Raw genomic sequence first — 71,777 nt, 5'->3', positions numbered from 1 at the left:
GGTGGCACCTGGTTAGTTCCCCAGAGAGGACTTGTTATCAAGAAAGCAAGCCGGGGCCTTGAATCCCTCACTCTTCCTGTCTGGCTGGGTCTCTCTTCTGCACCTGCTGCCACCACTCTGATGCCATCTGCCATGAGCCCCGAACCAGAGGCTGAACAGATGGGGCCACCTGATCCTGCCCTTTCAGTTTCCAACACGAGCCAAAAAACTTCTCATTATACATTTCTCAGCTTCAGGAATTTTTTAATAGCAACAACAAACAGACTGAGACATTTTGTTAATGGTACCTTTATCCATGAAAAAATCATTTTATTTATCAGTCACGTTTATCCATCTTTTCTTTTTACGACTGCTGGATTCTGTGAAATCCTTTCAAATGCCTTTTCCACTTTAAGATTAAAAAGGTGTCTTCATGTTTACTTCTGGTTCTTTCATTTTTTCATTTGTAAAAGATTTTAGTACTCAATACATCGAGAATTTTTTTAAAGAGAGAGTTAGAAATTCTACTTTATTTTTTCCAGGTTATTACCTGAGTCACTGCCTAAGTAACTACAGCTTCCACATGGCACTAGGAGGCTCTTTGCAAGCTCTCCCCCGAGGCAGCCATATTAGGTTCTTGCAATGCTTACCATTCCTCTCAGCAATGCCGAATGGATTACGCCAACAGGCAGCTCCAGACATCTGAGGCTCTCCTCCACCTGTTTACTAGGCATTCCTAAAGATGCAGGGAGTGAGATGATAACTCAGGCCATCTTCCTGATGGGCAGAGACTGTCCACCAGCCAGAGAAAGAGGAAGGACAATGCCCTCTCCCGTGCACCCTCACTGCACCCTGTGCTGGCTGTGCTGGCTGTGCTGGCTGGGGGGGCAGTCACACTGAGACAAGGAGCAGCAGGCTTCCTTTTCCCATGCAACTGAATCCAGCAATGCTGATTCCCAGCCATGTAAACCAGAGGTCTCAGTGGGTCTGGTGTTCAACTGTCCACCTGTGCTACAAGATGGCAGCAATAGACATGGGATGGGCTTAAAGGATCCAGCAGATGATGAGCATGGCTTCCGGGGTGGTGAAGGAAGGAGCACCTGGAGCCTCAGCTTCTGAAGAGAAAGGCAAGCAAGAAACACCACTATCCAAGAGAGAAGGAAGCAGCAGTGTGCAGGTTGTCGTGTCTGAGCGATTGCAAACACAGGAGCACCACACACTGATCAACTTTGGAGTCCTTTATTGTCAGAGATCATGCCCTAAAGAACTCTTGACCCCAAAGCTCAAAGAAACAGGGTTTATAAAGGCAAAAACGACAAGGTTGAGGGAGGGGGAATGCATGGTTACTAGGGTCAAGCTGACCTAAGGCCTTTGGGAAGTATCAATTACAATCTTGACAACAGACAAATTACAATGTTAACATTAATCCAGGTGCAGCCTATCTGTTTTAAGCTTAAGCAATCATGCTAGGGAGTTTCTATGCTCTGCCATGTGGGATGCAGTGAACTGTTATTGCCTGAGTACTGTTATTGTCTAGTTTTAGATCATAGTTTTAGACCAGAATATCACGGGGTGGGGGGGGTACTTTCTCAAGATGGAGTCTCGGGTGCTCGAAAACAGTCTCTACTGTCAAGGTGTTACTTCAAGGCTAGCAGGAAAAATATATTTGTAAACCGCAGGCTTCAGCTTCTCACTTAAGAGAAACACAGGGTCTGCAAACCAAGAGATACAGCGACAGGGACCTGGTTAAGAGAAGAAAAGTGTTAACAAATTGCAGAGAAAATCAGTGGAGAGGAAGAAAGGCTCAAGAGCCTGTCTCTCAATGCTGAGAAGAACAAAGCTATAAACACACAGCAACTGCTGATGCTGTGCAGCGAAGGGCACAGGGTCGGGGGCAGTGCACCTGAGGGGTGGGGACACAGATAAGCATTCATCAGAGACTGCATTTCCAGACACAGTGCTCTCCAATAGGCAAACAATATTCATGAAAAGGAGCGACAAGGAACTCTCCGGCAAGTCTAATTGTAACAAGAATAAAGAGAATCCCGTATGCATGAATCAGGGGACAAACAGCATGGGGTGGGAGTGGGAGTGGGGGTGGGAGTAGGGGAAATGCAGACTTTCCCTGGATGACTGGTATCTCCCTAGCAGAACACCAGGCTTAAATGCACTGGAGCTGATCTAGAGATAAAGGAAACCAGGAAATCTGGTAGTGAATAATGAGATTCTGTAAGTACAGATTGGTCTAAATATTTGTTATAGGGCTCAGAGTTGTGGCGCTGTGGGACAAGTCACCACTGGTGACATCAGCATCCCATATCAGAGTGCTGCTTTGAGTCCTGGCTGCTCTGCTTCTGATCCAGCACCCTGCCAGGGCACCTAAGAAGACTGCAGAAGATGTCTTAAATGTTTGGGTCCCTGCCACCCTCATGGGAGACCCAATGGTGCTCCAGGCTCCTGGCTTCAGCCGGGCTCATTCCTGACTTTGCAGCCATTTGGGGAATGACCCAGCAGAAGGGAGCTCACTTGCTCTCTCTCTCACCCTTTCAAATAAGTAAATCTTCAAAAAATTGTTGTAAGTATGATTCTAAGAAATACAAAAATCTATTACTAAACAGGATGGGGGCTGGTGCTATGGTGTAGAGGGTAAAGCTGCTGCCTGCTGTGCCAGCATCCCATATGGGTGCAGGTTCAAGACTTGGCTGCCCCTCTTCCAATCTAGCTCTCTGGTGTGACCTGGGAAAGCAGTAGAAGATGGCTCAAGTCCTTGGGCTCCTGCACACATTTGGGAGACCCAGAAGAAGCTCCTGGCTCCTGGCTTCAGATAGCCATTGCAGCCATTTCAGGAGTGAACCAGTGAATAGAAGACCTCTCTCTCTCTCTCTCTCTCTCTCTTCCTCTGCTTCTCTGTTACTCTTTCAAATAAATAAATAAATCTTGAGAAAAAACCAGGAGGTAAAAATGAATAAAACATGATATCATATTTTTTTTGAAGAATATGAAACTTAAGGGAAAGAAAATGTGTGTTCTTATATTTAATTTTTCATGCTGATGATTAAAGGAAACTATAGTAAGGGTTTTTTTTTTTAAGTTTTTATTTATTTAATTAAAGTGACAGAGAGAGAGGAAGAGTGAGAGAGAGGGAGAGAGAGATTGATTTCCATTTATTGTCTCACTCCCTAAATGCCTGTAACAGAGCTGGGCCAGGACAAAGCCAGGAGCCAGGACTCAAGTATTTGGACCATCCTCCGTGGCCCCCCTACTCATATTAGCAGGAAGCCAAAAGGAAAGCAGAGGTCAGACTGGATCTTAGGCACTACCATATGAGATGCAGGCCTCCCAGGGAGCAGCCAAACCAGCCGCACCACAAGGCCTACCTCCCAATGAGGCATTTTCAATTAAATATTTTCAATTGTAGAATTCAAAAGGCATTTTGAATCTGTAAATCATGACAAGGGAAAGACTGAATCAAATAAGACAGTACATGTAGCAAAGGAATAGGAGTGGGAAGACTTTTGGCAAAGTGAAAACAAAATGAAAAAAATTAGATTGAATGAACCTGACAAGTATAAATCACTAAATTACCATCCTAAACCAAGAAGACCACTTGCTCTCTGCCTCGAAAGTGTAGTTTCAAGCTGTTTTCAAAACTGTACAACAAAGTAACACAGAAAGGCTAGGACTGGCCAAGATCCCCCAGCCAGCAGGATCAGAGGTGTGATACTTCTATTTCCACACCAGCATAAATCCAGACATAAATTCCCAACCTGCTAGATTGCCACCAATGTACATTCCGAGGCAACACAAATGGGTAACCTCAGAAGACGATTATCCTGCCTTTGGTGGCAGTACATTCTATAAGGATGTGCTAATATTCAGGAAAAAAGTTTATACACCAAATAACATAGCCTCAAATAGAATGAAGCAAAATCTGTTGGGAATAAAAGAGACTTTCAAAAATGTGACATTACATTCTGTTACATTCTGTTCCACGTAATGTCTGTAAAAGACAAAATAGAATAAGAAATGAAGCTCTCAAGTCCTAGTCTTCAAACTGTCCAAGGAGCAGCCAGGGGGAGGGCCAAGGAAAGACAACAGAAGGCCAAGCTCAGACCCCCCGCCCCCCAGTCCAGGTCACTTGTCCCTGACCTTGCCTTTTGGAGAGAACAGCCATAAGATGGCTGTGGGGCCCAGTTCTGTGCTGCAGTTTACAAACCCCAAGACACCACTCGGAAAGCCAGGTCTAACCGCAGGAGAGGTCAGAATTTAGCTTTAGTGCCTCTTTGTATCCAGCAAGATCCCAGCAACCCCCTGCAGCCCCCATGCAGAGAAGAGACATGAGGCCGGGGGCACATTCTGAGCTCACCACGCAAAGGCTTTTGTGCTGAAATTCTGTTAGCAAATTTCCATATCCCAGTTGTCAATCAGCGATTGATAAGTAATTGAAGGTAATGTGTTTTGATTTTTTTTTAAGCTAAAGAAGCTCAAAAACAACAGTGTTCTTTGGAACAGTTTTTAAAATGAGTTAAGACTTTTTTTGTTTTTCTAAGGTTTGAGGGAGGGTATGCATATGTGAGAAATATTTGAAGAGGCATATATTGTTTTCAGTAGGAAAATCATGGAACAGTGAAATATTTCAGACATCTGTTTCCAAAAGGCACTCTTCCTTAGCACAGCCTTTTGTCAGAAAGCAGGTTTCCACTTGTTAAATGATTATCTTTGCCTTAAAGAGACAGATTAAATGTGTTTGTTTCTTTAAAAATACTTGCTTGGATGAAAGGAAGTCATCGATTTTGGGATATCTTACTTTTAAAGAAAAAGATTTATTTATTGACTTATTTATTTCATTTTATTTATTTATTTGAAATGCAGAGTTACAGACAGGGAGAGACAGAAAGAAAGAGATCTTCCAGCCATTGGGTCACTCCCCAAATGGCACAACAGCCAGGGCTGGGCCAGGCTGAAGTCAGGAGCCTGGGACGCCACCCAGGCTGCCCACATGGGTATAGGGGCCCAAGCACTGGGGACATTTTTGCCACTTTCCCAGGTGCATTTGCTGGAAGGTGAATCAGAAGTGGAGCCGGCAGGACTCACCCTGCACCCCTGTGTTGCAGGCTGAGGCTTAGCCACTGCACCACTTCGCTGGCCCTGGACCCTCCTTCTGTATGGGAAAACAATGCGTCTCTCTGAAGCTGAGGAAACTTTGAAACCCTTGCTGGAGACGCCTCACTGTCTTCCAGGAGGGGCAACCCCTTGCTCTGTACCAGGGGCAGAAGATCCCACTGGCTTTCTAACTGCTACCAATGGCCATTCAGGACCCACCTTAGTTGGGGTGTGTCCTTACCTGAGAAGAGACAATGGAAGGCTTTCACACCTGGTTTAACCCCTGACTACTCCTGCTCTCTTTCACTCCCCCAGCAGCCCCTGTTCCCTCTGTGGCTGCACTGATGCAGTTTCCTGCCTTGCACCCCATGAAACAGCAGGGTTTTAAAAATAATTATTAAAGAAGTGGTGGGCTGTTGACAGAGCATCTTCTCTAGTGCATTAGAGTGGCTCAGCATTCACGCACACACACGCATGTACACACGTGCACACACATATGCATATACACACATGTGCACACACAATCACGCATACGAACATCCATGTGCACATGTACATGCTCACGCACACATATGCACATGTGCACGCACTCTCACACACACACAGGGCACTGGGCAGTGAATTGCTGTCTATCCTGGTCTAAAAGGAAACACCCGTACTTCCGTCCAATGACGGAGCAAACCTTCCCTATCAAAGAATTTGTTCTGAAACTCGTTTCTTCAAATATAGGACAGATCTTACCTGTCTTCAAATACATTTTGCTGACAAAGAAATGCCCTTTTACTCTGTCAAGATAGGGCTTTCTGTCTAAATTCAAAGATTTTTGCCATGAAAGGAAAAATAAATATGTCCCTTATGATGGGTGGCGTTTGGTGTTTCACTATACAAAACAAAATCTCAGAGTGGTTTATGTATTCTAATAGATTGTGATAAAGCTCAGGGGCTTAGACATGGCTGAGAAAGTGACAGACAGACACTTATCTTGGGGGCCTGATGGCTCAGGCCTGTGAGGCCCTGCTGTCCTGAGGCTTCGCTGCCTACAGGCAGCATTCCAAGGGCAACAGGTGCTTCCCAGGCCCGAGTGGGAAAGACCCACCTGGGGCTGAGAGAAGCATCACTCTCCTGCCTTACTTTGTTTACTGGTGCTCACCTCATTAGGATCATCTTCTATCTCGGATCTTTTTGCAAGAATCTTTATAATCCTCTTCCATTTGGGAGGAATGTGTTTTGTTAAAGCCAGAACATTATCTTCACATCAACCTAGCCGACCTAGCTGGGAGCAGGTAAACTGTGATGCATCACAACAGGCTAGAAGCTGATAAAGGCAGGTGGAGATGTGTCAACCCTCCTGCCTGGAGAATTCCATGGAGAAGTAGAAATGTAAGATAGGAAATACAAGCAGAGACAGCGAGCACACCTGCACAACGTAAAAATAGAGAAGACAGAGAATGAGAGGCAGAGGGTTTTTAATAGAGAATTGCATTTTTCAAAAGTCCATGTATACGTACTTAGAAATATAAAGGCATAAATGAACAGCACTGATCCAAGATTGAGAAAATTTGACAACATTAACATACAGGAGAAAAAAATGTGAAAATAGTGCTAAAAAATTAAGTCCACTTAAGATCTTGGATATAGATCATCTTCCCAGTAAGTCCCTTCTTTTTAAACATTTATTGTATTTTGGAGGGCAGAGGGACATACACACAGAAAGACAGAGAAAGAGAGAGAGAGAGAGAGAGAGAGAGATTGAGAATATCTTCCATCTACTGGCTTATTCCCCAACTGTCCATAACAGCTAGGGCTGGACCAGGCCAAAGCCAGGAGACAGGAACTCCATCAGAGTCTCCCACATGGGTACAGAGGCCCGAGTACTTGGGCCATCTTTTGTTGCTTTTTCAGGTGTATTAGCAGGGAGCTGGATAGGAAGAGGAGTAGCCAGAGCTTGAAACAGCGCTCGAATGTGGGATGCAGGCCTCTGAAGCCTCACTTAATCTGCTGCATGATGCTATCCCTGCCTTCAAATCTCTTGAGAAAAATTCTTCTGGGCTGGTGTTGTGGCATAGAGGATTAGGCCACTGCCTGTGATACCAGCATCCTTATGGGCTCTAGTTTATATCCTGGCTGCTCCACTTGTGATCCAGCTCTCTGCTAATGTGCCTGGGGAAGGCAGCTGAAGATGCCCCCAAGTGCTTGGGCCCCTGGCACCCATATGGGAGACCCAGATGAAGCGCCTGTTTCCTAACTGTGGCCTGGCCCAGCCTTGGATGTTGCAGCCATTTGAGGAGTGAACCAGTGGATGGAAGATCTCTCTCTCTCTCTCTCTCTCTCTCTCTCTGTGTCTCTCTCTCTGTGTGTGTGTGTGTGTATGTCTGTAATTCTGCCTTTCAAATAAATCTTTTTTAAAAAATTTGTCAGTTACAAAGCCGAGAAAGGAGCACAAATCAAAGAAACCCCATAAAATAACTGGAAATATAAATGAGATGATTTGTAAAATTGAATCTATTGCACAGTCAACTAAAGCTTCTAGTATCTCTCAGTATCATGCTAGCTCACTGTCTAGCAAGCCTGCCTCAGGTCCTCTTTCCCTTCAAGGGAAAAGCTATTTCACTGGACTCACCACTGATGACCAAGGAAGAGTGGGGCTGTCAAGGTAGATGTTAACTTTAGCATATTGACACGTCGTGTCTTTTTTATTTTATTTTTTTGACAGGCAGAGTGGACAGGGAGAGAGAGACAGACAGAGAAAGGTCTTCCTTTGCCATTGGTTCACCCTCCAATGGCTGCTGCAGCCGGCGCACCGTTCTGATCTGAAGCCAGGAGCCAGGTGCTTATCCTGGTCTCCCATGGGGTGCAGGGCCCAAGGACTTGGGCCATCCTCCACTGCACTCCCGGGCCACAGCAGAGAGCTGGACTGGAGGAGGGGCAACCAGTACAGAATCCAGCACCCCGACCGGGACTAGAACCCGGTGTGCTGGCACCACAAGGATTAGCCTGTTGAGCTATGGTGCCGGCCTCGACACGTCGTAAATGACTTTTACCTGGTAGGACGAATTTATCCCGGATGAAAAGAGGATGGAGGGTTCGGCTGTGTGGTCAGACGCCGGTCTGGATCTGCACACACACTCCAGCAGCCCATCACTGCCAGCACGCTTAGGCTGGCAGACCCTCCTCCATCCCGGCTCTCCGGTTCTGCTGCTGCCTCCTTGTATGCTTTTCACCAGTCTTTGACTCGTGCTCACTGTATAATTTTGGATGTGAGGCTGTAACCCTGAACTCTTCACACGTGACTGTTTCACTGTCTAGCAATTCTGAAAGATTTGTCCATTTGATGGCACAACATGTCATTTCCCAACCCAACCCTGTGACCTCGCCACCTGGCCCCGAATTTATGCTCCAAGTTGTCTCCTGTTCATCTCTGTCCGCTAAGCTAAATGTCAGCTATCAGGGAGCCTCTCCCGACAACCCCCAGACACAGATGCACACGCACACATGCACACACATGCCCACACATCTCTGTAACACACAGTGTCCTCTCTAGGTTTTGTGGGCTCCACCAGAAATAGAGCCGTAAAGGATGGATGAGGGTGGGCCCAGTGGGCATATACAGAGGCTCAGGCAAGCACCTGGCCCTTCCCCTGTGAAGGGCGTAACCTCCTCCTGGGCACTCCCTCCTGGGCACTGCATGCCTGGCAGAAAAAGAAACCCTGATGTTTCCTCCTTGGACAATCTCCACTCCTCAGGATCCAGCTGCACGCCCACAGAGACAATGGCGCCATCACAGTTCAGCATAGCACAGAGTCAGGGTCACAGCCTCCAGAGCCATACCCTGTGGTTCAACTCCCGGCTCTGCTGCTGCACCTACCAGCCGTGTGACCCTGTGGGACTTAAGCTCTCTGAGCAGCCCTGCTCTGCCCTATGACGTGTGATGTCACTGGTAGCCCCGTCCCTGTGGGCCTTTATAGGAACCGATGCACGACAGCTGCTCCAGTTCTGAGGAAGCCCTCGCAGGCAAGGGGGCGACATGTGAGTACCGCTGTGGTGCTGTGGGCTGTACTCCAACACCACGCAAACCTCCTGGGCTCATCTCTGGGGATCTACCCAGCTAGGTGGGAAGAGCTTAGGGCTGCAGCCACGGAGGTAAGTCTGCGTGCTCACATTTCAAGCACAGGGGAACGGCTGTGACTCTGACGTGCCTGGTCCAGTCCCTGGGACAATGAGCACTGGACCCTTGTCGATTCAACTCTGCTGTCCCCACCCTCCTCACTGTCAGTCCCAGCCTTAGCTGCACGGTTCAGTGAAATCTCGAATGCTTTCCCTGCTTCAGTGTAACTGACTCAGAGGGAAGGGCTGTTTCAGATCCTGATTCACCTTTTCATGACTGCCCTATGTCTCATTGATTCTGCATTGAAAACCTTCTCCAGCATCTTCCACTGAGGCTCTTACTTCAGCAGCCCCCACGTCCTCACATCTGGTGAATTACAAATAATTGTGGAGATTTCTTTCTCTTCTTAATTTTAATTTTAAAAAGTCAATAAGTCATCTATGATGCCTTTAGATCTTAAATAATACAATCACCCCAGACTTTATTGTGGAAATGATGTTTTTCAACAGGATCTGCACAAAATCACATCTGTGAGACCTTGAGGTGAGGGGCCTTCTGGGAAATATCACGTTAGGATCTGGAATAGGATGGAAGACGTCCACAGACAGCATCCAGGCCAGCAATAGTTTTGCCTAAAAAACAAAATTGAGGAAAATTAGATTTATTGGGCATTGATTTTTGCCATTCAAAATTTAAAACCTCTTTCAAAGCAATTTTAACTTTTTTTAAAAAGATTCATTTATTTCAAAGGCAGAGTTACAGAGAGAGGTGGAGACAGAGAGAGATCTTCCATCTGCTGGTTCACTTCCCAGATGCCCACAAAGGCCAAGGCTGGAGCAGGCAGAAGCCAGGAGCCAGGAGCTCCATCTGGCTCTCCCACGTAGGGTGAGAAGAAACACCTGTAGGCAGCCTTGCAGCAGACACAGATCACAGGGCAGAAGCTACACCTGGGAAGCAGGTGGGTCAGTGTTCCTTGAGGCAGCTCAGCCAGGGGAAGTGCGGAGTGTGAGGCTTGGAGGCTGGGACAAGCCTGGGACACCCCTCAGCTTTCCCGCCACCACAGGGGTGCAGAGCCGGGACAGACCAAGCCCCTGCAGTTTCCCATGGGCACCTGAGACAAAAGAGGAAAGTAGTCAGTGGCTCCTACTCTGGCTGGATGCTAGCTTACAGCTCGGACAAAAGATTACACGCAGACACATACATTTTGTTTAAATTTGGCTCTGCCAAACCCACTGAATGGCCCTTGCTGATCCCACAGTGCTTTCAGCTGGACGTCTGGCAGGATAAGAAGTGGCCTTTCTGTATCTGTTCCAAGTTGGTTAATCCATCTGTCACATGGAGTGCAGCTGAGACCATGCACCGGCTCAGCCCCCGACAGGTACCTTCCTCCTGATGGAGTTCCACCCTCACCCTATGGTTGTCTTCCCTCCTGAGTGACAGCAGCTGGGAGGAATGTTTGCCTAACCCCATCAGCTCCCGGCAGCACTCAGCTCTGCCAGGACCAGACAAGGCAAGGCATGGGAGCCAAGGCCCTGGCCACTCCTCTGTAGCTGAGACAACACTGACATCTTGTGGTCTGCAATTCCACCTGCCCCAAGCATCACAGGGCAGAGCAGAACCGACTCTGCCGGGGGCAGTGGCTCCCAGCACAAGCTCACGCCAGTCAGCTAATACTCAGGTGTGATACTGGGGGCATTAACAAGCATTGCATAATTACTGTGCAAGATGGGCAAAGCGCCACTCTGGACATGTTTAATGGCTGTGGTGGGAAAGAGGAGGCAGGGTCCTGCAGCCCGAGGACGAGAAGTGCTGTTGGGTCCAAAATCCAAAGAATGCTTGGGAGTTGTCCCAAAGGCAAGGTGGTAATGCACAAATCCACATTCTCAGGCCTTGCACAGCAGACTCAGTACAGAGGAGGGCTTAGCCTGGGACCTCCAGCACAAGAGAGGGGTGTGCATGGTTGGTTTGGGGAGAGCCCAGAGTTGGGGGGCCCCAGAGAAGGTGAGAAGTGGATCCTATTGGAATGGCAGAGCCTCGAATGCCAGACCCAAGATACCAGCTTTGCTCGGTTGCTGGGCATCACGTGATCCAGATGAATTTAAGAGGAAGTAACCGGAACTGTGCGAGCAGGACAAGGCTGGGAGGACATTCACCCTGCAGTGCTCAGGGGCCTCACAGCACAGCAATGTCCTGAAGCTTCATCAGCCCCTCAGAGAACAACGAGCCCACAGTGTTGGAGGGTCAAGGTCAAGGCTAAGGTGGCTGTCAGTCTCCACGGAGGGAGAAACAATCCAACACCAAGACTCCTGCGTGATTTCATCCACCGCTTCTCACACGGGGACCTGTGAACTCACAACTCTCCCATCACATCGCTCAGGGACAACCTGGATCCATCATGCTCACTGTCACTTGAGCATGCAGTGGCTTTTCTGGGAGTGACCTGGTGCAGAATAGAGCTGAGTGTTGACAGGGCAGGTGCACGCTGCTATGATTACAGAGGCAGAGGGTCAGAGTCCCGCTGTCCTCCACCAGCCAGGCATTAGGGGAAGGAGCAAAAACCTAAAGCAATGCCATGCTTATGAAATTTTTGCATAAGAAAATAGTTATTAAAAAGGCTTGTAGGGAGAAGCAATGGGCTTATTTTATTTTTAATTAGTTCATAAATAAATACACAGGAAATGCCTCTGCTCTAATTTCTAATGTGGTAAATATTAACAGGTAGAACTCACATAAACAAAACTTTTGGTGGACGCCAGTACATTTTAAGAGTGTAAAGAGAGGGACCGGCGCTGTGGCCTACTAGGTTAAGCCTCTGCATGTGGCACTGGCATTCTCTTTGGGTGCCGGCTGTAGTCCTGGCTGCTCCACTTCTGATCCAGCTCTCTGCTATGGCCTGGGAAACCAGCAGAAGATGGCCCAAGTCCTTGGGCCCCTGAATACACTTGGGAGACCCGGAGGAAGCTCCTGGCTCTGGATGGGCACAGCTCCAGCCATTGCAGCTTTCTGGGGAGTGAACCAGTAGATGGAAGACTGACCTCTCTGTCTCTACCCCTCTCTGTAACTCTTCAAATAAATAAAATAAATTTTTTTTAAAAAAAGAGAGATCACAGTGGAGTAAGACAAATCCCCCGAGTCCACTTGCGGTTTCCTGGGGACATGGACAAGCAGCAGGTCTGCCTGGGACCAGGAAATGCCCCACGGACAATGTGACATTTGACATGGGTCCTGCAGGAGGAGAAAGGTTTATGGGTGAAGGAGGGGGAGAGAGAGGCTTCCAAAGCTCACAAGTGAAAAAACGCATGACACGATTAGGGAGCTGAGTAGGCCAATGGGGGCGCATGTGCGTGTGTGTGGGCATGCATGTGTGAGTTTGTATGTGGGTGTGCACATGCATGCATGTGTGTTCCTGTGTGTGCAAGCTTGTGTCTTTGCACATGTGTCTGTGAACATGGCTATGGATGTGCACGCATGTGCTGAAGGGACTTCAAAAAGTTCATGGAAAACTGAATTAAAAGATAAGTTTGTTTTCGTGCAAAAAAAAATTGAAACCAATGCATACAAGAAGTCTTCAAAAGGTTTATGAAAAGTACATATTAAGAAAGCACTGCAGGGACTTCAAAAACTTTACACCAAAGCAAACTTGTCTTTTGATTTCATTTTTCCACCAACTCTGAAGTACCTGTGTGTGTGCATGTCTGGGCATCTGTGCACTGAGTGCCTTGCATGCCTGTGTGTGTGCACACCGGCTTTGATATGTGTGACTGTGTGTGGGGCATGCTTGTGGATGCATGTGTTTTGTGCATATGTGTGCATATGTGACAGCCTAAAGGTTATGGGGCAACAATGTATCTCTTGGACAGAGAGAGGAAGAAGCAGGAGAGAAAATGATTGTTCAAGACAAATTCAAAAGAATTAGAATCATACAATGCAGCTTCTCAGACCACAGTGGAATAAAGTTCGAAATTAGCAACTCAGGAATCCCTAGAGCATATGCAAACACATGGAGACTGAACAACATACTCCTGAATGAACACTGAGTCATAGAAGAAATCAAAAGAGAAATCAAAAACATTCTGGAAGTAAATGATGATAACAACACAACATATCAAAACTTATGGAATTCAGCAAAAGCAGTGTTAAGAGAAAAGTATATAGCAATAGGTGCCTACATCAAGAAATTGAAAAAGCACCAAATAAATGAGCTTTCAATGCAGCTCAAGGATCTAGAAAAACTGTAGCAAACCAGACCCAAATCTAGTAGAAGAGAAATAATTAAAATCAGAGAAGAAATCAACAGGATTGAATCCAAAATTTTTAAAAAATCAGAAGAGCTGGTTTTTTGAAAAAATAAATAAAATTGACACCCATTGGCCCAACTAACTAAAAAAAGAAAAGAACCAAATCAATAAAATCATAGATTAAAAAGGAAATGTAACAACAGACACCAGAGAAATAAAAAGAATCATCAGAAATCACTGCAAAGAGTTGTATGCCAGCAAACAGGGAAATCTATCAGAAATGGATAGATTCCTGGACACATGCAACCTACCTAAATTGAACCAGGAAGACATAGAAAACCTAAACCCATAACTGAGACAGAAATTGAAACAGTAATAAAGGCTCTCCCAACAAAGAAGAGCCCAGGACCAGATGGATTCACTGCTGAAATCTACCAGACATTCAAAGAAGAACTAACTCCAATTCTTCTCAAACTATTCAGAACAATCGAAAAAGAGGGAATCCTCCCAAATTATTTCTATGAAGCCAGCATCACCTTAATCCCTAATCTGAAGAAAGATGCAGCATTGAAAGAAAATTACAGGCCGGCGCTGTGGCTCACTAGGCTAATCCTCCACCTGCAGCGCCGGCACACTGGGTTCTAGTCCTGGTTGGGGTGCCAGATTCTGTCCTGGTTGCCCCTCTTCCAGGCCAGCTCTCTGCTGTGGCCAGGGAGTGCAGTGCAGGATGGCCCAAGTCCTTGGGCTCTGCACCCACATGGGAGACCAGGAGAAGCACCTGGCTCCTGGCTTCAGATCAGCGCAGTGCACTGGCCACAGTGGCCATTGCGGGGTGAACCAATGGTAAAGGAAGACCTTTCTCTCTGTCTCTCTCTCACTGTCCACTCTGCCTGTCAAAAAGAAAGAGAGAGAGAGAGAGAGAGAGAGAGAGAGAGAGAGAGAAAGAGAGAAAGGAAGGAAGGAAGGAAGGGAGGGAGGGAGAGAGAAAGAGAGGGAAAGAAAGAAAGAGGAAGAAAGAGAGAGAGAGAGAGAGAGAGAGAGAGAGAGAAAATTACAGACCAATATCCCTGATGAACATAGATGCAAAAATCCTCAATAAAATTCTGGCCAATAGAATGCAACAACACATCAGAAAGATCATCCACCCAGACCAAGTGGGATTTATCCCTGGTATGCAGGGATGGTTCAATGTTTGCAAATCAATCAATGTGATACACTACATTAACAAATTGCAGAAGAAAAACCATATGATTATCTCAATAGACGCAGAGAAAGCATTTGATAAAATACAACACCCTTTCATGATGAAAACTCTAAGCAAACTGGGTATGGAAGGAACATTCCTCAATACAATCAAAGCAATTTATGAAAAGGCAATGGCCAGCACCCTATTGAATGGGGAAAAGTTGGAAGCACTTCCACTGAGATCTGGTACCAGACAGGGATGCCCACTCTCACCACTGCTATTCAATATAGTTCTGGAAGTTGTAGCCAAAGCCACTAGGCAAGAAAAAGAAATTAAGGGGATATAAATTGGTAAGGAAGAACTCAAACTATCCCTCTTTGCAGATGATATGATTCTTTATTTAGGGATCCAAAGAACTCTACTAAGAGACTATTGGAACTCATAGAAGAGTTTGGCAAAGTAGCAGGATATAAAATCAATGCACAAAAATCAACAGCCTTTGTATACACAGGCAATTCCACAGCTGAAAAAGAACTTCTTTTTTTTAAAAATTTTTTTTACAGGCAGAGTTAGACAGTGAGAGAGAAACAGAGACAAAGGTCTTCCTTTTTTCCAATGGTTCACCCCCCAAGGGGCCGCTATAGCTGGCGTGTTGCAGCCGGTGCACTGCGCTGATCCGAAGCCAGGAGCCAGGTGCTTCTCCTGGTCTCCCATGCAGGTGCAAGGCCCAAGGACCTGGACCATCCTCCACTGCACTCCTGGGCCACAGCAGAGAGCTGGCCTGGAAGAGGGGCAGCCGGGACAGAATCCGGTGCCCCAACCAGGACTAGAACTCAGGGTGCCAGAATAGAAAAACCAGAAATCAATCCAAACATCTATAGCCAACTTATATTTGATCAAGGATCTAAAACCAATTCCTGGAGCAAGGACAGACTATTCAATAAATGGTGCTGGGAAAACTGAATTTCTACATGCAGAAGCATGAAATAAGACCCCTACCATACACCTTACACAAAAATCCACTCAACATGGATTAAAGATCTAAATCTATGACCCAACACCATCAAATTATTAGAGAATATTGAAGAAACCCTGCAAGATATAGGTACTGGCAAAGACTTCTTGGAAAAGACCCCAGAGGCACAGGCAGTCAAAGTCAAAATTAACTATTGGGATTGCATCAAATTGAGAAGTTTCTGTACTGCAAAAGAAACAGGAGAGTGAAGAGGCAACTGACAGAATGGGAAAAAATATTTGCAAACTATGCAACAGATAAAGGGTTAATAACCAGAATCTACAAAGAGATCAAGAAACTCCAAAACATCAAAACAAGCAACCCACTTAAGAGATGGGCCAAGGACCTCAATAGACATTTTTCAAAAGAGGAAATCCAAATGGCCAACAGACACATGAAAAAATGTTCAAGATCACTAGCAATCAGGAAAATGCAAATCAAAACCACAATGAGGTTTGACCTCACCCCGGTTAGAATGGCTCACATACAGAAATCTACCAACAACAGATGCTGGCAAGGATGTGGGGAAAAAGGGACACTAACCCACTGTTGGTGGGAATGCAAACTGGTAAAGCCACTATGGAAGTCAGTCTGGAGATTCCTCAAAAACCTGAATATAACCCTACCATACAACCCAGCCATCCCACTCCTTGGAATTTACCCAAAGGAAACTAAATTGGCAAACAAAAAAGCTGTCTGCACCTTAATGTTTATTGCAGTTCAATTCACAATAGCTAAGACCTGGAATCAATAATGAAATCCAGTCATTTGCAACAAAATGGAGGATTCTGAAAAACATCATGCTGAGTGAATTAAGCCAGTCCCAAAGGGACAAATATCATATGTTCTCCCTGATCAGTGACAACTAACCAAACACCAGAAAGGAAACCTGTTGAAGTGAAATGGACACTATGAGAAACAGTGACTTGATCAGCCCTTGTCCTGACTGTTGATGTACGACTTAATACTTTACCCCTTTTAATATTTTTTTGTTCTAGTTAATACTATTGGTTGAACTCTGTAATTAACACACAATTATTCTTAGGTGTTGAAATTTAACTGAAAAGTGATCTCTTTTAAGTATGAGTGGGAATAAGAGAGGGAGGAGATGTACAATTTGGGACATGCCCAATTGAACTTGCCCCCAAATGGTAGAGTTAGAAACGTGCCAGGGGATTCCAATTCAATCCCATCAGGGTGGCATGTACCAATGCCATCTCACTAGTCCAAGTGATCAAGTTCAGTTCACAACTGATCATAATGATAGGACTAAGAGTCAAAGGGATCAAACAAACAAGACTAGTGTCTGCAAATACTAACTGATAGAATAAAAAAGGGAGAGAGCGATCCAACATGGGAAGTGGGATACACAGCAGACTCATGGAATAGCAGATGTCCTAAACAGCACTCTGGCCTCAGAATCAACCCTTAAGGCATTCAGATCTGGCTGAAGAGCCCATGAGAGTATTTTAGGCATGGAAAGCCAAGACACTCTGGAAAAAAAAAAACACCTAAATGTAAGATCTCTGCAAGTGAGATCCCAGTGGAAATAATAGGCCATCAAAGGAGGTACCTTCCTCTGAAGGGAGGAGAGAACTTCCACTTTGACCATGACTTTGTCTAAATAAGATCAGAGTCAGCGATCTCAAAAGGCTTCCATAGCATTGGCAACTCATGATAAGAGCCTAGGGTGATTACTGATGCCATAAACAAGAGTGTCAATTTGTTAAGTCAACAACAGGAGTCACTGTGCACTTACTCCTCATGTAGGACCTCTGTCCTTTATGTGTTGTACATTGTGAATTAATGCTATAACTAGTACTCAAACAGTATTTTACACTTTGTGTTTCGGTGTGGGTGCAAACTGTTGAAATCTTTACTTAATATACACTAAATTGATCTTCTGTATATAAAGATAATTGAAAATGAATCTTGATGTGAATGGAATGGGAGAGGGAATGAGAGAGGGGAGGGTTGTGGGTGGGAGGGAAGTTATGGGGGGGAAGCCATTGTAATCCATAAGCTGTACTTTGGAAATTTATATTTATTAAATAAAAGTTAAATAAATAAATAAATCTAAGGAATGCCTGTTACAACATCAAAACAGAAGCTAAATTCTAATTTTAAATGACTGCATGTTTCTAAGAAACTCAAACACTGAATACTAAATTAGGTATCACCAAGTGTCGTAATAAAGCAGGTTGATCTTATCACAAGAATAGAGAATGTGGTGCAAACACGTACAGTAACTCACAAAACTGACTTTACCGTATCAAAATCAAGGTCATGGAAAACAAGCCACAGCGTCCTCACCTCTCCAGACACATGGAGACTTGATTGGCTAGATCTTTGTTTTGGGTGCACTCCAGCTGATGAATGAGACAATTGAACTGGCCCAGTAACTAGAAGAAAAATGAAGTCACATAGCCACAATGAAACTCAAAGCACCAGGTATAGCCCAGTTCACAAACAGCACTTGAAATTGAACGTGTAGGTAACGTGCACTGACAGTGCATTGTGAGGAAGACATTCTCTGGAAACCAGACACCATGCTCAAACCAACCGCAGCCATGCAGTCCCCTTACCCAATACAGCTGCTGGGCCTGCTGCTGAAGCGTCTCCTCTTTAAGCTGATAGATGAGGTCTGCCTGTTCATACAGCCACACCTCGCGGCTTTGAAGACATTCCAGGTGACGGCTGATGCAACTGTGGATCTGAGCCTTGACCTGGGATAAACACACACGTGTCAGCTTCACTGGGGTCATAAAGCCAAAGGATGCTATTTTTCCACAGAACTATGAGGGTCTTACACTTTCTGGGATCACAAATCCTTTGGATTAATCAATGATAGCTATAGTGCATCTCCCCAGGAAAAAGACATATACTCAATTTTGACTGTAATTTTTAATATTTGTTTTCCCAAAGGCAACTCACAGATCCACCAAAGCCTTATAGACCCTACTTTTAAAGAATTCCAGGCCAAAACATAGAACTGAGCCCTAAGGTCCTCTCCCGGTATCCCTTCCCCCTCAGAGGATCAGGTTAATTTTGGGTGTCCTACAGCAAGCAAGATAAAATACAAAGATGGGCCCTCCAGGAGACACTGAGCCCTGTTGACTTTCCATATAGTTTTAAACCCTTTTGTCAGGATGCTAGATAAATAGCCAGCCCTCATCTCCTCCCATCCCACAAAATGAACAGTCCTCGTACAGTAAGCCAACTTAGTAAAAAGAGCTGCCAACACACATCAATGGCTAACATCCACAGTGTGGAAAGTTTAAGGACAATTAAAAATTTATGTTTCTGAAAGCATAAGCATTGATTCCAATGGGAGCTAAATATAGATGTCCAAGGGGAAAAATCAAAACAGCTGTAAATGATCCATGAGAGTAAGAAACTCTGTATTTTGAAATTTTTATCTTACATATATACACACACACACACACACATGCACAGCTCCCACCCAACTGCTGGCTCACTCCTCAAATACCCACAATGGGTGGGGCTTGGCCAGGGCCAAAGTTGGGAGCTGGGAACCCAATCTGGGCTTCCCAAGTGGGTGGTAGGAATCCAATCATTTGAACCATCAGTGCTGCCTCCCAGGCTAGAGTCAGGACATGAAAGCAAGCATTGAATCCTGGCACTTTAATATGGAACATGGGCCTCTTAACCAGCACCCTAACCATGGGGCTAAACATCCACCCCAAAAACTGTATTTTAAAAAACATTTTGGGACCAGTGTTGTAGCACAGTGGGTTAATGCCCTGGCCTGAAGCACTGGCATCCCATATGGGTGCTGGTTCTAGTCCCAGCTGCTCCTCTTTCCAATCCAGCTCTCTGCTATGGCCTGGGAAAGCAGTGGATGATGGCCCAAGTCCTTGGACTCCTACAACCACGTAGGCAACTTGGAGGAAGCTCCTGGCTTTGGATGGGTGCAGCTCCAGCCATTGCGACCAATTGGGGAGTGAACTAGCAGATGGAAGACCTCTCTCTCTCTCTCTAACTCTGACTTTCAAATAAATAAATAAATATTTAAAAAGTAAATAAATAAAAAACATCTTGTCCTGTGTAATAAAGTTGTGTTTCAAAATCAAGTTATACTTGTTCTATACACCTACTGAAGAATACCACTGGAACTAACGGATTTCATTCTGACCTGCCCCAACAAGGGAAGTCATTTAGGGGAGCCATGCCACCAACAAGTCAGATGATGGCGGCATGCTGAAGGCCATCCTGTATCCATTCCTGTATCCATCAAGAAGATGCAAACCAACAGCACACAGCTCACTGACTTCATTCATTTTGTGTTGATGACCATGCCTGGCACAGGGACCACACAGATGAGCAATCACAAACACATGCTGGGGGCAGGCACTTTAGCCTAGTGGTTACTACATCAGCGACCTGAGTTCAATATCTGGCTCTAACTCCTGACGCTAGACTTCTTGCTAATGTAGACCATGGGATGGCTCAAATAATTGGGTTCCTGCTACTTTCGTGAGAGACCTAGACTGAGTTCCCACATTCCAGTTTTGGCCTGGCCCAGACCCAGCCATTGGAAGCATTTGGTGAGTGAATGACCAGATGCAAGCTCTCTGTGTCTGCTCTCTATCTCTCAAATAAATAAATCATTCTTAAAAAGTACATATTGAACAGAATGCTCGAGAGTAAGGCTTTCAACTCCTCTAGGAGCTGCCTTATTTTCCCTTGGGATCAAAGGCACCAAGGTACCAGGTAGCTGACTAAGATTAAGCAGACCACACAAGGTACGGGGTACAACTTCTTGGTTGGCACGCAGCAGCCAAGTCCTTGACAATGCTCTAACAGCCTTGTGCTACCAGCCCAGACAAAGGAGGAGAAAAGCACATGTCACACCTTGCGCAAGTTCTCTTTAATTTGCTGTTCAGCTTGGAGAACGCCACCAATAGCAAGTTCCAGGTCCCTCCGTGCATCACTATACCTCAAAAGGGGTTCTCTTGGCCGGCGCCGCAGCTCACTAGGCTAATCCTCCGCCTTGCGGCGCCGGCACACCGGGTTCTAGTCCCGGTCGGGGCACCAATCCTGTCCCGGTTGCCCCTCTTCCAGGCCAGCTCTCTGCTGTGGCCACGGAGTGCAGTGGAGGATGGCCCAAGTCCTTGGGCCCTGCACCCGCATGGGAGACCAGGAGAAGCACCTGGCTCCTGCCATCGGATCATTGCGGTGCGCTGGCCGCAGCGCGCTAACGCAGCGGCCATTGGAGGGTGAACCAACGGTAAAAGGAAGATCTTTCTCTCTGTCTCTCTCTCACTGTCCACTCTGCCTGTCAAAAAAAAGGGGGGGGGGGTTCTCTATTACTGGAGCAGCCACTCTGGTCCTGTGGGGTATTCATTCTGCTCACTGTTCCTTTAAAAGAAAGAAAAAAATCCAAATATCATAATTACAACCAAAACCCACCTTTCAGTCACCCCGTAAGTGATCATCCCAACCAGCGCCCATTACTAACTGCTTTCATTACTTCCCACACAAGGCCAGGCACACGGCATACTCCAAAACTACAGCTCTTGTCCTCTTCCCCTCCCCCATCAGCGCTGCTGCCATAAAATTCTACAAATCAGCGACACTCTACGAGTAAACAGGTGTTTCTAAATCCTACACACTGTGTGACTGACAGGGCACGGGGTCTAAAGACGCAGGCAGACCATGAGAGCCAAAGTTTCCAAAATCACAAAGTCCTGTGAGGCCTGTGTTCCCCTCTGAAGATGTAGAGATGAAGGAGCCAGAAAACACTGGGAAAATAAGCTGCAAAGCAGATACAGAGTTTCCAACACTGCTGAGAACAGCCGCGGCTTGTTTACTGGGAAGAGCAGATTTCTGGTTTTCTCTTTTAGGGTTTTCCTTTTCATGTAGAAGCACCTAGGAATGACTTTCAGAGCTAGAAAGCGCTCAAGCGCATAAATGACAAAGTCGCTGCAGATGATTCTGATGTAAAGGAGGCCCTGAGACAAACTGGCTTGGGGAAGTGCAGAGTTCTCTCACATGCTCAAGTACATGGGAGATGAGAAACAGAAACAGAGCAGCATGGAGTGCCGCCCATCTTGAAACTGGTGCACAAAAGTGTCCGTAAAGCAATGAAGGAAAGCAGGACCAAAGCTGCTGGAAGCCCAAGTTCACGGTTATTCCAGCTAGATCTAGAACCCAGGCCAGAAGAGTCCACTGTGGCCCTGCTGGGGTCTCCACGCCCTGTAACACCAAAGTTACTTCCTTCTGGACACCACGTCTCTGGACAGTAGGAATCTGTGGCAAGAATGGCATGCTATCTTTGTGGACAAAGGGATACTTTTTACATAGCAGTCAACGTGTGTAGTGGCGCGTCCAGTTTTCCCTAATTACTTGCATGAAAACACAGAAGTCAGACATTGCGTGTGGAGGGAACATGGCACTGTGACACAAACTGATCACAAAACAATTTCTACAGGAGCTGTTAAATCGTATAAAAGGCAAACTTTCTGCATTAGAATGGGAGGAGACTAGGCAGCAGAACAAAATGTTTTTAAAGGATGAAATCCTTAATTGAAAGGCAGCTCCATGAGAGTTAGCAGTGAGCTAGGTCTGAGGGCAAAATAATGCACATGCCATCCGAGTGCTCTTACTGAAGTGTGGCGTTTGCCACAGGCCCAATCTGTTCTCTGTTTATTACATTAATTTTTAAACTTAGTTCTGAGTAGCACACTGGAGAAGAGGGGATTAGAGAAGGGAAGGAGGCCTCCAAACCCAGAGAAACTTCATCAGCACCAGTCTGTGTGCCAAGATAATAGACGTTTCTGGGAGGACATGATTACTGTTCTCAAACTCACTGAGCTGTCAAATACAAGGGTTAGATTTGCTCAGAAAGGGACTAACAGAAGACATTGTAGGCACTGTATGAAAGAACTTCCTAGTAACCCTGAAGACAATGACCGCAGAACAGCCAGTGGCTGAGGGCCCCTAGGGACAAAGTGGACTCTGCGCCTGGCCACACCTTCAAGATGAGGAGCAGGTGCCCAGGTCAAAGCTGGGACAAGGACACAGCAGTGACCAGTCCCAGCATCAGAACCAAACAGGAAGCAGCAACTCAACAGGCTTTCTTTCCACCGCCTCAGCGAAACATTCAAAACCAGGAACTGGGGAGCTCCCAGAGACACCAAGACAATGAAGACTCAGGACTTTGTAACTTCCCCTCCTGAGTTCTGTGCCCTCAGCTTGTTTGCTCAGAAGGTCTATGGAGGATGGGGTTCCCTAGTCGGCTCTGCTGGAAGCCCTGTGGAAATGTTTTCCAACCCCGGGCCGCCCACAACAGCTGGGTGACTCGGCAGCTTCCTTTTTCACGCTGTCAGCACCTGTTTTAAGCAGAAGGTGTTGCATGGGTGTGCACTGGGCACACTGCAGGGAATCTAAACACCACCTGCATGACACAGGTGAGAGGCAGCCTCTGAGGTGCAGCAGGAGGGTCACCTCCTTAGGGCAAGCTGCTTCCCCCTGCACTCGCATCAGCCATGCAAGCTATGTCTAGCATGGGTCAAACGTGTGAGCCAGCCTTCTCCATCTACGACAGATTTCCCTTTCTCGGGTCTTCAGCATCTATGTGGAATGCCACAGAGGCTGACAGTGCAACATTAACCAACAAAATCCGAGTGCTGCTTCACAATGTCAAGAAACCCAACACATGGGGCTGGTGCTGTGGTGTAGCAGGTAAAGCTGCTGCCGGCAGTGCCGCATCCCTTATGGGCACCAGTTCTAGTCCCGGCTGCTCCACTTCTGATCCAGCTCTCTGCTATGGCCTGGGAAAGCAGTGCAAGGTGGCCTAGGTCCTTCTCTGCACATGCATGGGAGACCCAGAAGAGGCTCCTGGCTTTGTAACGGTGCAGCTCTGGCCACTGTGTCCAACTGGGGAGTGAACCAGCAGATGGAAGACCTGTGTGTGTGTGTGTAACTCTGATCTTCAAGGAAATAAATAAATCTTAAAAAAAGAACCCAGAGCTGTAGTATGGGAGCCAACAGGTGTACAGTGCCTATGCATTTCCAGGTCCCCAAAGCAGCCCTCTCCAATCACAGGAACTCCACACTGGGAAGGGTAGAACACGGCACACACACTGGATTTCTCCCTTATCAGCTATGGACAGAATGTAGGAGGAGATTAAAGTTACCCAACTGTTGTTTCCACAGAGTTAGCAAACATTTTCAAGCTGGAATGAGTGCTATCCTTCAAAACAGTCACATTGTTAGAATAACGGTCTCTGGAATCCATTCAGTGTTTCTTCACGGCCAGTCCCATCTGCTTGGGCCTCTGTGGTCCTTGGCTTCCTCCTCCTTCCTTGTGGGGCAAAGAGGGCTCCGCTCCCATAGCCCAGCTCCTGAGACCAGAGCTGTGTGTACAGAGGCTGGCCCTCCTGTCCTGTGATGAGGAGGAAGCCTTCAGAGCCGGAGGCAAGAACCCCATCACACAGAAAAACTCCCGGGACAATGAGCTGCAGCTGAGTCCCTCTATCAAGGAACCGGTTCACGTGACTGTTTGCGGCAGGCTCACAGCCAGCATGGCAGGCCTGGTGGTCAAGAGACCACTCTGGAGTCTGATAAGCCTGAGTTCTGTCTACGTCTGCAAGCTCAAGACTCCCTGAGCCAGTCAATTAACCTCTCTGGACCTCAACTTCTTCTGAACAATGGAGACAAGAGTAGTGCCAAAGAACCAAATTAGAACCATTTGAAGACCTTAATTAGATTCAGGCACCACTTCATCACATAAAGTGGAAGCTCTCTGATGGGCTGAGCAGAAGAGGTTGGTTTTATGGGCTGGGAAAGGCTGAAGACAGCAAAAAGAAAAGACTGATAATTTCCAAGTTACTTCCCTTGTAGAAAAGGCGAGAGAGCTACGCCAGCAAGAAAACAATGGTTAGTTAACACCAGATTATTTCAGGTTACCTCTCTGGTCTAAGGATCAAAGCAGAGGGAACTTCACTACTGAACCAAAGAAAACCGGTCCATTTGGATGTTCCCTAACTCTCATTTCTTGGCAGGCCAAGCAACTTCCTTTCAGCTTGAGAACATGGAACTTTAGCAGGGATGACTACATGTTGATTTTTGGCCTCGTCTGTTGTGGCCTAGTGCCGGAGACTGGTCAAAAACAATGGCCTCCAGTGACTTGGACACAGAGGGCTGCAGGGAGGGTGACGTGAGCCACTCCCCGTCTAGGAGCACTTCGCCCAGCCTCTGAACACTGAGGGTTTGGGTCAACGATGGTGGCTTAGGAATTTCCCCCTCAGGAGTATAAAACACAGCACAGAAACTGGGGGCAGGAGGTCAGGGGGTCTGAAACGAGAAGGCCCTGAGATAGCGTCCTTTAGTCACTACTCAGAGCTCTGACGTTGGACCACTATTTGCTCCTGTTGATCCTAACTTCCGAATCCGTTCAGTGAGGATATTAATATAGACTCACAGACTTAGGGGGAAGACGTGGTGCTTTGATAAATATCAGCTTTTTCTCCAATCTTCTATTTAACAATATAAAACTCAACAGTCAAAACACTCTAATATAACCCAAGTATACATACTTTTGCCAGTTCTGCTACCTATAAAATTGGACCAAACTCTATTTGAAAAACTCAAATCAATAAAAACTCACCCAAAGTTCTACTTATCTTCACATTTGTAATCCAAAAATCCAAACTATTCAGGGTCAGCGCTGTGGTGCAGTGGGTAAAGCTGCTACCTGCAGTGCCAGCATCCCATGTGGGTGCCAATTCAAGTCCCAGCTGCTCCACTTCCGATCCAGCTCTCTGCTGTGGCCTGGGAAAGCAGTAGAAGATGGCCCAAGTCCTTCAGCCTCTGCACCCATGTGGGAGACCTAGAAGAAGCTCCTGGCTCCTGGCTCCAGATCAGCACAGCTCCAGCCATTGCAGCCAATTGGAGAGTGAACCAGCAGATGCAAGACCTCTCTCTCTCTGCCTTTCCTTCTCTATGTAACTCTGACTTTCAATAAATAAATAAATCTTTAAAAAAATAATAATCCAAACTACTGCCGCCTATCACCTTCAAGTGAGGGTTGTCTTAAATGTTTATTTTTTAGATGAAATTACAAAGTTTAGTGCTTTCTAAAACTTCCCTGCCTCTAGATCCATGATCATTGTTTCAGTGTGGGGCAGGGGGTGGTTGTTAGGTTGTTAAAAGGAGGGAGAGATAACTCTGCCTGTCAAAAAAAAAAAAAAAAAAAAAAGGAGGGAGAGAAAAACACACACCCTCAAACAGAACCTAATGTCTCCTCAAAGAGGAGTTCTATAAACAATGTATACCATACTTATACTATGGTTTGCATGAATACAATTCCGAAGTTCAAAGATCATGGAACCAAAACTGAGCAATTAACCACAAAGCAAGCTAAGTTATTATCATATGGTTTAACCAGAAAATTTCCAAAGAGCTCTAACTGCGTGTGACCCACACACCATAATTTGAAGTTGAAAACCTGAGTATCGGTTGATTGCAGCACCCTCATTTCGTAAATGAAGCCACAAAGGCCCACACAGTTTAACTGACCATTCTAAAGGGCCAGAGCTGCCAGGGGTAACATTGGGGCTTTGAACTAAGTCTCCCAATGTCTAGTCCCAGATTCTGTACCCAAGAGCAGCGTGGTCTTCCTGTACTGTATTAATAAATTTTCAGTTGCCAACACTCCATCTTAAAATGAACATTCTAATGGAGTAACTCCCCTGAAGATCCTCAGTCCACATTCACACGCCTCAATAACTCACAAAGGATCAGAACCTTCTGCCTTGGATAACTCTAACAAGGGCCATGAGCACCATGATAGGCTCGGAGAAAGGAACCATTGCCATTTACCAGTGCCAAGTGGTTAGGACAGGCGCAGGAGCCCACGATCCAATATCGGCACCGTGGAATGAAGGCTTGGACTAGGTCGTCTGTAGCTCCACCTTCCAGCTCTCACACTCTTTGCTGTCTGCTCCCTCCCCACCAGCACCCCCCTCCAAGATCTCCAATCTGTACTTCTTTTGCTGGCATCCAACTTACTGGTAAAAGGCCAAGCTGGTCAGAATCGATCTAGGACTTAGTAAACTCAAAATACTAACTGTCAATTTGGTTTTCTTTCATGCAACAACCTACATGAGGCGGTTTGTACAAATCTTCAGTAAAAGGAATTGTAAATTGGGGCCAGTGTTGTGGCAAAGCAGTTAAAACACAGCCAGCTGCTCCACTTCTGAGCCAGCTCCCGGCTAATGTGCCTGGGAAAGCCATCCCAGTGCTTGGGCCCCTGCATGAGCATACAAGACCAGGTAGAAGCTCTGGACTTGGGCTTCCATCTGGCCCAGATCAGGCCACTGTGGCCATAAGGAAGTGAACCAGTGGATGGAATATCTCTCTCTTTTCCTCTCTGTAGCTCTGCCTTTCAAATAAAATAAAATAAATCTTCATTAAAAACATTACAAATGAAAAAACAATAAATTGCAATTTCTTGAGACTTTTTTTATTGCCCCCTTCTACAATAATTGACGCATTGGGATATAAGCAAAACTTCACGGGTCCCCACCAGTCATCGCCCAGGCCCTGTGTAAAGGTGGTGACTACCAGGGCAGAAACGCGGGTAGCATCAAGCTTTAGAATTTGTTGGGTTAAACTGAAGAGTGCCTGAGAAAACTGCCCATCCAAGAGCCCTGACACAGGCTGACAAGGTATGGGACCAAGTTTCCCAGTCTAAGACAGGCACGCTGGTGACAGAACCATCTGTGAAGCCAACGTCACACTGAGGGTGCACGGTGTGCCAAAGCAGTTCAATCTGTTTCTGATGTGACTCCAACCCCTGTTCTAAGGCCAGGATCACTGTTTTGATCTGACCAGTGGCTTGGTTTTGGGTAAACAGGGGAGTGGCCGTTAGCTGAGTTCACCGGTGCAGCTGTTTGAGCACTTTGGACGAGGGAAACGGTGGCGACAGCCGCACCAGCTACCGCAGTGACAATGGGTATAACAGAGCGATGATCAGTCCAAGGGTCCTCTTAGTCCGCTCTACCAGCTGTCTGACCGCATTCTTGAAGGGCTGGTCCCAGGGTCCGGTCCAGTTACTGTGTGCCCGGACAGAAAGCCAGATCACTGGGGCCATCCTGGAACCCAGCCTGGTCACCGGCAGCCTGAGAGTTTAACGTCAGGGCTGCACAGATCAGCACCACCAGCAGCGGGCCCATTGGACTGGGGGTCGGGGACAGGCATTGGGCTTGGTCCACCAGACCCCTGAAGTCCTCCATGTCACCCGACATTGGGAGGAGGCAGGCCTCTTCCTTGTCTCGTCATGGGCGGCTTGTTTAGGGAAAGGTGCTGAGGTTGGCTGTTAGAGGATCAGCCTTTGGAGACTGGGGTCCAGGGTTTGACATTTCGGGCCGGCGTACACACAGGCTGAGGAGCAATCTCTGGAAAGACACAAGTGAAACCTCTTCCCATTGTTATAAGGGCATAGGGTAAATAGCTAATGTCAACCCAGATTCCAACCCCCTGGAACCACTCCCAAGGCGCACTTAGCTGCTCCCTAAGGGCAATCTTGCATACCCTGCCTGCCCTGTGGTGCCTCCTCACACCACTTCCCAGGGTGGCATTACCACACTGGGATTCTGAGTATGTTTGCAGCCAGATGCCTAAGGGGGGCTCCACACTCACTGACAACTGCTTCCACTTTTCCCAGCCAAGTGGAAGATCATAATAGGAGCTTTAAAATAATTAATTCATTTATTGGCCAGCACTGTGGCTTAACAGGCTAATCCTCCGCCTTGTGGCGCCGGCACACCAGGTTCTAGTCCCGGTTGGGGTGCCGGATTCTATCCTGGTTGCCCCTCTTCCAGGCCAGCTCTCTGCTATGGCCCGGGAAGGCAGTGGAGGATGGCTCAAGTCCTTGGGCCCTGCACCCGCATGGGAGACCAGGAGAAGTACCTGGCTCCTGGCTTTGGATCAGTGAGATGCACCGGCTCAGCGGCCATTGGAGAGTGAACCAACGGCAAAGGAAGACCTTTCTCTCTGTCACTCTCTCACTATCCACTCTGCCTGTCAAAAAAAAAAAAGATAATTAATTCATTTATTTGAAAGGCAGAGTTACGGAGAGGAAGAGAGAGAGGTCTGCCACCTGCGAGTTCACTCCCCAAATGGCCTCAATGGCCAAGGCTGGGCCAGGCTGAACCCAGGAGCCTGGAGCTTCTGGGTATCCCATGTGGGTGCAGGGGCCCAAGGACTTGGATCATCTTCTACTGCTTCCCCAGGATATAGCAGAGAGCTGGATAGGCAGTGGAGCAGCTGGGACTCGAACTGGCACACCACAATTATGGCCCCCAAAAGGGGGTCTTATGGGTCCCACTCAAGGGCGGCTCCTACAAGGGGCAAGGCAGCCCAAGTAGAAAGCGGCAGAGGCACCGGCGGGGATACAGAAGGGGAGCTGCGAAGAGGGGCGCAGTAGGGGAATGTTCCAGAGGCCCACAGCATTCCCTGGGGAGGTCAGCAGGCATGGCGGCTGTGCCGTGATGCAGGCACGGGGTCTGCAGCGAGGCTTGGACATAACCGAAGTCACTATCTAGAGTGGACAAAGATGCCGAGGGGCCCGGCTGCACTGCTCAGCGCATCCGCGCGACCTGTTTGCACAGATAGGGAAGGGCCAGAGGGGAGAGAATGCTCTTTATCAGCTGCCCACACGCTGTGAGGCTGATGGCCAGTGGCTTGTTGGTGACCTGTACACCCAGCCAGTGACCCTTCACTGCCTGGCCCTGCTGACAGTGCATTGTGGTTTCTTTTGTTTTTTTTTGTTTGTTTGTTTGTTTGTTCGTTTGTTTTGACAGGCAGAGTGGACAGTGAGAGAGAGAAACAGAGAGAAAGGCTTCCTTTGCCGTTGGTTCACCCTTCAATGGCCACCGCGGTAGGCGCGCTGCGGCCGGCGCACCGTGATGATCCGATGGCAGGAGCCAGGTGCTTCTCCTGGTCTCCCATGCGGGTGCAGGGCCTAAGCGCTTGGGCCATCCTCCACTGCACTCCCTGGCCACAGCAGAGAGCTGGCCTGGAAGAGGGGCAACCGGGACAGGATCGGTGTCCCGACCGGGACTAGAACCCGGTGTGCCAGCGCCGCAAGGCGGAGGATTAGCCTAGTGAGCCGCGGCGCCGGCCTGACAGTGCATTGTTAAGTCACTGTTTTCAGCAGTCTGTGAGGGAGGATGGCTGCCCCAGGCCATGCCCTTCAGTCCTTGCTCCCCCAAGGCCTGGTCCTCAGCCCTGGCTCCCCCAAGGCCACGCCCCTCAGCCCTGGCTCCCCAGGCCATGCTCCTCAGCCCTGGCTGCTCCTAGGCCATGCCCCTTCAGCCCTGGCTCCCCAGGCCATGCTCCTCAGCCCTGGCTGCTCCTAGGCCATGACCCTTCAGCCCTGGCTGCCCCAGGCCAGGTCCTCAGCCCAGGCTCCCCCAGGCCATGACCCATCAGCCCTGGCTCCCTCAGGCCACGCCCTCTCAGCCTTGGCCTCTTCCACCCTGTGCTGCACCAGGGCTCGGACACTTCTCCCAGTTGCATTGCTATGACTACTCTATCCTCAGGCAACCACAGCAGCCCGTGGGGAGCCACAGCACAGAGAGGCCCCTCACCCATGAAGGGGAAGGGGGGATAAACACGAACACCGCCCCCCCCCCAAACAGGGAAAGGACCCATCTCATCGCAAAGACGCATAGATTGTGTTCATTGCCCAGTGGACAGCAGGCCGCAGGCAGAAACCACAGGGGTGGCCTGGTGCTGGGATGGGGGACACTGCATGTGGGCACATGGGCATAACCTTTATTCCACTTTTCATCTCTTCAGTTTGCATGCTTTAAAATGCGCAATCAATGCATACACGGCAGAGTGATTGCTCCACACATGCTTTACTGATAAGCAGGGATGTACATCGGGCTGTCCGGGTCCGCGGGAGGACCTGGGCCCACTAGCTCTTCACAGGATCCACGAGCTGACTGGACATTCCTTGTCTGGGTTCTCCAGCTCCACCACAGAGTAGCTGCAATTGTCCTTGTGGAAGATCTTCTTGCACTTTGTGGTATCAAAACCTCCAGGGATGGCAGCACTGTCATCGAGAAAAACCAAGCCCTGTTAGACAGGAAAAGACTCCCCCATGCCACCCCCACCCCAGCCCAGCCAGGGCCACACTGCAGTGGATCCTCTCCCCCCACCTTGCAACCACCATCATCAACGGGATGGCACCCTTTGCTGTCAGCCCCACAGCGCGGCCCCCAGTCACCTGCACCTGCCCATTCTGCAGAGTCACATGGACCGTCCCTGCCATCCATCGCACAGTCTGTCTGGCCCGCCCAAGACAGCCAGGAGTTCTGATAGCCCCAGAGGCAGGCCTGGGCTGCTCTGGGGCCAGGCAGGTGGCTCCAGCCTGGCTGTCCCTGGTGTTCCTATTCAGGAAGTGGTCAGGAGAGGGGGAAGGGGGAGGTTGTCCCAAGCTTGGCAGGAAGGAAGTTAGAAGAGGAGCCATCTCAACCCACAGGAGCAAAGAGAGCCACTCCAGGCTGGGGTCATGGGGCCCAGGCAGGAGCTGATGACGACTGGGGACCACCTCCCTCAGAATATTCACCCCCATATTCAGTGGGACAAATAATTTGGGGGTCCATTGGTCCCTTGAAGCTCATGCATAAACCCTAAATTTAAACTGTCTCTGCCCAAAAGGTGCATACACACAGCCACTCCCCACTGCCCTCTGTGACAAAAGATGACCCTTCACTTTCCTTTCAACTGGCCACCAACAAAGCCAGGGCCTTCCTTCGATCTCAACTGCCTGACTCCTCCCAAGACACCTGAGGATGGTGCTCCGTCCGGGCCAGTGGTGGCAGGGCACTCGCACACCAATCTCCTGCTGGCTCATGCTGCACGCGAGTGGAAGCAAGTGCTGGAGACTTGACTTCAGCGCTGGGGTGCAGCACTGAATCTGTTTGAAGACTAAGGAATGGCTAGGTTGAAGTATAGGAGAATGTTTGCAAGAGTTTCGATGAGGTGCGAGAGGGTTAATGCTAGCCTATTGAGTGGAAAACCCAGACTGCACAATTGCAACCTAGAGTTTGGTATCTGTCATGTAAAAAAAAAAAAGTGTAGAAAGGAGTTGGGGGGCTGGCGCTGGGGCATAGCAGGTAAAGCCACCACCCGCAGGGCTGGCAACCCATATGGGTGCTGGTTTGAGTCCTGGATGCTCTACTTCTTCTTCTTCTTCTTCTTTTTTTTTTTTTTTTTTTTTTGACAGGCAGAGTGGACAGTGAGAGAGAGAGACATAGAGAAAGGTCTTCCTTTTCCGTTGGTTCACCCTGCAATGGCCGCTGGGGCCGGTGCATTGCTGCTGACATACCATGCTGATCTGAAGCCAAGAGGCCTGGATGCTCTAGTTCTGATCCAGATCTCTGCTGTGGCCTTGGAAAGTAGTAGAAGATGCCAAGTCCTTGGGCCCCAGCACCCACGTGAGAGAACTGGAGGAAGCTCCTGGCTCCTGGCTTCGGATAAGCACAGCTCTGGCCATTGTGGCCATCTGGGTAGTAAACCAGTGGATGGAAGACCTCTCTCTCTCTTTCTCCTCTCCCTCCTCTCTCCATCTCTATAACTCTGCCTTTCAAATAAATAAATATTTAAAGCAAAACAAAAAAAAAGGAGTTAGAAGGAAATCGGGAGAAGATACTAATCGTTGTTACCTTCAAGCAGTGGAATTATAAATATATTTTATTCCTTTACTTTCCAATAGTGCTGTAATTACTATGTTTTGTAATGAAAACTTGGGAAATTATTACTGAAACTTTTAATGTTAAAAATGGTAGTTTGGGCACCAGTATTGTGGCATAGAGGGTTAAACCACTACCTGTGATGCCAGTATCCCATGTGGGCACCAGTTCAAAGTCCTGGCTGCTCCACTTCCAATCCAGCTTCCTTCTAACACACTTGGGAAAGCAGTGAAAGATGGCCCGAGAGCTGAAAGAAGCTCCTGGCTCCTGGCTTTGGTCTGGCCCAGCCTGGCTGTTGTGGCCATTTGGGGAGTGAAGCACTGGATGGAACATCTCTCTTGCTCTCTCTCTCCCTCTCTCTCTGTAACTCTGCCTTTCAAATACATAAATCACTTTTTTAAAAGAACGCTTACTGATAAAATTAAATCCAAGAATATTTTAAGTTAAAAAATATGGTTGCTTATGGGAGGGAATGTGAATGTTGTGACTGCTGTGGAAAACAGATGGGCAGTTTCTCAAAAAGTTAAAAAAAAAAAATACACTCTATGAGACCCTACCACTCCACCCCAGGTATACGCCCCCAAAGAACGGACAGCAGGGACTCAACCATACTGTAGAGCAGCACCCACTATAGCCAAGAGGTGCAGGCAACCCACAGGTCCGTCAGCACAGGAACGGAAGAAAAATAGGCTATTCTGATAACACAGAATATTTTTCAGGCTTCAAAAGGAAAGGATTACTGAAAGAGGCTGCAACACGGCTGAACCCTGCAAACATGCTGCTGAGCGAAATACGCAGAGTGCAAAAAGATAAATGTTGCACAATTCCATTTCTAAGAAAGATCTCCACTAGGCACATCCACAGGGACAGTAGATTAGTTGTTCTCAGGGACTGGGGGAGGAGGAAGGGGAGGTAGGGCTGCATGCATGGGGAGTTTCGGTTTGGAGTCCCGGGAAAGTTCCAGAAATGGCAGTGATGGGTGCCTCTGGCTGTGCATGAACTTAACCGCCCTGAATTGTACACTTTGAAGTGGTGAAACTTGCAAATGTTTGGTCATATAGATTTTACCACAATAAAAAACATTAAAAAGGAAAGTGGTTGTTGTTTAAGAGATATTCTTATTTTTTTAAAGTCTGTTGGTTTTCATCTACTTGAAAGGCAGAGCAACAGAGAGAGATGTTCCATCTGCCGATTCACTGCCCCAGAAGCCCCCACAACCAGATTTGGGCCAGGCCAAAGCCAGGGGCCTGGAACTCCATTTGAGTTTCTCACATGGGAGTCAGGACCCCAAGCACTTGCTCTGTTATCTGCTCTCTCCCAAGTGTGTTGGAACTAGAGCAGCCAGGACTGGAAACTGCACCCCAGTATGAAATGTGGGTATCCCAAGTGGCAATTTAACCTGCTGCACCTCAATGCTGGCCCCTAGGTGAGATTTTTTTTTTTACAAGTTTTTAGTAGGAAATGAAATTGTGTAATTGTGTTGTCTGTGTGCAGGAATAAGTTGCAGTGGCAAAGAGCATATTACTGGATGCATATTTTCATTTAAACCTGACCCAATTCTGTAGCTGAAACAGCTAAAGAGAGAAAAAGAGAAAACTGGAACATTAGGGGTGTCCCAGCGCTTGGGGCTGGATGACCTTGGACCTTCGCTTCCACAGCTCCCTCGCTGCAGTCAGAGAGCAGGGGCTGGGAGGTGGGGAGGCCAGGAGATCTCCCACCCCCTGATGGGGGCAGCCTCTGCCTGGGCCTCCAGCCCCAGGCTCCACTGCTACTGCCACTTGGAAATCTACCTGTGTCTCAAGTAAGGTGCAAGGATCCAGGAAATTTTCCCAAAGAAAGTTTAATCAAAATCTGTATTTTGCTCTGGTCAGGAGAGAGAGAGGAGTTCATTAGAAAAACAAACTTGGTAAGCAATGGAGCAATTCCAGGGAAGGGGTTGATTCTGAGCAGCAGGGAGAAGTGAGCACACTTCCTGTGGACAGGCAACATACCAGCAGAGAGGGAGAGGGCACCCTCACCCCAACCACGTGCTAGTTGCCATTCCAGGCTCAGGGCGCTCAGAACTGGCACAGAGAAGGCCTGACGTGTTTGCTGAGCAAATAGATTTTTATCTTTTGAGAGGCAGAGATTGGGGGGGGGGGATTCCACCTGCTGGTTCACTTCCCAAATGCATGCAGCCCTGGCTGCTTTCTACCTGGGGTCCACAGGAACCTTAGAAGCGGGTCCCATCGATGGGTCATGATGATACAGCACTGATGGGATGGGGATGCCACCACGGAGGTGCCCTCGGTGGGAGTAAGGCACAGTTCACCAGCCCTTAACCCAGCCAGGAACACCAGAGTCCCGCTGACACTCGACACAAGGGCGAATTCAAGGTTCTGGAGCCACAACATCAAGATTCAACTGGAACACACAGTGCCCCAGCCAGTGGATGCCTGGGAGCCTGCTCTGGGCGGGCAGCAAACCAGAGGCCCGTTCCATATGCCTTTTGTTCCATTACGTACTTAGCATTGGCACCTGCTTCACAAATGTGAGTGGCACTTGCCAGCCATGCGAACTTCAATGAGATTCAAGTGTTCTGGTTTGGGTCAGAAGATCACTCCCCTACTCCCTGGAGTTGTCATCAGATTCTTGGAGGCCCTGGTTAAAATGCAGGTTCCTGGGCTAATGCTGCAGCACGGTAGGCTAAATCTCTGCCTGTGGCACCAGCATCCCATATGGGCACCAGTTCAAGTCCCTGCTGCTCCACTTCTGATCCAGTTCCCTGCTAATATGCCTGGAAAAGCAAAAGAAGGTGGCCCAAGTGCTTGGACCCCTGCACCCATGTGGGAGACCTGGAAGAAGCTCCTGGCTCCTGGTTTCAGATCTGCCCAATCCTGGCCATTGTGGCCATCTGGGGAGTGAACCAGCAGGTGGAAGACCTTTCTCTCTGACTCTCCTTCTCTCTGTGTCTGTAACTCCACCTCTCAAATGAATAAATAAAAATATTTTTTTAAAAAATTCAGGTTCCGTGGTCCCTCCCCTATGGATTCTGATCAGAGGCTCTGGGGTAAGGCCCAGGAATCTGCATTTCACCAGGCCTCCCAGAGGACTCTGTGACCAGCAAGCCTGGGGAATTCTGCTTTACACACGTGCTCCCGTCAAGGCCACTCACGTGATTGTGGAACACCACAGGCCAGAGCTGATGTGGACGGCAGATGCATTGGGGCAGGGGCTAGGAGTAGGGTGGCTGGTGTGGACAGATCTGTGGGTATTTTGTGTTCTCTCCTCCCCAATACTAGACTTTGGTGTCCACAGCAATCCAGCAGAAAACATTTGCATGACCTTTGAGCTGACGTGGGTAGAACTCTCAGCAGCACAACATAGGGTTGACAGCACAAGGTACACACGCTGCTTCCTCATTCCTTACACCTCACATCCAGCACCGCCTGCTCCTCCTAGTGGCCAATGCCAAGGCTGCACCGATGGCTGGGCCAGCTTCTCCAGTAACATCGACCACTGCATAGGCTTTCCTGTCTCCAAGAACCCCTCCAGACACAGAGATTTAAGGCTAATGATACTGTGGCCAGTGCTGTGCTGCAGCAGGGAAAAGTGACACCTGTGGCACCGACATCCCATATGGGCACCGGTTTAAGTCCCGGCTGCTCCTCTTCCCATCCAGCCCTCTGCCAATGGCCTAGGAAAGCAGTAGAAGATGACCTGAGCACTTGGGAGACCCAGATGAAGTTCCAGGCCCCTGGTTTTGGCCTGGCCCAGCACTTGGTATTGTAACCATTTGAGGAGTGAACCAAAAGATGATTCTCTTTCTCTCTCTCTTCCCTCCCCTCTGTAATTCTGCCTCTCAAGTAAATAAATAAATATAATAATATAAATTATATATTATATATTTATATTTTAATAAATATTTTTTAAAATTTTTATTTATTTGAGAGGCAGAGTTACAGGGAGAGACAGAGAGCACTTCCATCCATTGGTTCACTCCCCAAATGGCCGCAAGGGCTGGAGCTGGGCCAATCCAAAGCTAGGAACCAGGAGCTTCATTCAGGTCTCTCATGTGAGTGCAGGGGTCCAAGCACATGGGTCATCCTCCGCTGCTTTCCCTGGCCATTAGCAGGAAGCTGGAACAGAAGTGCAATAGCTGGGACTTGAACTGGCACCCATATAGAATGCCAGCACGGCAGGTGGAGACTTAACCTACTACACCACAGCGTCAGCCCCAATAAATAAGTCTTCTAAACAAAGAATAAGGAAACTGGGGTGGGCACTTGGGGGCTTAGAGGCTAAGCTGCTGGCTGAGTGGCCGCATCGCACATTTGAGTAGTGGGTTAAAGCCCAGCTCTGCTCTCAAGTCCAGCTTCCCGAGAATGCACACCCTGGGAGATAGCAGTGGTGGCTCAAGTGGCTGAGCCTTGCCACCAACATGGATTGGTTCCCACTCCCAGCATCTGTTGGCCTAACCCCAGACGTAGCAGACATCTGGGTAGTGAACCAGCAGGTGGCAGCTCGCTCTGTCTGTCTCTCAAATAAATGAAACAAATACTTTTTAAAGAGAAGGTATTGACCAAGTTCCCAAAGCAACATAAAGGAAATAAAACTGAAGCAGCCAAGTGTACAGCAGCAGACGGATGGCTAAGCAAAATATGCAGAATGAAGTGTTAGTCCACCTTCGAATAGGAAGGAACTTCTGATACCGGCTACAACGTGGGTGAATTCGGAGGACGCTACCCTCTGTGAAGCAGCCAGTCGCAAGAGGACAGACACGTGCATGATCCCACTTACATGTGGAGCCTGGAACAGTCACATTCATAGAGACAGATGGTGTTTGCCAAGCCCTGAGGGCAGTGTTTTTGTTTTTTAATTTAAGATTTATTTTATTTATTTGAAAGACAGAGTTACAGAGAGAGGTAGAGACAGAGAGAGAGATCTTCCATCCACTGGTTCACTCCCTAGATGGCCACAATGGCCGGAGCTGCGCCTATCCAAAGCCAGGAGCCAGGATCCTCCTCTGGGTCTCCCACATGGGTGCAGGGCCCCTAGGACTTGGGCCATCTTCTACTGCTCTCCCAGGCCATAAGCAGAGAACTGGATTGGAAGAGGAACAGCCGGGACTAGAACTGGTGCCTATATGGGATTCCAGGGCTTCAGGCCAGGGTGTTAACCCACTGCAGCACAGCATGGGCCCCTGCGAGGGCAGTGTTGACTGGGTGCAGAATCCCAGTTCTGCAGGATGAAGGGCATGTGGTGGTGGTGGTGGTGGGGAATGGCAGCACAACACAGTGAATTTATTTGACGCCACTGAAGTGTATACTTACAAATGGCTCAAACGGTACGTTTAATGTGCTGTGTATTCCACCACAAGCCAAAGAAGGAAGAGAGGAGTGGGCATTCAGCCTAGTGGTTAAGATACCCCTGGGGTTGCCTGCATTCCACGATGGAGTACCTGGGTTGGGGTTCCAGTTCAAGAGTCCAGCTTCTTGCTAATGCACACTCCGGGAAACAGCAAGTGAGAGCTCAAGTCCTTGGGTCCCTGCCACCCATATGGGAGTCTGGCAGACCTGGATTCAGTTCCTGGCTCCCTGACCCAGTCTTGGCAGGAAGGCATTTGGGGAGTGAACTGACATGCAGGAGATCTCTCTGTGTGTGTGTCTCTGTGTGTGTGTGTGTAATTAACTACATAAAGAATAAAAGAAATAGGACTGAAAACGACTTCCTCCCATCAACCCCCACTACCACATCAAGAGCGAATGTGAACTGTGGCCATTGGGTGACAAGGATGAGTCCCTGTGAGGTCGGTACCCAATGCACCGCTGGTGGAAGACACTGCTGACAGGGACTGTGCATGGATGGGGCAGAGGTGTATGAGAAATCACTCCAGCTCTGCTCAATTTTGCTGGGAATCTAAGAGGCTCTTAAAAAAAGCCTATTTAAAACAAACAAGGACCCCCCAGATTAACAGGGTTTTCAAAGAAGGAGCGGTGCTGCTCCCCTCTTGGCCACTACCCGCGTGACTCACGTGTTGCAGCAATGAATCCCAGTCTCGTCACAACTACATGTGTAACAGTTCTCGGTCTTCCACGCCACGTTCAGCTTGTGTGTGACTCCATCGAGGTCCCTGCATTCTAAGACAACACACGCGGCATCATCGGGAGCATTGGCAGGAGCAGGGCACACGAGGACAGGGAGGCCAGCCCCCTGCCATGTGACCATGGTGTCCGGGAAAGGTGCTGCTGTGCTCACCACGGCTGCCGTGCAGCACCTGCCGTTGGTGACGTTTTGTCACAAAGCTTGAATCCCTGCAGGTTTTATTTCCGGACAGACATTTGGAGATACAAAGCCCTCCTCTTTAATCAGACAGCTAGGACAAGCATGGGGCTCTGTGGGGCCAAGTTCTCTCCTGCTGGCTTCTCTCTGCAGAAATACCTCAGCACACCACCCCCCTTTGTTTTGCATCAGTGGTCCCTAACTCTGGGTGAACATGTGACACATACTGGGCACTTCAAAGCCACCTACGGGACCTGTGAGAGGCTGGCATCCCACATGAGTGCCACTTTGAGTCCCAGCTGCTCTACTTCCTACCCAGCGCCCTCCTAATGTGCTTGGGGAAGCAGTGGAAGATGGCTCAATTAGTTGGGCCCCTGGCACTCAACATGGGGAAACTCAGATAGAGAAGTAAACCAGTGGGTGGAAGCGATCTCTCTCTCCTCACTCTCACGCTTTCTCTCTGTCCCTTCCTCTCTTTCTGTAACTCTGCCTTTAAAATACATAAGATAATTTTTTTAAAAAATTGAACACTTGGAGGTGGGCATTTGGACTATCTCAGGAGTGGACCAGGGTTTGGAAGCTCATCGTCTCTGTCTCTTTCTCTCCCTGTTCCATTGCCTATCAAATAAACAAAATAGATAATGGAAAATTTGAAATAAAAAAAAATTACATCTGGGACCCACCCCAGAGCAAGGAAATCAGAGTCTCTGGGTGTGAAGCCCAGGCCACCTCATGTTTAAGAAACTCCCCAGGGCCGGCGCTGTGGTGCAGCAGGTTAATGCCCTGGCCTGAAGCGCTGGTATCCCATATGGGCACCAGTCTGAGTCCCAGCTGCTCCTTTTCCAATCCAGCTCTCTGATGTGGCCTGGGAAAGCAGCAGAAGATGACCCAAGTCCTTGGGCCCCTGCACCCACATGGGAGACCCAGAAGAAGCTCCTGGCTCCTGGCTTGGGATCAGTGTAGCTCCAGCTGTTGCGGCCAATTGGGGAGTGAACCAACAGATGGAAGATCTCTCTCTCTCTCTGTCTCTCTCTCTGCCTCTCCTCTCTCTGTGTAACTCTGACTTTCAAATAAAATAAATAAATCTTAAAAAAAAAAAGAAAGAAACTCCCCAAGAATTCAAATGTTTAACCAAGGGTATGATCCTCTGCTTTGCATCCATGTGGTCCCAGTGTCCCGGAAGGACCAGCTGCAACATCACCTGGGGTGGCATGAGACGTGCAGACTCCCACATTTGTCTGCAGAGCCACTGACCCAGGGCTGCGCCCCACTTCACAGTCAAACAAGGAGCTTTCCTATTTTATTTTTGAGTGACATATGGTGTTTCCATTTGCTGATTCACTCCCTAAATGCCCACAGCAACTATGGCCCAGGGCCAAAGCTGGGAGCCCAGAACTCCATCCAGGTCTCCCACGTGAGCTGCAAGGACCCAGTGAATTGAGCCATCATCTGCTGCCTCCCAGGATGCACAACAGCAGGAAGCTAGAATTGGGAGCAGAGCTGGGACTTGAACCCAGGCACTTTGGTATGGGATATGGGGTCCCAAGCCACAGTGTAACTACTAAGCCAAATGCTCACCCCATCAAGGAGCTTTTAATGTGCAGCTCAGACCCCAGCAATTCTCATTTGCCTACCTGGTTTTAGATTGGATGGGACTTGAGCACTGGTAAGTTTTAAAAGAAGAAAAAAGTCAACTCTCACCCAGCCGGGGTTAAGTTGGGATCCTTTTGACACCATTTCTGTATTTGCCCTGACCCTCTTTCTTATGCAGATTCAAAGGTGTTCAGCACCAGCGCACAGGTCACATCTCCCAGGCTGCAGTGACATGATCAACACTGGAGAATGGGGACTCACCATCAGGGGGATCCTCCGGGTTCTTGTCGTAGAGTCTGACATAGCACTGAGTGTTGCACAACATCAAGAGGCTGGCGAAGACCACAAGGCTGCCCAGCAGAGTGTTCTGTAACATGAAGAGGAGTGAGGATGGAGCACGAATGGACCCAGAGGGTTGGGTCCTGGCAGGTGTGTGAAGGTGGAGCTGCCACCCTCATGGAGCAAGACCTGTGCAAGTCTGGAGCATGAGCCAAAGAAATACTGAGTTATGAGCTCAAGGTCCCGGAGCTATGATGCCCATGTGCTACTTATCACAGAAGTGGTCGGGGAAGCCTTTCTGGATAGGGTCATTTCTAGCAAGAATCTGCAAGAGTGAAGGGGTGGAAGAGTTTCAGGAAGAGATAAAGGGGAAGAAAATCTGGCTGGGGGCTTTCTGGGGCCAGCTGGGTCAGCCGGGGGGGGGGGGCCAGCTGGGTCAGCCGGGGGTCCCAGAGGAAAGACAGATGCAAGCAAAGCTGCGAGCATGAGGATCTGATGATTTTTTTCATTTTCTAGATGACAAAGGCATCCCTGGCGACCGTATGAACAGACCAACCGATCTAGGCTGAAATCAAGGCAAGGAGAAGGATCAGGTTACTCTTGTCATCTTTCCTGGATAAACTACACAAACTAACTTTAAAATGGGAAATTCCAGGAATCTTCTAAAACAAAGCTGGGGTGAGAGTACTTAAGAATATTTATTTGAAAGAGAGAGAGAGAGAGAGATAGGGACAGATCTTCCATCTGCTGTTTCACTCCTCACATGGCCACAACAGCAGAGGCTAGGCCAGGATGAAAAGCCAGGAACTCCACCTGGGTCTCCCATATAGGTGACAGGAGCCCAAGTACCTGAGCCACCTTCCACTGCCTTCCCAGGAGCATTAGCAGGGAGCTGGGGCAGAAGCAGAGCAGCCTGGACCCAAGCCAGCACTGGACACGGGATGCTGGCCTGGTAATCCACAGTTGAATCCTCTGTGCCACAACTCCCACCTCGTACTTTCTCTTTTTGCACTAAAGTTATGTGTTTTAAAGGCTTTATATGTAATGTTCACACATAAAAACTTTAAGTGCTTTTATCTAATTGAAAAATGCAAAGAATTAAAAAATAAGGCTTTCAATATTTGAAAACAGTACAGATTGACAAAAATGTGTGTAGTCTGTCATGAGAACCACACCAACAAATACAAACAGGATACATGACAGATTTATGCTGCAATAACTTAGTTTACAAAGTTCATTGACTAAAATGCACAAACTTTTGTGTGTTCTAAACTACAGGATTTTTTTCTCCTTTTTTTGTTGTTGTTGTTGTTATTTCTGCAGAATCCTTAAAACCTGTGACACTTAAAAGTTGTTAGCCTGTGGCTGGCTCTGTGGCATAGCAGGTAAAGCCACCGCCTGCAGTGCTGGCATCCCGTATAGGGGCTGATTTGAGTGCCAGCTGCCCCACTTCTGATCCAGCTCTCTGCTATGGCCTGAGAAAGCAGTAGAAGATGGCCCAAGTCCTTGGGCCCAACTTGGGCCCCTGCACCCATATGGGAGACCCAGAAGAAGCTCCTGGCTCCTGGCTCCTGGCTTCAGATTGGCCTAGCTCCAGCTGTTGCAGCCATCTGGGAAGTGAACAAGCAGATGGAAGACCTCTCTCTTTCTCTCTCTCTCTCTCTCTCTTGCTCTTGCTCTCGCTCTCCATCTGCCTCTCTGTAACTCTGCCTTTCAAATAAATAAATAAATCTTAAAAAATAATAAAATAAAACATAAAATAAATTTAAAAGAATAAAAGTGCAAATATACGTAACCAAATAGAGAACCAGAAAGTACTCATAAATCTGTACGAAAGTTTGTTTAAAAATAAGCATGGTCTTTGAGGAGAGTAATGATAGTAATGACTCATTAAACGGCTTTAGAACAAGTGAGGTGCTATGTAGGGAAGAAATAAGCTTCTTACTTTAGTTCCCACAATGGAAGAAGCTTGAAAAGAATTCAAGGCTCAAATGTTTACAAGATCATAAAATAACCACAGAAAATATAGGCAAATATTTATCTTACGCAGTATGAAAAAATAGATTTGAGCATGTAAAAGTTGCAAAAATATAAATAAAATTAAAAAGATATCAGATTTGGAGAACAGCATCACTACAGGAAGACTGTCATCTCATAGAAAAAGAAAAACATCTTAGTATAAAAATGGCATTTTGGGGCCGGCGCTGTGGTGTAGTGGGCTGAGCCTCCACCTGCAGTGCCAGCATTCCATATGGGCACCAGTCTGAGTTCCAGCCACTCCTCTTCTGATCCAGCTCTCTGCTGTGGCCTGGGAAAGAGTGGAGGATGGCCCAAGTCCTTGGGCCCCTGCACCCACATGGGAGACCTGGAAGAAGTTCCTGGCTCCTGGCTTCGGATCTGCCCAGTTCCAGCCGTTGCAGCCATTTGGGGGGTGAACTGGTGGATGGAATACCTCTCTCACTGTCTCTGTCTCTCACTGTAACTCCACCTCTCAATTAAATAAATACATCTTTAAAAAAAAAAGGCATTTCACACGCATGCATAGACACAACGAAACATGATGAGCAAGCACGAGAAAAAGTTCAACTTACTGAAAACAAAACAAATGTAAAATGCATATAAAATAGAACCATAATGGTATGGTGAGAATAACCATTTAATTTATAACACCTGGGCTGGCACCATGGATCAACAGGCTAATCCTCCGCCTTGCGGCGCTGGCACACCGGGTTCTAGTCCCGGTCGGGGCGCCGGATTCTGTCCTGGTTGCCCCTCTTCCAGGCAAGCTCTCTGCTATGGCCAGGGAGTGCAATGGAGGATGGCCCAAGTGCTTGGGCCCTGCACCCCATGGGAGACCAGGAGAAGCACCTGGCTCCTGCCATCAGATCAGCACGAAGCACCGGCCGCAGCACGCCGGCCGCGGCGGCCATTGGAGGGTGAACCAACGGCAAAGGAAGCCTTTCTCTCTGTTTCTCTCTCTCACTATCCACTCTGCCTGTCAAAAAAAAAATAAGAAAAAAAAGATTTATAACACCTGGAGGGAAACAGATGCATGGGTGAGACGTGAGAGGCACAAGGGCTGGTCGGCTGGAACAGTGGTTAGGGCACGCAATTTGAGAGCGTGCTTCAAACTCCTTAACACCGTTTACAATGCCAATCTTCACTTCTTCACTTCCCAGACTTGATCTTTAGAACAGACTCCTCCCCGCAGCAGTGGGAAATGGGAAAACACCACTCGCCCAAGAACAGAGCTGGTTAAGAACCAGGGGTGATTCAGAAAAGCACCTGGCAAGTGGGCGGGGCCAGTGGTGGCAGGACCTGAGCGAAGGACTCCCTGGGGCACTCAGGGAGATGAAGACTTCGCTGGATGTGACTCCTGGGGGCGCTGGAGATGCACGAGACTGAATGACAGTGACCCACGGGAGATCACCTTATTAAGAGGGTGCATTACCCAGGCGACAGTGTCTCAGAAACAGCCTGCTCCCCTGCCACACCCAAAAGTTACAGAGTTTGTCTTGCATGCATGCTATGCTTTGAATGCTGTCACCCAAACTCCTGTAAAAATTCAATCCACATGGGAAGGCATTAACAGGTGGGACCCCCCACACACACACCAATAGGTGATTAGGTCATGTGGGCAGAGCGTCCATGAGTTCACGGACTAAGGAGTCTGGGGGCTGGCACTGTGGTGCAATAGGTTAAGGTATTATTTGGGACACCGGTATCCTCTATCAGAGTGCTGGTTAGAATCCCAGCTGCTCCACTTTTGATCTGCCTCCCCGCTAATGTGCCTGGGTTCCTGCCACCCACATAGGTAGACCCAGATGAAGCTCCAGGCTCCAGGCTCCTGGCTTTGCCTGGCCCAGCCTTGGCTGTTGCAGATATTTGGAGAGTGAGCCAATGGATGGAAGAGCTCTTTCTGTCTCTCCCCTTCTCTCTGTCACTCTGCCTTTCAAATTAATAAGATAGGAGCCAGTGTTGTGGGGCAGGGGGTTAAGCCTCCACCTGCAATATTGGCATCACATAGGGGCATGGTTGGAGTCCCGGCTGTTCCACTTCCAATCCACCTCCCTGCTAATGTGCTTGGGAAAGCAGCAGAGGGTGACCCTTCAAGTAGTTGGGCACCCGCCGCTCACATGGGAAAGCCGGATGGAGTTCCAGGCTTCTGGCTTCAGCCTAGCCCAGTCCATTTGGGGAGTGAAATAGCAGATGAAAGATTCTCTTTCTCTCTCTCTCTCTCCCTCTCTCTGTAGACCTTGACCTTTAAAATAAGTAAATAAATGTTATAAAACAAAAAACAATGTTCTCACTGCAAACCAATTACATCCGAGTGTCTGGGAGCTCCTGTCAGTATTTTTCAAGGTTTCCCAGGTGATCCTGCTGCAGAGAGCAACCCCTGGCTTTGCACTCAGCTCCCCTATAGGCTTGCAGTCTCTTCCAGTCCCCAGGCTCAGTTTATCTATAAAATGGTGCAATGATTGGTCCAGCATTGCATTCCATCTCACCAGTCACTCAAATAGGCCCCAAGAATCAGAGACACTTGAGACCTCACTGAACCCCAGCGTTTCTAGAGCGACTCAGATCTTAGGGAACTCGTTAGGATTTCCCAGAGTCCCCAGACCCTTTTTCTACTCTACATGTTGAATTGCAAGTCACATGCAGAAGATTCCTAACTAGGTCCACTCACCATTAAATGCATCCCGTGTGCTCCAGTACAAGTAGAAATGAAATAAGGAAGACACTTCCCCCCTCCTTTCTGGTATCTATGTATGCACTCAGTTACCTACCATTGTGGTGAGCAGAGTTCCTTACAGACAGGTGCATCCAGGACAAGTCAGGCCACACTTTTATACAGGAAGGGACAATTACACACACACACACACACACACACCTGCCGCCCCGCCACCAGCACCACGAAACATCATTCAAGAAAGTAACACACCAAGAACACCTCAAGTGTTTGCAGAGGGCTGCACTCAGCTGAGTTATGATGATTCATAAAGCAAGCCTCCACCTCAAATAAGTGTTTACCTTTGTCCCCACCCCAACTGCATTTCCCCTTGACCTGAAAGGGTGGGGGAGGAGAGCACTCCCTTCACAGAGCCGTCACTCTGCGCTGGGCATGTGACACCTTCTTACTTGATTTTGTGCACAAAGAAATTGAAGTCCAGAAATGCCAGCCCTGAGAGCCAGGAGTAAGAACAGCCCAAAGGATCAACCCCACCCCCTGTCCTGGCCCACGAGGCCTGGAGCTGTGGCCCAGTTGGCACGGCCTTTAGAGTGTGGCAGGAGAGAGCAGCAGTGTTCTATCTATCGCCCATGGCATGGGAGCACAGCTTCCCCTTGAAAAGCCATGTGGCTCTGTCCACTTGACCTTGACCTTTCTAAAGTTCAGGTTTCTAAAGTCCACTTGAACTTTCTTTCTTTTTAATTTTTGGACAGGCAGAGTGGACAGTGAGAGAGAGACAAAGGTCTTCCTTTTCTGTTGGTTTACCCTCCAGTGGCCACTGTGGCCGGCGAGCTGTGGCTGGCGCACCGTGCTGATCCAAAGCCAGGAGCCAGGTGCTTCCTCCTGGTCTCCCATGCAGGTGCAAGGCCCAAGGACTTGGGCCATCCTCCACTGCACTCCCAGGTCATAGCAGAGAGCTGGACTGAAAGAGGAGCAACCGGGACAGAATCCGGCTCCCCAACCAGGACTAGAACCTGGGGTAATGGCGCCGCAGGTGGAGGATTAGCCTACTGAGCTGTGGCACCAGCATAGTCCACTTGAACTTTCTAAAGCTCTTGTTGAGTCTTCTTTTTTTAAAAAGATATTTTTAATTTATTTGAAAAGCAGAGTTACAGAGAGGAGAAAGAGATTTTCCATGTGCTGGTTCACTCCCTGAAATGATCACACAATCGGGACTGGGCCAGGTCAAAGCCAGGAGCCTAGAACTCCATCTGGGCCTCCCATGTGGGTGGCAGGGGCCCAGCCCTTTCCCAGGTGCATTAGCAAGGAGCTGGATCAGAAGTGGAGAAGCTGGGATTTGAACCAGCGCCCCTATGTGATGCTGGCATCACAGGCAGCAGCTTTGATGCTGAGCCACAATGCTGGCCCAGTCTTCAGTCTTGGCTCCCTGCTGTGTCAACCCGGCCTTCTTTTGCGCTGCTCAAGAATGATCTCCTTTGAGGAATCCTGCTCACCCTCAGGATGGCCTTTCAGGGTGGCGCCAGGCAGAACCACCTGGTGTGTTAGCTATGCATTTGCTCAGGCTGCCAGACAGAACAGAACAGACTGGGCGGCTTGCACAGTCATTTATTTGCTCATGGTTTTGGGGACTGGAAATCAATCCAGAGTCAGGCAGTGAGGCAGATGCGGGTCCTTCAGGGGCCTCTGTTCTTGGTTTGCAGAGGCTCGCTCTCTTGCAGTCTCTTCCCATGGTACCCATTCCCTCTTCCTATAGCAACCCTGATCCTATTGAATTAGGGCCCACCCTGACTATCTCATCGCTCCTTAATCACCTGCTTAGAGGCAGCCATATGTCCAATGCAATCATATTCTGAGGTCCTGAGGGCTAGTTTTCAATCCATGGATTTTGGGTGGACACAGTGGAGGCCATGACACCATGTGATCCCCCCACCCCTGGAGCTCCCTAGTGTCTGAGATTCAATCACTGGTTCCCCTCTGCCCACACATGAGAGCTCAGACTCAGCCAGTGGCTCCACGGAGCTCTGTAGACCTGGTCAGGGGATCTGCCCCAGTGCCAGCCTCAACTACCCCCAAATCCAGGCTCAGCACCCAATGCAGGGTAGGTTCACTCCCTGCTCTCATGCAGAGCTGCAGAGCTGGCTGCCTCTGAGAGAGAGAGAGAGAGAGAGAGAGAGAGAGAGAGAGAGAGAGAGAGAGAGAGAATGGAGAGGTGGGGAGGGGAAGAGAGGGGAGGAGAGGGCAGGGGAGGGCAGGGGAGGGGAGGGGGGCCAGTTGCCTCTGTAAAGATGGAAGTTGAGATAGGATCAAAACTAAACATGAGTAGAGCGCTGGCTCCTTGGACAGGGGGTTTCTGGCATTCAGTTCATTTGTGGGAGTCCAATGACAGACATGGTAGCAGGGTTGTACCATCACAGCAGTGTGGCTGTGGGGTTTCGGTGATCTACCCAGCCTTCTGGCAACCAAACCAGGATCTCCGGCCTTTCTCAGAGCCTGTGAGCTCTCTGGCTTTCTTTAATAAAATTCCAGCAGGTTCTGTTGTGTGCAACTCGGTGACCACCAAGTTCTTCTCGCTGGTGTCCCTCCAGTAATTGGCACCTTGCCCAGTGAAGCACAGCTGTGTGGGATAGGTTCCCATCTGGGTTAGTGCAGAGGTTCTCAAGCAGGAGAGAAGTCTCCGTGGTACCAGCCCCATAGCCTTGCTACAAGGAGCCCCTCTGCCTCTCAGCGGGCACTGGCAGGAAGGCAGTGGCCAGCTGCCCCAGAGCAGCCCAAGCAGGCACTTGTGAAGGAAGACGGATGTTGGAGCAGGGGTGTGCAGGTGCCCATGTGGGGTGGGAGGCAGGAAGATGGAATGAGGACCACCGCCCAGTGTATGGCGGCCAGCTCTGCCTGATTGATGTTCAGCTTTTATCCCATCTCCACTGTCATCTTTACAAATAGACCAGGCCTTATTTTTCCCATGAGTATATTCTTGTATCCATACATGTTTGTATGTATTGGCTAATGTTTAAGAAACTTAGCACCCACCCCAACCAATCCACCTTCATTGTAGAAAAAAAAATGAACATGCAAAGAGGCAAAGAAAAAATACTGTGGTCGGACTGTTTCAAGAGAGCTACTGTTAGCATTGTGGAGAATTTCCTTCGAGAGTGTTCTGGGTGTGTTTGCATTCAGGAGAGGTGGAAGTCGAGCGCCCTCTCTCCAAACATTGGGTCTCACCATGCGCTGTTGTACAGTCTGCTCTTCCCATTCAGAAAAGCTCCTGGGGGCAGGCGTTTGGCATCATAGTTAAGACACAGGTTAAGAGGCTCACACATCCCATGCTGAGTACCTGAGTTCGATTCCCAGCTCCAGTTCCTGATTCCAGCTTCCTGCCAGCAGCAACCCTGGGAGGCAGCAGGGATGGCTCAAGTCACTGGGTTCCTGCCACCCATGGCGGAGATCTGGATTGAGTTCCTGGCTCCCGACTTCCGCCCTGGCCCAGCCCATCACCTGTCATTCTGATAGGCAGACACTATTTTGTTCTAGTAACTTTTCTTTGGTGATTGGCAAGGTTTAGACAGTTTTGAACACTTATTAACCAACTTTTGCAAGTTGCCTATTTGTTGGTATTCATTACCCGTTCTTCTGTTAGCAGGAAGATGGAGTCAGGAGTTGGAGTGGCTGGATACTCAGACGGTCCTGCTCTTCCACCAGATCCTGGATGTACCCTCTTTTATGTCCCTGTGCTCTTTGCAAGACAGCCCCTAGCACGATGCCCATGGTTCTGCACTTGCTCTCTCCACTGTGCTCCATCCTAGCTGCTCTAAGCCATTTTGCTGTCCCCAGAGAGCCGAGTTGCCCCGGAGTAATTTCCTCTGCATGGGCAGACCTTTCCCCAAGCCTCGGCCAGCATCACTCCCTTGCTCCCCCAAGCTGCTACTGCAATGCCATCTTCACAATACGTCCTGCCTTGAATGACCTGAACAACCTCTCACCATGCACCTGCTCTCAGAGTCCTTGCTTCCTGTCCTCTTTGCTTTTTTTTTTTTTTTCTCTCTCTCTCAAGACACTAACCCTGGACTCACTGGAGGCACATTGTCTGCCTTCCCTTGACTACAATATCAGCTCTTTTAGGACAAGAACCTGTCTGTTTTCTTCTGGACTTTATTCCAGAAAGTGCTGGACCCATGGATGAGTGACGACATATACAGTTATCACAATGTCCCAGGCAGCAATGGACCACACAAAGACAGCAGTCCCACAAGGCTATAATGGAGCATTGCCGGCATCCCACATGGGCACTGGTTCAAGTCCCGGCTGCTCCTCTTCCAATCTGGCTCTCTGCTGTGGCCTAGGAAAGCAGTGGAAGATGTCCCAAGTGTTGGGCCCCCGCGTGGGAGACCTGGTGGAAGCTCCTGGCTCCTGGCTTCAGATTGGCCTAGCTCCGGCCACTGCAGTCATTTAGGGAGTGACCCAGCGGATGGAAGTCTTTAATTCTGCCTCTCAAGTGAATAAATAAAATCTTTAAAATAAAAAAAAAACTACACTGCATACAGTTATGCACAATACATAATACTTGATAATAAAATCAACACCTATGTTCCTGGTTTAGTGTTTACCATACTGACACGTCAGCCTTCTTTTACAGTGTACTCCTTCTCCTTATGTAAAAGTTCACCATAAACCAGCGTTCTGTGTGTAACGCTGGCAGCAAACCTCATCCATCCAGTGTCTGCTGTGTCTCTTGGTCCCCTCAAGGGATCCCATCATTGACTGAGCCACACCATCCAGGTTCATGGAAGTGCACAGCATCATGTTTGCACACAGATGAAACGGACCAACGATGTGTCCTCATGATGGTCCTTGTTGAAGGAATGAATGAGGGCGCCAAAAAGTGCTTCACACAGTTCCTGACACCCAACACGGGATCCATGGGTGGGATCAGCGGTTCTGCTATTGTTTAAGAAGAGAATAGGGGCGGGGCTGTGGCTGCCGCCTGCAGTTGTTTCATTGTATCAAGTGCTATTAACCAGGTTAAATGGCAACTGGGAAGCAAGCATCAGGTGCAGCTTGGGACACCGGTACCTGAATCAGAGTGCCTGGGTTGGAATCCCAGCTCCGATCTCGATTCCAGCTTCCTGCTGATGCACAACCTTGGGTTCCTGCCACCCAGCTATGGACCTGGGTGGGGTTCTGGGCTCCTTGCATTGAATCCAGCTGCCTGCCAGGGTCTGCATTAGCAGGAAGCTGGCATCAGAAGCCAGAGCAGAGCACGGAGCCCAGGCACTCTGACGTGGGATGCTAGACCAAACACCTACCCCTGATTTTTAATCTCTTGGGATAAGCCATGCCGGAAGTGGGGAAATTCTGTGTTTCCAGCAAAATTTTGATTTTGCTGACTCATCAGGCAGCTCTGGAGGTGAATATGCCATCCTCCGTCACAGTCTTCAGAGGACAAAATAAGGGGCCGGTGGTGTGGTGCAGGGGGTTAAATTGTTACTTGCAATGCCTGTATCCCATATCGGAGTGCCGGTTCAAGTCCTGAATACTCCACTTCTGATCCAGCTCCTTGATAAAGCACCTGGGAAACAGCAGATGATAACCAAGTTACTGGGCCCCCTGCCATCCATGTGTGAGACCCAGATGGAGTTCCTGGCCCCTGGCTTTGACCTGGCCCAGCCCCAGCCATTGAGGCCATTTGGAGAGTGAACCAGCAGGTGGAAGTTCTCTCTCTGTGTCTCCTCACTCTATCAGTATCTTTCAAATAAGTAAATATGTCTTTAAAAAAGGAAACTAAGTTCAAATGAGAAAACACAAAAGGCACAGTTAAGTGCAGTGCTGAACTGGCTTCTGGATGCAGGGGCTCCGACTGTGCCAGGCAGAAACCAGAAAGCCAGGGGCTGTCCCTGCTTGGTTTGCAGATCTGTTTAGGTGTCCTTCAGAGACCCAGGTGTTAAAGGCTTGGTCCCCAGGGTGCTCTTGGGAGGTGGTAGGACCTCTAAGAGGTGGGCCCCAGTGGGAGGGTCTTAGGTCTGCCCTAGAAAGGAGGTTCTCATGTGACCTCTGGAGCCCTGGAAAGCAGGTTGTCATAAAGGCCTGAGTTTGGGCCCAGCTACTCTCTTCACTTCCTGACTCACCACATGATCCTCGTGCACACATGCTCCACTGGCCTCACCAGCTGCCCATGGGACTTTGGGGAGGTGACCAGATTGCTCTGGGACATTAGTGTGGAGCCCCCATGATTAAAACCAGATTGCTTTGCCAAGAGAGACCACGTGGCCAAGGACACATGCTCCGTGTCCCTTGCTCTGGGACACTCTGTGCTGCCTCGGGACTCTGTCAGCAGGAAGGCCAGGTGCCGAGCCAATGGGCTCACCCAGTCTCGGACTATGAAGCCCCCAGAACCATGAGCCCAACCAAACCTCTCTCCTTTCTCCAGCCTGTTGTTATAGGACTGAAAAGCTGACTGCTACAGCCGCCATCCACGTATTCATTTCTGCACGACTATTCCCGTTTCCTTATAAAATACACGACAAATTCACTTCCATGTGCCAAAGACACAGCAGAGGTCCTTCATGCAGCAAGAGGCAGGCAGCCGGAGGAGATCCCTCACTTCCAGGAAGCGACAGTACACAGCATGGACCGTGCTGGGTGTGGGTTCCTGGTCTCCCCAGGGACACTGTGCACAGCTGAGCCACGTCTGCTGTGGGCAAGGTGCCTGAAGACAGCTGATGGACCGGGTGCCAGGAAGAGTGCGGGTGTGTAACCTTGCTGCTTTTCTGTAAGGCAACTGGAAGGCTTCTTCAGAAGAGCAGGTAAACGACACTAAAACTGCAACCAAGAGGGAGAGCTAAACAAGCACAGCCGATGTGAAACACAGAGAAACCGGAGAAACCAAGCCAGCCTTTGTCCCTGGGGAAAGGAATTCCCAGGAATTCCCCCGGAGGTCCAGGTGTTTTATCAAGTAGATTTAAGACTATTTGTTCAAGGGTGGTGTGCTCACAGCTTAGGGCAGCTGTACAAAGAGCCGGAAATAGCTGCTCCCTAACTTTGGTGGGAGTTGCCCTAGAATTCACCCTTTTAAAAATAGGCCAGTGCCATGGTTTACTAGGCTAATCCTCCACCTGTGGTGCCAGCACCTCGGGTTCTAGTCCTGGTCGGGGTGCCGGATTCTGTCCAGGTTGCTCCTCTTCCAGGCCAGCTCTCTGCTACGGCCCGGGAAGGCAGTGGAGGATGTCTCAAGTCCTTGGACCCTGCACCTGCATGGGAGACCAGGAGGAAGCACCTGGCTCCTGGCTTTGGATCAGCACAGTGCACCAGCCCTAGCTGTGATTTAGGGGGTGAAACAATGGAAGGAAGACCTTTCTCACTGCCTCTCTCTCTCTCACTAACTCTGCCTGTCAAAAAAAGTTATTTATTTATTTGAAATGCAGAGCAAAAGAGAGGGAGAGATATGAGAGAGAGACAGACAGACACACACACACAGAGAGAGAGAGAGAGAGAGAGAGAGAGACAGAGACAGAGAGAATCTCCCATCCTCTGGTTCACTCCTCTGAATGGTTGCAACAGCCATGGCTGGTCCAGGTGGAAACCAGGAGCCAGGAACTCAATCCAGGTGTCCCAGGTGGGTGGCAGAGGCCCAAGTACTCACTGCCTTTGCAGGGACATTAGCAGGAAGTTGGGCTGGGAGCGGAGCAGGTGGGACTGATCTGGGATGCCGGTGGCACCAGCGGCAGCTGAACCTGCTGCACCACAACGGCAACCCCAGAATTCACCATTTGTGGAACTGATGCCTGCCGTGTTTCTGACATAAAGCCAGGGCAATAAGGTTTTGGTGACAGGTGGTTTGTTTCTTATTTCTGGAGTGCTATCCAAAATGTTTAAGCACCATGGTTGAACACTGGCCCATCTGCAGTTGTCCACAGTACAGCATGGGGGGCCGTTGCTGTGCCAGGCACTGTCACTTCTGCTTTTGGACCCAGGCAAGGTCTGGAGGGACCAGGAGACCCAGCACGGTGAGTGAGGGCTGATACACAGCGACCTCACCAGCCCTGGAGCAGCACAAAGTAAACGTGGCCGCCCAAACCCGAGGGAAGAACACCAGGTGGTGACTTTCCCAGTCTCATGAAGGGCAGTGCCTCCCAGAACCACCTTAGGGATGAGGGTGGAGGTGAAGAGGTGGGAGTGGAATGGTAGCCCTCAATTAGGCCTCTCCTCACTGCCTGCCTGTATTACTACTTCCCCGTGGTTTTCACAGCCACACTGCAAAATTGGCATTTGCACACATACACAGGCACCCCATTTTACTAGTGGGTGCCATGGTTTGCTTGTGTCCCTCAAATCTCTGCAACACATTGGACACTTGATCCCTCAGGTGACCATGCTGAGATGTGGGGCCTTTGGGAAGGGGTGGGGTTCCCCAGGCCAACAGCCACAGCCGAGCAGTGGATTGATGGGTTCACATGGGAGTGTCTCTGGCTGGCACTTGCTCTCTCTTTCTCTCTCTCTCTTTCTCTCCCCCCCCTCTCACACAAGGCATGCCTTCAGCCATGCTATGCTACAGCAAGAAGCCCTCACCAAATGCCAGCCGATGCTGGCACCGCTCACTTGGACTTCCCAGCCTCCTGATTCAAGAGTCAAAGAAAGCTCTGCTCTTGGTAAGTTGCTGGGTCCATGTCACCCAGGTGCAGCAACGGGAAGGGGGACCACAGCATAGGGTAACAGAGGAGGGAGAAATCTATTCAGGGTTTCCAGACAGCGAGACAAAGGCAGGATTTGTACCCAGGCCTGTGCTTCTCTTAGGGCAGATGCTTCCTTCCTCACACACCTGCCCCTGCATCTGAATTTAAGAGAAGGGACCCAAGCATGGTGAAGTGCAGCAGCAGGAGGGCAGCCGCCACCCCGGCGCGGCCTTCAGAGCAGGGGACGTGCCTGCCTGCCCTCTTCCTAGCCCTCCTTCCTAACTTCGACAATGCACTGGGACCACTCCCTCATGACCACTGGCACCAGGGAGCTCCAGCAGACGGTGGGTGCTTGACCTGCAGATTTCCATGCTGGTTCTCTCTCTCTCTCTCTCTCTCTCTCTCTCTCTCTCTCTCCCCTCTTCTCGTTCTACCTCTTAAATGAATAACAATTTTCAAAGAAAGAAATATGGCCCGAGAGTGGACTGTGTCTGCAGCCTCAGACAGAGGATATGATGGCCATCTCCACCCTAGTCAACAACAGGCCTGTGGCGGTGCAGGCTTGGCCTGGGGTCAGTCTACCCTGAGTACCAGGAGACCCTGGGGGCTGCCATAGCCAATGCGTTTCAGCTCCAGGCTGTGGGGGTTTTCATGCAGTGTTTCCTGGATCACATCTGCAAGGGAGATGCAGAAGATCTGGCCAACTCCCCAAAGAGTTCCTTAGGGGAAGCAGATGTCACTCTCAGTCATCCAAGAATCCCACTGAGCCTTTCTGACAGCTAACAGGGCATTCCCATGAAACCTGTGTTGATTCAGAGCAAGAGAGAGAGAGAGAAGTAGAGGGGGGAGATTACACAAGCCTGGCAATGAAGAGGTGAAGAGTCTGCCTCCTTGGAGCCCCCAGAGAGAGTCCAGTGTCCCAGGAAGCCAGCAGAGACCAGCCTGGCCCTCGTGCTGAAAGTTAAGGTGACCCAGCTCAGCACAGTGCAATTCTCATTTGTGGTCCAAGCAAAAACATACATGTTATATTCCCTGACAGGCTGGGCCACAAACTCACAAGCTGTGCCCCAGCTCGGGGAAATTCAGCCATGAACTTTACAAGTAGACTCTACGTTAACCCACAGATGACTTGATACAGACCCTGTTGCTGGCAAAGGGGCTCTGGAGAATGTGACCTTGACACACGTTATTCCCAGCCTGTTTTGCTTCATCCTGATTTGGACGGAGATGTATGTCCGAGAACCCTTAGGTAGGTGGTTGGTTGAGTGTGGAGGCAAATGCCTGCTGAACGCTGGGCCCAGCTGGGGAAGACAAGAGGCCCGGTAGGCAGCCCCGCAGCAGCCAACTGTTTCAAGGCCTCTGTGCCTGACAAGCAGGAAATGCAGATGCTTTGGGAGTCTGCCCACTAAAAGATAATAGCTGTTTAAAAAGTCTCTTTTGAGATTTTGTTTTTGAAAGTCAGAGTTACAAAGAGAGAGGAGAGGCAGAGAGAGAGAGAGAGAGAGAGAGAGGTCTTCCGTCCTATGGTTCACTCCCCAATTGGCCGCAACGACCAGAGCTGCACCAATCTGGAGCCAGGAGCTTCTTCTGGGTCTCCCACACGGGTACAGGGGCCCAAGCACTAGGGCCATCTCCTGCTGGCTTCACAGGTGCATTAGCAGGGAGCTCGATCAGAAATGGAGCAGCCTGGACTTGAACCAGTGCTCATATGGTGTGCCAGCATTGCAGGCTGTGGCTTAACCCACTGCACCACAAGGTCAGCCCCATCTCTCTTGAATTAAATCAGATATGTCTGTAGGCTAAATCCTGCTTGGGAGGTGGTGACTTTGTGATCTTGCTCTTAGATGATCTCTAAGGCCCTGTCTGCCTGGTTCTTTAGAAATCAAAGGAAAAAAAAAAAAAAGCTGTCATGTTCACATTTTCTTGGAGGTGCAATCCCAGGGAAATAAAAGAGTGGGGGGTACTGAAAGTAAGGCAGGCTGGGAAGAGGAGTGCAGGGCACAAGAGTGTGTTGTGAGCTGGCTGCTGCCCTGCAGGCAGTGAGGGTGTACTCCCATGGGATGTCTTCATGGAGGGTTTAGGAAACAGTCCTGTGCAGTGTTGAGAAAGAAGGCACAGGGGAAGGGTGAGTAATAGGAATAATGCCAGTTTCTTCCCATCTCTTCTATGCTACTGGTCCCGATCTACCCCATACCACAGTCAACCCTGGGCTGCATCATCCATCCTGCCTAGGTAGCATCTGAGGAAGCCCAGGTCTCCATGGGGATACTGAGAAGGCCTGGCTCTCTCTCCTGGTAGAGGGTAACAGGCAACTGTGGCAACTCCTGGGGACTGGTGGGAAAGCAGGTCAGGGCCCATGTGAACATGATGTCCACTTCAGCTATCAAACAATTCAGCTCCTCAGCATCAAAATTACAACTCTGCTCTTAAAAAAAGGCCATTTTCCTCTTCCTCACCATCTGTTCATTGTGTTACCCCAGGATCCTTCAGATACACCTTTTCCTGTATACAAACAAAACACAAGAGAGCTGTGTGGTATCCAAGGGCTCACACTGGAGCATCAAGAAGAGGAGGAAGAAAAACTGGCCGTGCAGAGTGCCTGACCACATGCGGAAAATCACAAGGGATCCGCCAGCCAAGGTTCAGGATACAAAACCAATAATAAAATCAATGAACAATCTGAAAATATAATCCAGGAAGCAATTCCATTCATTTAGGGATGACTTTAGCAAAATAAGGGCAGGATTTTACTCTGAAAACTACAAAATTTTGCTGAGGGAGATTAAAGAAGACCTAAATCAGGACAGCAAACTACAGACCCTGGGACTAATCTGGCCCCCTGTGTGCTTTGTAAATAAAGTTATATTGGAACACAGCTATACTCAGTTATTGCCATATTACTTACAATGGTAGACATGAATGGTTCAGGAAGCCAAAAATATTTATCCTCTGACCCTTTATAGAAACTTTGCCGACCCTTAATCTAAATAAACCCATGTTCACTTTACAGTGCTAACATGACAGTTCTTCCCAAATTTAGCCACAAATCCAATGCCATTCCTAAAGAAAAGTCTTTTGTAAAGAAAGTGCATCAGACTTCTTAGATAAATTGGCAAACCTCGGCTAGCGTTTATATAGAAATACAAGCAATCTAGAACAGCCAAAATACTTTATAAACAGGACAAGGTGAAAGAGGTTACACCGGCCAATTTCAAAAGTTAAATTCTGGGGCCAGCACTCTGGCTTAGCTGCTAAAGCTGCCACCTGCAGTGCTGGCATCCCATAATGGGCCCCAGTTCAAGTCCCGGCTGCTCCACTTCCAATCCAGCTCTTTGCCATGGCCTGGGAAAACAGTAGAAGATGGTCCAAGTGTTTGGGCCCCTGCACCTGAGTGAGAGACCCAGAAAAAGCTCCTGGCTCCTGGCTCCTGGCTTTGGACCAGCACAGCTCTGGCCATTGCGGCCAATTGAGGAGTGAACCAGCAAATGGAAGACTCTCTCTCTCTCTCTCTCTCTCTCTCTCTCTCTCTGCCTTTCCTTCTCTCTTTGTGAAATTCTGACTTTCAAATAAACAAATAAATTTTGGAAAAAAAGTTAAATTCTCTCCCAGGCACTTTTTAAGAAATGTCAAAGACAGGGGCGGCACTGTGGCTCAGAGGGTTAATGCCATAGCCTGAAGCACTGGCCTCCGATATGGGTGCCCGTGCTAGTCCCAGCTGCTCCTCTTCTGATCCAGCTCTCTGCAATGGCCTGAGAAAGCAGCAGAAGATGACCCAAGTCCTTGGGCCCCTGCACCCACATGGGAGACCTGGAAGAAGCTCCTGGCTCCTGGCTTTGGATCGGCACAGCTCCAGCCATTGCAGCCAATTGGGGAGTGAACCAGTGGGTGGAAGATATCTCTCTCTCTCTGCCTCTCTTCTCTGTGTAACTCTGACTTTCAAATTAAAAAAAAATCTTTTTTAAAAAAAATTTTTCAAAGACAGATTGTATTCAGACTACTGGTGGTTGGAGAGGGACCCTGTGGTCTGAACTGGGCTCCACTCCACCCAAAGGCAGGAGACGTTTTAAGCGCTGAGCCGTGCCAAGGAAAGTCTGTTTGAGGACACTCTCTAGGGGGAGGCTGGGTAAAGGTGATCTTGGTATCCGGGTTTGCTAACTGGGTGGGGTCCTACCCTCCTAATAAGGCTAGAAGATTGAGGGTTGATTGCTTTTCAAAGTGATGCATCCAGCTACTGTATTGGCACAGACACATTTCAGAGAGACAAAGAAAGGAGTCCCAAGGACGAGTTTTCTAAGAACTGAGGGCCTGTGCTCCATGGCATTGAGCTCCCATGGGCAGGACCTTTATGGGGCTGAGATCAACATTCAGCTCATTATCCTGAGTTCATGGCCATGAGCTGTGAGAAGCTAGGCTAGTGTTTGTTGAAGCCTCTTAGTGTGTGTGTGTGTGTATGTGTGTGTAGGGGGAGCTTGGTGGTGGCCTTTTCACACCCACTTCAAAACCTCTTGCTAGGCCGGTGCCATGCCTCACTAGGCTAATCATTCACCTGTGATGCCAGCACCCTGGGTTCTAGTCCCAGTTGGGGCACCGGATTCTGTCCTGGTTGCTCCTCTTCCAGTCCAGCTCTCTGCTGTGGCCCGGGAGTGCAGTGGAGGATGGCCCAGGTCCTTGGGCCCTGCACCCAAAAGAAGCACCTGGCTCCTGCTTCAGATCGGTGCAACACACCAACCCCAGAGGCCATTTGGAGGATGAACCAACGGAAAAAGGAAGACCTGTCTCTGTCTCTCTCTCTCTCTCACTAACTTTGTCAAAAAATAAAAATAAAAAAATAAACAACAACAAAAAACCTCTTGCTGTCAATTGTCTGCAGAACAGCCAGCAGTCACCATGACCCCCTTACACAGAGCAGGTGCACTTTTGCTATCCCCACCCTGCCCCCACCCACAGCTGCACACCACACTTGTAGAATAAAGCTGGCCTCCTGCTTACACCCCACGTCCTACTATATCTAGGTCCTAATATTGTCCCCTTCATTACTCAGAGAGGCTCACTTTGTCCTTCTTGCTATTCCTCACCACACCAGGAAAATCCTCCTACCCTCACTGGTGCACCCGCAGATATCTGAGTATCTGCAGATTGAGAGGTTCATCCCCCACTCCAGGCCATCGCTCAGAGCAGCATCCACGCCCACACTCCCTTCCTTCCTGTTGCTTCTTACAGCATTTGTCATCCCCCAAATTACTGTCCATATAGCAGGTGCCCCGTTTCCACAGGGGATCTGTTCCAAGATCCCTCAGCAGAGGCTTGAAACTGGAGATAATGACAAACCCTGTGGGCACTTTTTCTTCCTATACATATCTATGATGAAGTGTACCAGGCACAGTAGGAGATTTACAACAATAACTTCACAACACAATAGAATGATTATGACTGTATAAAGTAATAAAAGTTATGCGAATGTGGCCTCTCCCTTTCCCTCCCTCCTTCTAATTGCACCACACTCAGCCTTCTTGGACTAATGTGAGATAATGCCCCATTGTGAGGAGATGAGGGGAGGTTGAATGATGTAACTCCCTCTCTCTCTAACTCGGCCTCTTGAGTAAATAAATAAATCTTAGAACAAAAAAGAAATGAACAAATAAAGCCCCCACCTCTCTGTGCTCCAGCTCTCCTCTCCCCAGTGGAGCTGCTGTTACTGTTCATTCATTCGTTCACCTCACCTACTGTGTGCTGGGCACTGGTTAGGGACTGGTTAGGTGCACTGCCCCACCCCCACCCCCCCAGCACAGGCTGCTTGCTCGGCCTTGATTTGCAGCCAGCTGGAAAGGTTGTGGCTTTTTCTCCCCAGAGCCTCCCCATGGCCAAACTGCTGTGCGGGTTGGAGATGATTATGTGCAGGTCCTGCTGCAGTTGGAGCTCCCGACACACTGAATTCCTTTCAAGCAGTCACCAGGCCAGTGAGGAGTGGGCCGAGGAAGGGGAGGGGGTGATGCCCTTCTGTCCCTGGGGTTCAGCCTCAGGGTGGCGGCTTTGTAGCCCCCAGTAAATGAGCAGATCCCTAACTGGGGCATTAATCTTCCTGCAGAGCCCTTGACATTTTCCAGAACTTTCTTTTTAAATATTTATTTATTCATTATTTGAAAGGCAGATTTACAGAGAGGCAGAAGCAGAGAGAGAGAGAGGTCTCCCATCCACTTGTTCACTCCCCAAATGGCTGCGACAGCTAGCGCTGGACCAATCTGAAGCCGGCAGCCAGGAGCTTCTCCCAGGGGCTGAAGGACGTGAGTCATCTTCCACTGTTTTCCCAGGCCATAACAGAGAGCTGGATCAGAAATGGAGCAGCCAGGACTTGAACTGGTGCCCATATGGGATGCCAGCACTGCAGGTGGCAGCTTTACCCGCTATGCCACAGTGTCGGCCTCCAGAACTTTCTCTTAGCTACCCAGAGCAGTCACACCTGCTCCCTCCTCCCAATCCAGTTTCTGACATCAGAATTAATGTCCTTAAAAGAGGACCCCTCAGGGCCCACTGCTGTGGCATAGCAGATAAAGCTGTCGCCTGTGACAGGGGCATCCCATAGGGACCCTGGTTGGAGTCCTGGCTACTCCACTTCTGATTGTGCTCCCCACTAATGCACCTGGGAAAGCAGTAGAAGATGGCCCAAATGTGATTAGGCCTCTGCTACCCATGTGGGACACCTGGAAGGAGCTCCTGGCTTTGGCCTGGCCAGCCCATAGCCATGGCAGCCACTTGGGGAGTGAGCCAGAGGTTGGAAGCTCTCTGGGTGTGTGTGGGTCCCTCTGTAAACTCTGCCTTTCAAAAAAATAAACAAATCTTTAAAAAGAGGCATCATCACACACCCTGGGAAACTGCAGGTGCTGGCGTTAGTGCCTGAATCCCTGCCACCCATGTGGGAAACCCAGATGGAGCTCCTGGCTCCTGCCTTCAGTCTGGCCCAGCCCTGGCTGTTGTGGGCATTTGGGGAGTGAACCACAGATGAGAGGCCTCTGTCTGTCTCTTTCTCTGTGTGTTTCTTTAAAATACACTTTATTTTTTACAGGAAAAGAACAACAGATACCAGGCAACTCCCTCTCTTTCTCTACTTCCCATCTATTGCCCCCCTCCCTTAAAGATTCTATTTATTGAGCAACAGAGTTACAGATAGAGAGAGGGAGAAACAGAGAGGTCTTCCATCTGCTGGTTCACTCCCCAAATGCCCACAACAGCTAGAGATGGACTGATCTGAAGGCAGAAGCCAGAAGCCAGGAGCCAAGAGCTTCCTCTAGTTCTCCCATGTGGGTGCAGGGGCCCAAGCACTTGGGCCATCCTCACTGTTTTCCCAGGCCATAGTAGAGAGTTGGCTGGGAAGAGGAGCAGCCAGGACTTGAATCAGTGCCTATATGGGATGCCAGCACCACAGAGGCTTAGCCTACTATGCCAGAGTGCCGGCCCCCTGACCGCTCTTTTCATGAGGAAGCTCTGTGAACACACAGGGAGTGGCACTCACCACCTACAAACCCAGAGGAGGGACCTTAGGTGGAGCAGCCCCCTGGAGCCCCTTGATCGGAGACTCAGCCTTGGAGGCTGCCCGTGTTCATTGTACTTGGCCCTGGTGACCCCAGCATACACTACCACCACCATCAGGGAGAACACCAGTCCCCTAGCATCTGCAGGAAGTGGGCAGGCAAGCTTCTGGACAGTTACTGCATCCGGCACGGCCAGCTTTTAGGATCCCAAGGCGGGTTTACTTATGCCTGCTGACAACCATGCAGCTTTCCTTTGTAGAGCACTTCTGACTTTCCCCCTGGATGGCACGAAAATGGCACAGAGGGCGAGTGGCCGCTTCTGATGGACCACTTGTGTGGAGTCTCCCTTGCTCCTGGTCTAGGGCTGCTGAGTTAGTGATGGAAACTTATGCTTAGCTTCCTGGGCTTTCAGTATTCTGAGTCCTCAGCGGGCAGGAGCGAGCCGCAGTGTGGAACTTGAGGACAAATGCTTTCTGGTCCAGGACATTTGCTTTATAGCATTTTCTTTTATGGAAACTCTTTTTTTTTTTACAGAATTGTTTATTTTTAATTTTATGTGAAAGGCAGAGAGCGAGAGCGAGAGAGAGAGAGAGAGAGAGAGAGAGAGAGATTCTCCATCTACTTGTTCATTCCTCAAATGGCTGCAACAGCTTCTTCCAGGTCTCCCCCATGGGCTCAAGGGACAAGCACCTGGTCCATCATCCTCTGCTTTCCCAGGAGCATTAGCGGGGAGCTGAATTGGAAGCAGAGCCTCTTGGTACTTGAACCATTCCCCCCACCCCATGGGAGGCTGGCACTGCTGGCAACAGCAGCTCACCCTGCTACACCACAGTGCCAGCCCCCAGCAGGGCGATTTCAATGAAAATGTAGACCAATTTCAACAATGGGAGGAAGAGGCACCCCTGACACCCCTGTAATCCAGTCCTTCAAGCTCCAGGCTGCATAAAGGAGACAGCAGACAGATGTTTGCCAAATTAATGAGGCATTCTTTTTTTTAAGATTTATTTATTTGAAAGGCAGAGTTACAGAGAGGCTGAGGCAGAGAGAGAGAGAGAGAGGTCTTTTATCTGCTGGTTCACTCCACAGATGGCCCCAATGGCCAGAGCTGTGTGAAGAATTCGTTTCTGCCACACTGGTTTGTCTGTGTCCCCCAAAGGCTCATGGGTTGAAATTTGATGCCCTTTGTCAGGTGTTAGGAGGGTGGAAATTCAATTTGACCCTGGTATTTAAAGGTCAGATCTTTGGAAGGTGACTAGGATTAAACAAAATCATAGAGCTACTAGGACTAAAATACTGCTGGATAATTGGTGGCGGGGGAGGAGAGGGAGAAGAAGAGGGAGGGGGAGGGGAGAGGGAGGGGGAGAGGGAGAGGGAGAGGGAGAGGAAGAGGGAGAGGCACAAGGAGGCAGCAGGTGCAGGTGCAGACATTCAGGTCTCCCTGCCTGGAAGAAATCTGTCACCAGACACAGGCCCTTGAACTTCTACACCTGTGAGCTAAATAACCCCTTTCCTTTATAAAGTTATCCAGCCTTGGGTATTTTGTGATAGTAAGCAAAATAGACCAATATATGATATAATCCAGTTTTCTCTCTTGTGTCTTAGAATTTCTTTGGATCCAGTAGATCCTGGGAATCCTCTACGGGAACATAATTAGAGAGCCTGTAGGTTGCTTTCACATAAACCTGACTCATTTGAGTCTCGTATTGAAATGATTGCATTGGAAGGAAGGTATTACTGGTTTTTTTAAAAAGATTTATTTTTTATTTATTTTGAAAGGGAGAGAAGGAGAGAGAGTCTTCCATCTACTGGTTCACTCCCCAAATGGCAGCAACAGTCAGGGTTGGACCAGGCCAAAGCTAGGAACCAGAAATTTCTTATGGGTCTCCCATGTGGATACAGGGCCCAAGCACTTGGGCCATCTTCCTCTGCTTTCCCAGGCACATTGGTAGGGAGCTGGATCAGAAGTGGAGTATCCAGGACTTGAACCAGAGCCCATATGGGATGCTGGTGCCACAGGCAGAGGCTTAACCTACTACGCCATAGCACCAGCCCCAGGTATTACTATTTTTATAAGTAAATAGACTTAGAGAGAAAATACAGCTTACTCTAAGTTTAGATGTCTAGCTGGTCAGTGTTCAGAAGCTTAAAGAAAATGGCCTAGGTTCATCAGACACAACTGGGATCAAATTTCTTTTTGGGGGATGAACTGTCTCTTTTATTATTTTTTTTTAATGTTTTATTTTTTTATTTGAAAGAGTGACAGAGAGGGGTGCACACACACACAGATCTTCTATTCACTGGGTTATTCCTCAAATGCTATACATGGACCAGGCCAAAGCCAGGAGCCAAGAACTCCATCTGGGTCTCCTATGTCAGTGGCAGGAACCCAAGTACTTCAGCCATCATCTACTGCCTTCCCAGGCACACGTAGCAGGATTTGGATCAAAAGCAGAGGTGGAGGCCAGTGCTATGTCATAGAAGGTTAATATTCTGCCTGCGGTACCCACATCCCAGGTGGGTGCCAGTTCAAGTCCTGGGTGATCCACTTAGGATCCAGCTCCCTGCTAAGGCCTGGGAAAGCAGTGGAAGATGGCCCAAGTCCTTGGGCCTTGCACCCATGTGGGAGACCTGGAAGAAGCTACCGGCTCCATTCTGCTGATGACCTTGGACTGTGCCGAGCCACTGAGGGATTCCCAGGCAGCTGTCCTTTCTCCAGAATCAAACTTGCTTCAGCTGAGTGCCATCCTGCTTCTCACCTGCTACACCCGGGTGCCTGGAGATCACTTTCTGCGTACTGCACGGAGCCGTGTCTCCAATCTCACGGTGCAAAAGTGAAGCCACCACAGTGGCTAGGACTCAGCCCGCACACTGGGGGTCCCTGAGACCGACCCACAGCATGCTGGGAGAAGCACAAATGGTGTTGGAAAGGAAACTTTGTCCACTCAGAGACCAGCTCTCTGTTGCATCTTAAACAACCCTGGGTTGAGGTGAAGGTTAGACATGGCCCCCTCCCCTACCCCTACCCCGTTAACTTCACGTGGCCCAGCCAGCACCTGCACCATCCCCCACACTGCCCGGAACATACCTTCCCTTCCCTGAAGCACATGTGCACGCCCCAGGACAGGATCTAAGCTCCTACACCCTCTCCAATCATTTTGACCTTGTCTTGTCTCCCTTCTCACTTGCTGCACTACCAAAAACAATCAGATAAAAAAATCAACAAGGACTTGCCCTTATCTTGTTTGTCTTAAATTCAAAAGGATGAAGGATTAAGGTAGACAAATATTTAACTTGCCTGATGGCCAAAACAGGGGAGACCAATGTAAGGAAATACTTAATAGATATTTAACCTGTCCTGTTTTCAAAGGAAGAGTGATTAAGGTAGATAAAGAATGATAACATTTAAGTAGGTCAACATTATGTTCTATTTTTTTCTTAAGATGTATTATTTATTTGAGAGTTAGAATTACAGAGAGGGAGAGACAGAAAGAAAGGTCTTCCATCTACTGGTTCACTCCCCAGATGGCCACAATGACTGGAGCTGGGCCGATCTGAAGCCAAGAGCCTCTTCTGGGTCTCCCACATGGTGCAGGGTCCCAAGGATTTGGGCCATCTTCCACTGATTTCCCAGGCCATAGCAGAGAGCTGGATCAGAAGTGGAGCAGTCAGGATTTGAACCAGTGCCCATATGGGATGCCGGGCCGAGTTCTGTGTTTTCTTCTTCCCAAATCACCTGTCCGACCTTGGGAAGGCATTGGTAAATATCAGCTGGGGAGGTGTGTTTCTCCCCCACCTTCCTCTTCTGCCTGTTACTCTGGGCTGAGGGATGGGGCTTTCTACAGCCATTCAGTAAGAAAGGACTCAAGGCTCAGCCTTTAACTTCAAAACAGACTTTTCCCAGCTCATGGCAGGAATGGCAGCTTTCCAAGAAGATGGCATGAAAGAACAGCCACCACTCAGCCAGACTCGACATCCAGCCCAGGGCCAGGGCAAAGGAGAGGCGGCTGGGGCAGTGGGTCCCAGAGACACAGCACATGCCCTGCCTGTGACCACACCAGGGTGGCACCCCAGGAAAGGGGGCAGGCAACAGAACCCCCAGGTAAGTAGGGGGGTCGTCGAGCGAGGGAAAGGACCCTGTGCTCCCTTCTTGCAGTGCCCAGGAAAGTGACATCTCTGCGGGTCCCCCCACTGCCCACATCTCACCGTGACAGCAACAGAGGAGACACCAGCGCTGTCTCCTGGGCTCCCAGGGGTACCTGTGTCTGAGAGGAAGGAGACCAAGTCCCTTAAGATTAGAGTGATGCATGTCTGGTTATGTATGTAGTCCTGAATTATGATTTAAAAGTGTGTGCCCCGCGCGTGGGAGACCCAGAAGAAGCTCCTGGCTCCTGGTTTCCGATCAGTGCAGCTCTGGTCATTGCGGCCAATTGGGGAGTGAACCAGCGGATGGAAGACCTCTCTGTCTCTCTCTCTCTGCATAACTCTGACTTTCAAGTAAATAAATAATTTTTTTAAAGTGTGTGCCCTTTTCAACCTATTCTGAGTTTTTGTCAGTGATGGGCACCTGGCTCTACACATTTGCCAAAACTCATCTAAGAGACACCTGGGACACCTGGGTCAATTTTCTTCTGTGTAACTCGTACTTTAGTGCTGATTTAAACACACACACACACACACACTCACACACGCTATGCTGAACCTAGTGATAAGAAAAGGAGAGAGAGACACCTTCCATCTCCTGATTCACTTCCCAAATACCCACAACAGCCAGGGTTGGACCAGGCTGCAGCTAAGAGCCTGCCACTCCATCTGGGTGTCCCACATGGTGGCAGGGACTCCAGTATTTCAGCCGTCATCTGCTTCTTCCCAGGAGCATTAGCAGGAAGATGGATCAAAGCCAAGCAGCCAGAGGGGTACTCTGGGGTTGGAGGCAGGGATCCCAAGCAGCAGCTGAACTCACTGCACCATAGCACCCACCCCCCAAACTTCTTATTACCTACAATAATTTTTTGTATTGGCTTTTGTCCTGGCTGCTTAACCCCTCAACCCATAGGCCACACCTTAGCCAAGTGACAGAGCTGATCACCAATGATGGGGCAGGAATGGATCCCTGCCCACCATGCCTGGGAAGCACCTGTTTTGTCCGTTGTCCTGAGTGTTAAACACATGTGCTTTAATAGAGCCCCAGGGAAAAGCAGGCAAACTCTCCCAAACTGTCACAAAACAGCAGGCGACTCTTCTACCAAATCACGGTGCGAACTCTCCAGGACAGGCAAGGCCGTGCACCTGCCGAGGATGGGGTGAATGCTGTGGCACTGCAGGTTACAGCGCCGCCCAGCACTCCTGCTTCCCATATCAGAGTGCCGACTTGAGTCCCGTCTCCTCGGCTCCCAATCCAGCCCCCTGCCAGTGCGCCTGGGAGACAGCAATGGCCCATGGGGGAGGTCCAGATGGAGTTCTGGGGTCCTGGCTTTGGCCTGGTCCAGCCTGGCAGTTGCAGGCATTTGGGGAGTGAACCCGTGGATAGTAGTTCCGTCTTTCTGTCTCTGTCTCTTTCTCTGTCCATTGGACTCTCACACAAATAATATTTCAAAAAATAATAAAGATGATTAAGGGAATCTGATGAGCATGCTGTGGGTCTAGAATATGGGGACAATTGATAAAGTCTGAACACAGATTGGATACTACTGGTTATCAATGTCGTATGTTCTGATTTTGAGAAGTGTACTAAAATTATGTGAAAAGAATGCATGTTCTCAGAAAATCTCTGCCAAAGTATTCGTGGATAAAGGGACATGATGAGTCCAGTTATCTTCAGATTACTAAAAAAAATGTGTGTATGTGTGTGTGTGTGTCTGGATGTGTGTAGAGAAAGACAAAGACCAGAGAGGGGGAAAAGGGAGAGAATACAAATGGGACTGCAACTCCAATAGGGCAAATGTTAATGTCTGCTGAGTCTGAGTGAAGGAACTACAGGACTTTTTCAAACTATTCTGTAACTTCTCTGTAAGTGCAAAAACTATATCATAATCAAAAGGTTTTGAAGAGCCTTCTTGCTAGCCGGTAAGCACATGAAGAACTGTCCAGCACCATCAGACATTAGGGAAATGCAAAGCACAAGGAGACACCCTGTTAGAAGTCCATTGTCAAAAATATAGACAACCCTTGTCGATATGGTCTTGGAGAGACTGGACTTGCACGACAGTTTCTTAAAAGGGTAGGCCCCAAGTTATCATTTATACCAGCAATTCCGCTCCTAAATATACACCTATGAGAACTGAAAACAGATACCAGGACAGGCGCCGCGACTCACTAGGCTAATCCTCTGCCTTGCGGTGCCAGTACATTGGGTTCTAGTCCCGGTCGGGGCACCGGATTCTGTCCCGGTTGCCCCTCTTCCAGGCCAGCTCTCTGCTGTGGCCAGGGAGTGCAGTGGAGGATGGCCCAAGTGCTTGGGCCCTGCACCCCATGGGAGACCAGGAAAAGCACCCGGCTCCTGCCTTCGGATCAGCATGGTGTGCTGGCCGCAGCGCGCCAGCCGCGGCAGCCATTGGAGGGTGAACCAACGGCAAGAGGAAGACCTTTCTCTCTGTCTCTCTCTCTCACTGTCCATTCTGCCTGTCAAAAAAAAATTAAAAAAATAATAAATTTAAAAAAAGAAAACAGATACCAAGCACAGCCTTCTGAAACACAAATGTTTACACTAGCATTATTCATATTAAGTAAAAAGTAGAAGCTAACCAAATGTCCATGGATGGCTAGGCAAAATGAAACATATTCATACACTGTGGTATTCAGCAAAAAAGAGAAGCACTGACACATTGCACAACACAGGCACACTTTGGAAACACCTCTGTAAGAAAGAAGCCAGGGGCCGGCATTGTGGAGTAGCAGGCAAAGCCACCACCTGCAGTGCACACATCCCATGTGCACACTGGCTTGAGTCATGACTGCTCCACTTCCCATCCAGCTCTCAGCTATGGCTTGGGAAAACAGTGGAAGATGGCCTAAGTCCTTGGGCCCCTGTACCTGCATGGGAGACCCAGAAGAAGCTCCTGGCTCCTGGCTTCAAATCGGAGCAGCTCTGGCCATTGTGGCCAACTGAGAGTGAACTAGTGGATGGAAGACCTCTCTCACAGACTCTTGCCCTTGTGATAGAGTAACTTGGTCTGTGAGGAAGGGGAAGTCAGGATCGCAGAAGGTGGGCAGACTGCCCCTTCAGGCCCAGAGGACTAAAGACAGGAGACAAGAGCAGCGCCAATCATGAGCCCATGTAGTAATGGGAAAAAATGCTTTCCCTGTGAATTGTTTGCCTGTTCCCATAGGGACACTCCTGGAGCTGAGTAAAGCGAATGAGTTTCTCTATGTTTCTCAGGAACTGGTGGGTTTACATCCTATTAATCCTGCATCTTGATTTGCAGTGGGTTGTTTTTATCTCATGGTTGGGCATTAAAAATGAGCATGCGGGAGATACCTCAGCAAAGCTACAATGCTTGACAAGAACTACGAGCCTGCATGGATCGCCTATGGCCATTCGCTCACTGTCAAGAGTGAGCACGACCAGGCGAAGGCCGCCTACTTCACAGCAGCACAGCTGATGAAGGGGTGTCACTGGCCCCTGCTGTGTATCGCATTCGAATATGGTTTGGCCAATAACTCAGAACTGGCTGGAAGGTTCTTGGGCCAAGTTTGAGCATCACCCCACAAGACTCCCTTTGTTATGCATAAGGTTTGGAAGGGTTGTGTCTCAGAATGGAGAATGAAAATTAGCAGGAAAATGATTTCTTGGTGATTTGGAAAGAGTTAAAGCAATTGGGAAGGAGGTGACGGTTGACAAATGGGAACCTTGGTTGGACAACTTGGGACTGTCTGCAGAAAACTTCAGAAGTGCATGGAGGCTCTGGGTTACCACCGGCAGGCCTTGCTGGTGACTCCTCAGCATGCATCCACCTGTCTGCTGTTGGCTACGTCCACAGTGTGATGGGCAGCTTTGAAAGCCCTGTGGACTATTTCCACACAGCCCCTGGTCTCAGGTGAGATGGCACATTGTCTAACAATGCTCAGTCATTGCATTGAGATATGCATTGGTGACCCTGAAGCTTATATTGGAGCAGACATTAAAGACAAATTAAAACGTTATGACATTGATGCACATATGAGGAAGACACTGAAAAGCATTATTTCACCTCCGTGGGATTTCAGAGAATTTGAAGTAGAAAAACGGACTGCAGAAGGCATGGGACTGGCACCACGGGACACCTCCAGGAAGACTCCAGTTTCCAGACTGTCCTTGGGGGAAAAATCCTTTGAAGTTGAGATGAATGAATGTGACATGATGCTAGAAGCTTCTATGTCAGACCATAGCGTGTAACTCCAGCAGTGACCCTGGACCCATTTGTCCTAGGGCAGGACAGAGACCTGCCCCGGGGACTGCTGGGCATGCCTGTGAAGCTGATGTTTAATGATTCTGTGAACCTACCATAGAGTTACATGTAGTGGAATACAGAAAGTAAACCATCTGTTACATCTTTTATATTTAGAGACCAGTTGTAAAGATGGGACAGGGAACTTGGTGCCTCCTCCCTCAGTCTGTGCTATTTATCACCTTTGATCACAACATGTTTTTGCACCAAAACAAGCCTATCTTTTAATTCTGTTTTCCATGTGGGGGCAAAACACTTGATAACACTCCTGTTTCCTAATACACATGTTTATAAACTTTTTGAAAATATATGCATGGATTTCAAATATGAACTTTTTCTGAAGTATCCTTAAGTTTTTGATATTTTCAGAATAACAATAATAAACTCATTTATGTTTAGTCGGCTGGATTTCTGCTGCTCTGCCAGATCGAGGACTTAGTTGAAACCACACAGGAGGAGTTAGGTACCCGATCCCGGGGAACATCGCTTTAAAAAGTAGACACTGGGGTGGAGCTGACATAAGCTGAAGTCACTTCCTGGAGGCTTGTATTTGCCCTTGCTCTCCAGCTGTCCATGGGTGCATGCGATTACGGTGGGAAGCATCAACAAACCATCTGTTTGGTTGACTCGGGCACTTTGTTCTCCCTCAAGTTTCAGTTTCTTCACTGCGTTCTCCTGGCCTTGTCCACATTCCCTTGTGTATTGGACACTGGGGCATGTTCTTTGGTCCAGACCCAGTTAAATAACCACAGCTGTGGTTTCCTCATTTGCTTTCTTAGCATACCTGTTTTAGTGTAGCCGGAGCCAAAGAAAAGGCGTGTGGGTTTCAGTGACACATTTTAAAATCCGTTGAAAGTCCGGCATCCACAGCCCTTGGGCTAGCAATTCAGAGCTAACTTGAAAGTATCAGAAACCATGAAATGACACGAGGAGAGACAAGCCCAGAAGAAAACATCAGATGCGCTGGTTGGCTGCCTCTCTCTGTGACAGTCTTAACTGTTATCCACAGGGCAGGGGTGGAGACGCTGGAAGGGGCTCAGTGAGGAGAAGACGGGAAGATGCTGAGAGATGGGCAGGTACATTCTTATGTGAACGTTTGTGAGCATTTAGTCCTGCAAGCAGCCGCTGTGTGAGCAGGAAGCAGTGGACATCGAGAGGCCAGTGAAGTTCCCCGAGAGTGTGTGAACCCACACACTTTCCTTCCTTTTCTCTGTCATCAGGGCATTATGGCAATGGCTGCTAAGGAGGTGCCTGTTAGCAGTAAGGATCAGAGGCGTCCGAGCCACCCTTGGTGGAGAGTGGAGCATGCGTATCTACCCCAGGCATCCAAATATGTTGTCAGAGCACAGCCTCGTGGGCCAGGCACCCCATCCCCATGTTAGAGATGGAGAAACAAACCCTCAGTGCGATTGAGGAACTGCTTCAAGGGGACACACTGGCTCCTAACCATTGCATTCTACTGTCCAGAAGCAAGAAGTGTGACCAAAAAAGGCTGGGCAGATTAATTCAGTGACAGGGGTTGATTATACTGGGCATTTGGTTAGAAGCGTAAGAGGGGCCTGCTGAACATTCTGGAAACTCACTCCTATTTTACGCAGGGAGCACCCAGCAGGCAGGACCAGACAGCATGGCTGCATCTGTTTTCCATGCTCTGTGCCTCCCAGAAAATATCAGGAATGCTCTCGGGTTGAAGCGAGGTTCCCACCATTAGCTGGAGAAGAGTCGAGCTCTTGAGGAGATGGCAGGGACGCCGGCCATGGAGAGCACTGGGTGTGCACGAGAGAGGCCCTTCTGGAGCTGCCATCGAGTGCCTTGGCCAGACCCAGCATATCTCCAGGCAGGGCCACTTCTCGTGGTTTGTACAGGCCTGGTCTATCCCACGAGGAGCATCGGAGAGGGTGACCAAGTCTCCTGCTGGCAGCAGTGAGGGACCAGTGGCACCTGCTGGAGTGTGATGCAGTCTAGCACAGAGCGAGCCTTTCC

General features: G+C 49.0%; 1 long non-coding RNA gene and 1 pseudogene across 2 annotated transcripts; one reads left to right on the top strand and one right to left on the bottom strand.

Annotated features, from left to right (window-relative positions):
- Positions 1-9,638: 9,638 nt before the first annotated feature.
- LOC133776241 (uncharacterized) lies at positions 9,639-18,347 on the bottom strand. 2 transcript variants are annotated; one of them, XR_009868366.1, is made up of 3 exons: positions 18,212-18,347; positions 17,895-18,028; positions 9,639-9,819 (listed from the first exon to the last, which is right to left on the bottom strand). It is a non-coding gene; the product is annotated as an uncharacterized LOC133776241 (long non-coding RNA). The 2 variants fall into 2 exon arrangements; XR_009868365.1 differs by having other exon boundaries at positions 17,940-18,028.
- A 36,725-nt stretch (positions 18,348-55,072) lies between these two features.
- LOC133775833 (cell division cycle protein 16 homolog) lies at positions 55,073-69,742 on the top strand (annotated as a pseudogene).
- Positions 69,743-71,777: the final 2,035 nt, after the last annotated feature.

This window comes from Lepus europaeus, chromosome 17, assembly GCF_033115175.1.
Source record: "Lepus europaeus isolate LE1 chromosome 17, mLepTim1.pri, whole genome shotgun sequence".
NCBI lineage: Eukaryota > Metazoa > Chordata > Mammalia > Lagomorpha > Leporidae > Lepus > Lepus europaeus.
The sequence above is the reverse complement of the archived record's forward strand: the minus strand, read 5'-3'. Positions and strand labels throughout refer to the sequence as shown.